Source organism: Atractosteus spatula, chromosome 1 (assembly GCF_055471065.1).
Source record: "Atractosteus spatula isolate fAtrSpa1 chromosome 1, fAtrSpa1.hap1, whole genome shotgun sequence".
NCBI lineage: Eukaryota > Metazoa > Chordata > Actinopteri > Semionotiformes > Lepisosteidae > Atractosteus > Atractosteus spatula.
Window position 1 is genome coordinate 59313009 of NC_142706.1, and position 72089 is coordinate 59385097.

Here is a 72089-nt window from a genome sequence, read left to right on the forward strand (position 1 = left end):
TAACTGCTGATCCTTACCCTACCTGGGGTTTCCACTGAACATTTCCGCGAACTCTATCTGAAGTTCTCTGGGCATAGGATATTGACATGTTCCCCAAACCAAAAGGAATGAGTGCGAAACAATCAAATCCACGGATAGAAGAACTTGCATTTGATTGAGTTTAAATCATGCTTGGATACTCGTGTGATCCGACTGACTCAGTTTTGGAATACAAGTGCCGCGAGGTGCAACAAGACATCCAGGCCTCCCGGAGTTTCAGAAAAAAAATGTTCAGCTAGGATAACGATACCACGTTTCTTAAACTTGATTTGGGCCAAAAATCCAACCCTGAAAATAAAAATTCTGTAAGTAGTGTGTAACTCCTGATCCTTACCCTACCTGGGGTTTCCACTGAGCATTTTCGCGTACTCTGTCTGAAGTTCTCTGGGCATAGGATTTTGACATGTTCCCCAAACCAAAAGGAATGAGTGGGAAACAATCAAGACCAATGATAGAAGAACTTGCAATTGATTGAGTTTCAATCATGCTTGGTCACTCGTGTGATCCGACTGACTCAGTTTTGGATTACAACTGCCGCGCGGTGCAACAAGACATCCAGGCCTCCCGGAGTTTCCGAAAAAAAATTTTCAGCTAGGATCACGAAACCACTTTTCCTAAACTTGATTTGGGCCAAAAATCTAACCCTGAAAATAAAAATTCTGTAAGTAGTGTGTAACAGCTGATCCTTACCCTACCTGGGGTGTCCAATGAACATTTCCGCGAACTCTATCTGAAGTTCTCTGGGCATAGGATTTTGACATGTGCCCCATACCAAAAGGAATGAGTGGGAAACAATCAAGACCACTGATAGAAGAACTTGCAGTTAATTGAGTTTCAATCATGCTTGGTTACTCGTGTGATCCGACTGACTTAGTTTTGGAATACAACTGCCACGCAGTGCAACAAGATATCAAGTCCTCCCGGAGTTTCAGAAAAAAAAATTTCAGCTAGGATCACGAAACCACTTTTCCTAAACTTGATTTGGGCCAAAAATCCAACCCTGAAAATAAAAATTCTGTAAGTAGTGTGTAACTGCTGATCCTTACCCTACGTGAGGTGTCCACTGAACATTTCCGCGAACTCTATCTGAAGTTCTCTGGGCATAGGATATTGACATGTTCCCCAAACCAAAAGGAATGAGTGGGAAACAATCAAGACCACTGATAGACGAACTTGCATTTGATTGAGTTTAAATCATGCTTGGTTACTGGTGTGATACGACTGACTCAGTTTTGGAATACAAGTGCCACGCGGTGCAACAAGACATACAGGCCTCCCGGAGTTTCAGAAAAAAAATTTTCAGCTAGGATCACAAAACCACTTTTCTTAAACTTGATTTGGGCCAAAAATTTAACCCTGAAAATAAAAATTCTGTAAGTTGTGTGTAACTGCTGAACCTTACCCTACCTGGGGTGTCCACTGAACATTTCCGCAAACTCTATCTGAAGTTCTCTGGGCATTGGATATTGACATTTTCCCAAACCAAAAGGAATGAGTGGGAAACAATCAAGACCAATGATAGATGAACTTGCAATTGATTGAGTTTCAATCATGCTTCGTTACTCGTGTGATACGACTGACTCAGTTTTGGAATACAAGTGCCGCGAGGTGCAACAAGACATCCAGGCCTCCCGGAGTTTCAGAAAAAAAATGTTCAGCTAGGATCACGAAACCACTTTTCTTAAACTTGATTTGGGCCAAAAATCCAACCCTGAAAATTAAAAATTCTGTAAGTAGTGTGTAACTTCTGATCCTTACCCTACCTGGGGTGTCCACTGAACATTTCCGCGAACTCTATCTTTAGTTCTCTGGGCATAGGATTTTGACATGTGCCCCAAACCAAAAGGAATGAGTGCGAAACAATCAAATCCACGGATAGAAGAACTTGCATTTGATTGAGTTTAAATCATGCTTGGATACTCGTGTGATCCGACTGACTCAGTTTTGGAATACAAGTGCCGCGAGGTGCAACAAGACATCCAGGCCTCCCGGAGTTTCAGAAAAAAAATTTTCAGCTAGGATCACGAAACCACTTTTCCTAAACTTGATTTGGGCCAAAAATCCAACCCTGAAAATAAAAATTCTGTAAGTAGTCTGTAACTGCTGATCCTTACCCTACCTGGGGTTTCCACTGAACATTTCCGCGAACTCTATCTGAAGTTCTCTGGGCATAGGATATTGACATGTTCCCCAAACCAAAAGGAATGAGTGCGAAACAATCAAATCCACGGATAGAAGAACGTGCATTTGATTGAGTTTAAATCATGCTTGGATACTCGTGTGATCCGACTGACTCAGTTTTGGAATACAAGTGCCGCGAGGTGCAACAAGACATCCAGGCCTCCCGGAGTTTCAGAAAAAAAATGTTCAGCTAGGATAACGATACCACTTTTCCTAAACTTGATTTGGGCCAAAAGTCCAACCCTGAAAATAAAAATTCTGCAAGTAGTGTGTAACTCCTGATCCTTACCCTACCTGGGGTTTCCACTGAGCATTTTCGCGTACTCTGTCTGAAGTTCTCTGGGCATAGGATTTTGACATGTTCCCCAAACCAAAAGGAATGAGTGGGAAACAATCAAGACCAATGATAGAAGAACTTGCATTTGATTGAGTTTAAATCATGCTTGGTTACTGGTGTGATACGACTGACTCAGTTTTGGAATACAAGTGCCACGCGGTGCAACAAGACATACAGGCCTCCCGGAGTTTCAGAAAAAAAAATTTCAGCTAGGATCACAAAACCACTTTTCTTAAACTTGATTTGGGCCAAAAATTTAACCCTGAAAATAAAAATTCTGTAAGTTGTGTGTAACTGCTGATCCTTACCCTACCTGGGGTGTCCACTGAACATTTCCGCAAACTCTATCTGAAGTTCTCTGGGCATAGGATTTTGACATGTGCCCCATACCAAAAGGAATGAGTGGGAAACAATCAAGACCACTGATAGAAGAACTTGCAGTTAATTGAGTTTCAATCATGCTTGGTTACTCGTGTGATCCGACTGACTCAGTTTTGGAATACAACTGCCACGCAGTGCAACAAGATATCCAGGCCTCCCGGAGTTTCAGAAAAAAAAATTTCAGCTAGGATCACGAAACCACTTTTCCTAAACTTGATTTGGGCCAAAAATCCAACCCTGAAAATAAAAATTCTGTAAGTAGTGTGTAACTGCTGATCCTTACCCTACCTTGGGTGTCCACTGAACATTTCCGCGAACTCTATCTTTAGTTCTCTAGGCATAGGATTTTGACATGTGCCCCAAACCAAAAGGAATGAGTGGGAAACAATCAAGACCACTGATAGAAGAACTTGCAGTTAATTGAGTTTCAATCATGCTTGGTTACTCGTGTGATCCGACTGACTCAGTTTTGGAATACAACTGCCAAGCAGTGCAACAAGATATCCAGGCCTCCCGGAGTTTCAGAAAAAAAAATTTCAGCTAGGATCACGAAACCACTTTTCCTAAACTTGATTTGGGCCAAAAATCCAACCCTGAAAATAAAAATTCTGTAAGTAGTCTGTAACTGCTGATCCTTATCCTACCTGGGGTTTCCACTGAACATTTCCGCGAACTCTATCTGAAGTTCTCTGGGCATAGGATTTTGACATGTGCCCCATACCAAAAGGAATGAGTGGGAAACAATCAAGACCACTGATAGAAGAACTTGCAGTTAATTGAGTTTCAATCATGCTTGGTTACTCGTGTGATCCGACTGACTCAGTTTTGGAATACAACTGCCACGCAGTGCAAAAAGATATCAAGGCCTCCCGGAGTTTCAGAAAAAAAAAATTCAGCTAGGATCACGAAACCACTTTTCCTAAACTTGATTTGGGCCAAAAATCCAACCCTGAAAATAAAAATTCTGTAAGTAGTGTGTAACTGCTGATCCTTACCCTACCTAGGGTGTCCACTGAACATTTCCGCGAACTCTATCTTTAGTTCTCAGGCATAGGATTTTGACATGTGCCCCAAACCAAAAGGAATGAGTGGGAAACAATCAAGACCACTGATAGAAGAACTTGCAGTTAATTGAGTTTCAATCATGCTTGGTTACTCGTGTGATCCGACTGACTCAGTTTTGGAATACAACTGCCACGCAGTGCAACAAGATATCCAGGGCTCCCGGAGTTTCAGAAAAAAAATTTTCAGCTAGGATCACGAAACCACTTTTCCTAAACTTGATTTGGGCCAAAAATCCAACCCTGAAAATAAAAATTCTGTAAGTAGTCTGTAACTGCTGATCCTTATCCTACCTGGGGTTTCCACTGAACATTTTCGCGAACTCTATCTGAAGTTCTCTGGGCATAGGATATTGACATGTTCCCCAAACCTAAAGGAATGAGTGCGAAACAATCAAATCCACGGATAGAAGAACTTGCATTTGATTGAGTTTAAATCATGCTTGGATACTCGTGTGATCCGACTGACTCAGTTTTGGAATACAAGTGCCGCGAGGTACAACAAGACATCCAGGCCTTCCGGAGTTTCAGAAAAAAAATTTTCAGCTAGGATCACAAAACCACTTTTCTTAAACTTGATTTGGGCCAAAAATTTAACCCTGAAAATAAAAATTCTGTAAGTTGTGTGTAACTGCTGATCCTTACCCTACCTGGGGTGTCCACTGAACATTTCCGCAAACTCTATCTGAAGTTCTCTGGGCATTGGATATTGACATGTTCCCCAAACCAAAAGGAATGAGTGGGAAACAATCAAGACCACGGATAGAAGAACTTGCAATTGATTGAGTTTCAATCATGCTTGGTTACTCGTGTGATCCGACTGACTCAGTTTTGGAATAAAAGTGCCGCGAGGTGCAACAAGACATCCAGGCCTCCCGGAGTTTCAGAAAAAAAATGTTCAGCTAGGATCACGAAACCACTTTTCTTAAACTTGATTTGGGCCAAAAATCCAACCCTGAAAATAAAAATTCTGTAAGTAGTGTGTAACTGCTGATCCTTACCCTACCTGGGGTGTCCACTGAACATTTCCGCGAACTCTATCTTTAGTTCTCTGGGCATAGAATTTTGACATGTGCCCCAAACCAAAAAGAATGAGTGGGAAACAATCAAGACCACTGATAGAAGAACTTGCAGTTAATTGAGTTTCAATCATTCTTGGTTACTCGTGTTATCCGACTGACTCAGTTTTGGAATACAACTGCCACGCAGTGCAACAAGATATCCAGGCCTCCCGGAGTTTCAGAAAAAAAATTTTCAGCTAGGATCACGAAACCACTTTTCCTAAACTTGATTTGGGCCAAAAGTCCAACCCTGAAAATAAAAATTCTGTAAGTAGTGTGTAACTCCTGATCCTTACCCTACCTGGGGTTTCCACTGAGCATTTTCGCGTACTCTGTCTGAAGTTCTCTGGGCATAGGATTTTGACATGTTCCCCAAACCAAAAGGAATGAGTGGGAAACAATCAAGACCAATGATAGAAGAACTTGCAATTGATTGAGTTTCAATCATGCTTGGTCACTCGTGTGATCCGACTGACTCAGTTTTGGAATACAACTGCCACGCAGTGCAACAAGATATCCAGGCCTCCCGGAGTTTCAGAAAAAAAATGTTCAGCTAGGATCACGAAACCACTTTTCTTAAACTTGATTTGGGCCAAAAATCCAACCCTGAAAATAAAAATTCTGTAAGTAGTGTGTAACAGCTGATCCTTACCCTACCTGGGGTGTCCAATGAACATTTCCGCGAACTCTATCTGAAGTTCTCTGGGCATAGGATTTTGACATTTGCCCCATACCAAAAGGAATGAGTGGGAAACAATCAAGACCACTGATAGAAGAACTTGCAGTTAATTGAGTTTCAATCATGCTTGGTTACTCGTGTGATCCGACTGACTTAGTTTTGGAATACAACTGCCACGCAGTGCAACAAGATATCAAGGCCTCCCGGAGTTTCAGAAAAAAAAATTTCAGCTAGGATCACGAAACCACTTTTCCTAAACTTGATTTGGGCCAAAAATCCAACCCTGAAAATAAAAATTCTGTAAGTAGTGTGTAACTGCTGATCCTTACCCTACGTGAGGTGTCCACTGAACATTTCCGCGAACTCTATCTGAAGTTCTCTGGGCATAGGATATTGACATGTTCCCCAAACCAAAAGGAATGAGTGGGAAACAATCAAGACCACTGATAGACGAACTTGCATTTGATTGAGTTTAAATCATGCTTGGTTACTGGTGTGATACGACTGACTCAGTTTTGGAATACAAGTGCCACGCGGTGCAACAAGACATACAGGCCTCCCGGAGATTCAGAAAAAAAATTTTCAGCTAGGATCACAAAACCACTTTTCTTAAACTTGATTTGGGCCAAAAATTTAACCCTGAAAATAAAAATTCTGTAAGTTGTGTGTAACTGCTGAACCTTACCCTACCTGGGGTGTCCACTGAACATTTCCGCAAACTCTATCTGAAGTTCTCTGGGCATTGGATATTGACATGTTCCCCAAACCAAAAGGAATGAGTGGGAAACAATCAAGACCAATGATAGATGAACTTGCAATTGATTGAGTTTCAATCATGCTTGGTTACTCGTGTGATCCGACTGACTCAGTTTTGGAATACAAGTGCCGCGAGGTGCAACAAGACATCCAGGCCTCCCGGAGTTTCAGAAAAAAAATGTTCAGCTAGGATCACGAAACCACTTTTCTAAAACTTGATTTGGGCCAAAAATCCAACCCTGAAAATTAAAAATTCTGTAAGTAGTGTGGAACTTCTGATCCTTACCCTACCTGGGGTGTCCACTGAACATTTCCGCGAACTCTATCTTTAGTTCTCTGGGCATAGGATTTTGACATGTGCCCCAAACCAAAAGGAATGAGTGCGAAACAATCAAATCCACGGATAGAAGAACTTGCATTTGATTGAGTTTAAATCATGCTTGGATACTCGTGTGATCCGACTGACTCAGTTTTGGAATACAAGTGCCGCGAGGTGCAACAAGACATCCAGGCCTCCCGGAGTTTCAGAAAATAAATTTTCAGCTAGGATCACGAAACCACTTTTCCTAAACTTGATTTGGGCCAAAAATCCAACCCTGAAAATAAAAATTCTGTAAGTAGTCTGTAACTGCTGATCCTTACCCTACCTGGGGTTTCCACTGAACATTTCCGCGAACTCTATCTGAAGTTCTCTGGGCATAGGATATTGACATGTTCCCCAAACCAAAAGGAATGAGTGCGAAACAATCAAATCCACGGATAGAAGAACTTGCATTTGATTGAGTTTAAATCATGCTTGGATACTCGTGTGATCCGACTGACTCAGTTTTGGAATACAAGTGCCGCGAGGTGCAACAAGACATCCAGGCCTCCCGGAGTTTCAGAAAAAAAATGTTCAGCTAGGATAACGATACCACGTTTCTTAAACTTGATTTGGGCCAAAAATCCAACCCTGAAAATAAAAATTCTGTAAGTAGTGTGTAACTCCTGATCCTTACCCTACCTGGGGTTTCCACTGAGCATTTTCGCGTACTCTGTCTGAAGTTCTCTGGGCATAGGATTTTGACATGTTCCCCAAACCAAAAGGAATGAGTGGGAAACAATCAAGACCAATGATAGAAGAACTTGCAATTGATTGAGTTTCAATCATGCTTGGTCACTCGTGTGATCCGACTGACTCAGTTTTGGATTACAACTGCCGCGCGGTGCAACAAGACATCCAGGCCTCCCGGAGTTTCCGAAAAAAAATTTTCAGCTAGGATCACGAAACCACTTTTCCTAAACTTGATTTGGGCCAAAAATCTAACCCTGAAAATAAAAATTCTGTAAGTAGTGTGTAACAGCTGATCCTTACCCTACCTGGGGTGTCCAATGAACATTTCCGCGAACTCTATCTGAAGTTCTCTGGGCATAGGATTTTGACATGTGCCCCATACCAAAAGGAATGAGTGGGAAACAATCAAGACCACTGATAGAAGAACTTGCAGTTAATTGAGTTTCAATCATGCTTGGTTACTCGTGTGATCCGACTGACTTAGTTTTGGAATACAACTGCCACGCAGTGCAACAAGATATCAAGTCCTCCCGGAGTTTCAGAAAAAAAAATTTCAGCTAGGATCACGAAACCACTTTTCCTAAACTTGATTTGGGCCAAAAATCCAACCCTGAAAATAAAAATTCTGTAAGTAGTGTGTAACTGCTGATCCTTACCCTACGTGAGGTGTCCACTGAACATTTCCGCGAACTCTATCTGAAGTTCTCTGGGCATAGGATATTGACATGTTCCCCAAACCAAAAGGAATGAGTGGGAAACAATCAAGACCACTGATAGACGAACTTGCATTTGATTGAGTTTAAATCATGCTTGGTTACTGGTGTGATACGACTGACTCAGTTTTGGAATACAAGTGCCACGCGGTGCAACAAGACATACAGGCCTCCCGGAGTTTCAGAAAAAAAATTTTCAGCTAGGATCACAAAACCACTTTTCTTAAACTTGATTTGGGCCAAAAATTTAACCCTGAAAATAAAAATTCTGTAAGTTGTGTGTAACTGCTGAACCTTACCCTACCTGGGGTGTCCACTGAACATTTCCGCAAACTCTATCTGAAGTTCTCTGGGCATTGGATATTGACATGTTCCCCAAACCAAAAGGAATGAGTGGGAAACAATCAAGACCAATGATAGATGAACTTGCAATTGATTGAGTTTCAATCATGCTTCGTTACTCGTGTGATACGACTGACTCAGTTTTGGAATACAAGTGCCGCGAGGTGCAACAAGACATCCAGGCCTCCCGGAGTTTCAGAAAAAAAATGTTCAGCTAGGATCACGAAACCACTTTTCTTAAACTTGATTTGGGCCAAAAATCCAACCCTGAAAATTAAAAATTCTGTAAGTAGTGTGTAACTTCTGATCCTTACCCTACCTGGGGTGTCCACTGAACATTTCCGCGAACTCTATCTTTAGTTCTCTGGGCATAGGATTTTGACATGTGCCCCAAACCAAAAGGAATGAGTGCGAAACAATCAAATCCACGGATAGAAGAACTTGCATTTGATTGAGTTTAAATCATGCTTGGATACTCGTGTGATCCGACTGACTCAGTTTTGGAATACAAGTGCCGCGAGGTGCAACAAGACATCCAGGCCTCCCGGAGTTTCAGAAAAAAAATTTTCAGCTAGGATCACGAAACCACTTTTCCTAAACTTGATTTGGGCCAAAAATCCAACCCTGAAAATAAAAATTCTGTAAGTAGTCTGTAACTGCTGATCCTTACCCTACCTGGGGTTTCCACTGAACATTTCCGCGAACTCTATCTGAAGTTCTCTGGGCATAGGATATTGACATGTTCCCCAAACCAAAAGGAATGAGTGCGAAACAATCAAATCCACGGATAGAAGAACGTGCATTTGATTGAGTTTAAATCATGCTTGGATACTCGTGTGATCCGACTGACTCAGTTTTGGAATACAAGTGCCGCGAGGTGCAACAAGACATCCAGGCCTCCCGGAGTTTCAGAAAAAAAATGTTCAGCTAGGATAACGATACCACTTTTCCTAAACTTGATTTGGGCCAAAAGTCCAACCCTGAAAATAAAAATTCTGCAAGTAGTGTGTAACTCCTGATCCTTACCCTACCTGGGGTTTCCACTGAGCATTTTCGCGTACTCTGTCTGAAGTTCTCTGGGCATAGGATTTTGACATGTTCCCCAAACCAAAAGGAATGAGTGGGAAACAATCAAGACCAATGATAGAAGAACTTGCATTTGATTGAGTTTAAATCATGCTTGGTTACTGGTGTGATACGACTGACTCAGTTTTGGAATACAAGTGCCACGCGGTGCAACAAGACATACAGGCCTCCCGGAGTTTCAGAAAAAAAAATTTCAGCTAGGATCACAAAACCACTTTTCTTAAACTTGATTTGGGCCAAAAATTTAACCCTGAAAATAAAAATTCTGTAAGTTGTGTGTAACTGCTGATCCTTACCCTACCTGGGGTGTCCACTGAACATTTCCGCAAACTCTATCTGAAGTTCTCTGGGCATAGGATTTTGACATGTGCCCCATACCAAAAGGAATGAGTGGGAAACAATCAAGACCACTGATAGAAGAACTTGCAGTTAATTGAGTTTCAATCATGCTTGGTTACTCGTGTGATCCGACTGACTCAGTTTTGGAATACAACTGCCACGCAGTGCAACAAGATATCCAGGCCTCCCGGAGTTTCAGAAAAAAAAATTTCAGCTAGGATCACGAAACCACTTTTCCTAAACTTGATTTGGGCCAAAAATCCAACCCTGAAAATAAAAATTCTGTAAGTAGTGTGTAACTGCTGATCCTTACCCTACCTTGGGTGTCCACTGAACATTTCCGCGAACTCTATCTTTAGTTCTCTAGGCATAGGATTTTGACATGTGCCCCAAACCAAAAGGAATGAGTGGGAAACAATCAAGACCACTGATAGAAGAACTTGCAGTTAATTGAGTTTCAATCATGCTTGGTTACTCGTGTGATCCGACTGACTCAGTTTTGGAATACAACTGCCACGCAGTGCAACAAGATATCCAGGCCTCCCGGAGTTTCAGAAAAAAAAATTTCAGCTAGGATCACGAAACCACTTTTCCTAAACTTGATTTGGGCCAAAAATCCAACCCTGAAAATAAAAATTCTGTAAGTAGTCTGTAACTGCTGATCCTTATCCTACCTGGGGTTTCCACTGAACATTTCCGCGAACTCTATCTGAAGTTCTCTGGGCATAGGATTTTGACATGTGCCCCATACCAAAAGGAATGAGTGGGAAACAATCAAGACCACTGATAGAAGAACTTGCAGTTAATTGAGTTTCAATCATGCTTGGTTACTCGTGTGATCCGACTGACTCAGTTTTGGAATACAACTGCCACGCAGTGCAAAAAGATATCAAGGCCTCCCGGAGTTTCAGAAAAAAAAAATTCAGCTAGGATCACGAAACCACTTTTCCTAAACTTGATTTGGGCCAAAAATCCAACCCTGAAAATAAAAATTCTGTAAGTAGTGTGTAACTGCTGATCCTTACCCTACCTAGGGTGTCCACTGAACATTTCCGCGAACTCTATCTTTAGTTCTCAGGCATAGGATTTTGACATGTGCCCCAAACCAAAAGGAATGAGTGGGAAACAATCAAGACCACTGATAGAAGAACTTGCAGTTAATTGAGTTTCAATCATGCTTGGTTACTCGTGTGATCCGACTGACTCAGTTTTGGAATACAACTGCCACGCAGTGCAACAAGATATCCAGGCCTCCCGGAGTTTCAGAAAAAAAATTTTCAGCTAGGATCACGAAACCACTTTTCCTAAACTTGATTTGGGCCAAAAATCCAACCCTGAAAATAAAAATTCTGTAAGTAGTCTGTAACTGCTGATCCTTATCCTACCTGGGGTTTCCACTGAACATTTTCGCGAACTCTATCTGAAGTTCTCTGGGCATAGGATATTGACATGTTCCCCAAACCTAAAGGAATGAGTGCGAAACAATCAAATCCACGGATAGAAGAACTTGCATTTGATTGAGTTTAAATAATGCTTGGATACTCGTGTGATCCGACTGACTCAGTTTTGGAATACAAGTGCCGCGAGGTACAACAAGACATCCAGGCCTTCCGGAGTTTCAGAAAAAAAATTTTCAGCTAGGATCACAAAACCACTTTTCTTAAACTTGATTTGGGCCAAAAATTTAACCCTGAAAATAAAAATTCTGTAAGTTGTGTGTAACTGCTGATCCTTACCCTACCTGGGGTGTCCACTGAACATTTCCGCAAACTCTATCTGAAGTTCTCTGGGCATTGGATATTGACATGTTCCCCAAACCAAAAGGAATGAGTGGGAAACAATCAAGACCACGGATAGAAGAACTTGCAATTGATTGAGTTTCAATCATGCTTGGTTACTCGTGTGATCCGACTGACTCAGTTTTGGAATACAAGTGCCGCGAGGTGCAACAAGACATCCAGGCCTCCCGGAGTTTCAGAAAAAAAATGTTCAGCTAGGATCACGAAACCACTTTTCTTAAACTTGATTTGGGCCAAAAATCCAACCCTGAAAATAAAAATTCTGTAAGTAGTGTGTAACTGCTGATCCTTACCCTACCTGGGGTGTCCACTGAACATTTCCGCGAACTCTATCTTTAGTTCTCTGGGCATAGAATTTTGACATGTGCCCCAAACCAAAAAGAATGAGTGGGAAACAATCAAGACCACTGATAGAAGAACTTGCAGTTAATTGAGTTTCAATCATTCTTGGTTACTCGTGTTATCCGACTGACTCAGTTTTGGAATACAACTGCCACGCAGTGCAACAAGATATCCAGGCCTCCCGGAGTTTCAGAAAAAAAATTTTCAGCTAGGATCACGAAACCACTTTTCCTAAACTTGATTTGGGCCAAAAGTCCAACCCTGAAAATAAAAATTCTGTAAGTAGTGTGTAACTCCTGATCCTTACCCTACCTGGGGTTTCCACTGAGCATTTTCGCGTACTCTGTCTGAAGTTCTCTGGGCATAGGATTTTGACATGTTCCCCAAACCAAAAGGAATGAGTGGGAAACAATCAAGACCAATGATAGAAGAACTTGCAATTGATTGAGTTTCAATCATGCTTGGTCACTCGTGTGATCCGACTGACTCAGTTTTGGAATACAACTGCCACGCAGTGCAACAAGATATCCAGGCCTCCCGGAGTTTCAGAAAAAAAATGTTCAGCTAGGATCACGAAACCACTTTTCTTAAACTTGATTTGGGCCAAAAATCCAACCCTGAAAATAAAAATTCTGTAAGTAGTGTGTAACAGCTGATCCTTACCCTACCTGGGGTGTCCAATGAACATTTCCGCGAACTCTATCTGAAGTTCTCTGGGCATAGGATTTTGACATTTGCCCCATACCAAAAGGAATGAGTGGGAAACAATCAAGACCACTGATAGAAGAACTTGCAGTTAATTGAGTTTCAATCATGCTTGGTTACTCGTGTGATCCGACTGACTTAGTTTTGGAATACAACTGCCACGCAGTGCAACAAGATATCAAGGCCTCCCGGAGTTTCAGAAAAAAAAATTTCAGCTAGGATCACGAAACCACTTTTCCTAAACTTGATTTGGGCCAAAAATCCAACCCTGAAAATAAAAATTCTGTAAGTAGTGTGTAACTGCTGATCCTTACCCTACGTGAGGTGTCCACTGAACATTTCCGCGAACTCTATCTGAAGTTCTCTGGGCATAGGATATTGACATGTTCCCCAAACCAAAAGGAATGAGTGGGAAACAATCAAGACCACTGACAGACGAACTTGCATTTGATTGAGTTTAAATCATGCTTGGTTACTGGTGTGATACGACTGACTCAGTTTTGGAATACAAGTGCCACGCGGTGCAACAAGACATACAGGCCTCCCGGAGATTCAGAAAAAAAATTTTCAGCTAGGATCACAAAACCACTTTTCTTAAACTTGATTTGGGCCAAAAATTTAACCCTGAAAATAAAAATTCTGTAAGTTGTGTGTAACTGCTGAACCTTACCCTACCTGGGGTGTCCACTGAACATTTCCGCAAACTCTATCTGAAGTTCTCTGGGCATTGGATATTGACATGTTCCCCAAACCAAAAGGAATGAGTGGGAAACAATCAAGACCAATGATAGATGAACTTGCAATTGATTGAGTTTCAATCATGCTTGGTTACTCGTGTGATCCGACTGACTCAGTTTTGGAATACAAGTGCCGCGAGGTGCAACAAGACATCCAGGCCTCCCGGAGTTTCAGAAAAAAAATGTTCAGCTAGGATCACGAAACCACTTTTCTAAAACTTGATTTGGGCCAAAAATCCAACCCTGAAAATTAAAAATTCTGTAAGTAGTGTGGAACTTCTGATCCTTACCCTACCTGGGGTGTCCACTGAACATTTCCGCGAACTCTATCTTTAGTTCTCTGGGCATAGGATTTTGACATGTGCCCCAAACCAAAAGGAATGAGTGCGAAACAATCAAATCCACGGATAGAAGAACTTGCATTTGATTGAGTTTAAATCATGCTTGGATACTCGTGTGATCCGACTGACTCAGTTTTGGAATACAAGTGCCGCGAGGTGCAACAAGACATCCAGGCCTCCCGGAGTTTCAGAAAATAAATTTTCAGCTAGGATCACGAAACCACTTTTCCTAAACTTGATTTGGGCCAAAAATCCAACCCTGAAAATAAAAATTCTGTAAGTAGTCTGTAACTGCTGATCCTTACCCTACCTGGGGTTTCCACTGAACATTTCCGCGAACTCTATCTGAAGTTCTCTGGGCATAGGATATTGACATGTTCCCCAAACCAAAAGGAATGAGTGCGAAACAATCAAATCCACGGATAGAAGAACTTGCATTTGATTGAGTTTAAATCATGCTTGGATACTCGTGTGATCCGACTGACTCAGTTTTGGAATACAAGTGCCGCGAGGTGCAACAAGACATCCAGGCCTCCCGGAGTTTCAGAAAAAAAATGTTCAGCTAGGATAACGATACCACGTTTCATAAACTTGATTTGGGCCAAAAATCCAACCCTGAAAATAAAAATTCTGTAAGTAGTGTGTAACTCCTGATCCTTACCCTACCTGGGGTTTCCACTGAGCATTTTCGCGTACTCTGTCTGAAGTTCTCTGGGCATAGGATTTTGACATGTTCCCCAAACCAAAAGGAATGAGTGGGAAACAATCAAGACCAATGATAGAAGAACTTGCAATTGATTGAGTTTCAATCATGCTTGGTCACTCGTGTGATCCGACTGACTCAGTTTTGGATTACAACTGCCGCGCGGTGCAACAAGACATCCAGGCCTCCCGGAGTTTCCGAAAAAAAATTTTCAGCTAGGATCACGAAACCACTTTTCCTAAACTTGATTTGGGCCAAAAATCTAACCCTGAAAATAAAAATTCTGTAAGTAGTGTGTAACAGCTGATCCTTACCCTACCTGGGGTGTCCAATGAACATTTCCGCGAACTCTATCTGAAGTTCTCTGGGCATAGGATTTTGACATGTGCCCCATACCAAAAGGAATGAGTGGGAAACAATCAAGACCACTGATAGAAGAACTTGCAGTTAATTGAGTTTCAATCATGCTTGGTTACTCGTGTGATCCGACTGACTTAGTTTTGGAATACAACTGCCACGCAGTGCAACAAGATATCAAGTCCTCCCGGAGTTTCAGAAAAAAAAATTTCAGCTAGGATCACGAAACCACTTTTCCTAAACTTGATTTGGGCCAAAAATCCAACCCTGAAAATAAAAATTCTGTAAGTAGTGTGTAACTGCTGATCCTTACCCTACGTGAGGTGTCCACTGAACATTTCCGCGAACTCTATCTGAAGTTCTCTGGGCATAGGATATTGACATGTTCCCCAAACCAAAAGGAATGAGTGGGAAACAATCAAGACCACTGATAGACGAACTTGCATTTGATTGAGTTTAAATCATGCTTGGTTACTGGTGTGATACGACTGACTCAGTTTTGGAATACAAGTGCCACGCGGTGCAACAAGACATACAGGCCTCCCGGAGTTTCAGAAAAAAAATTTTCAGCTAGGATCACAAAACCACTTTTCTTAAACTTGATTTGGGCCAAAAATTTAACCCTGAAAATAAAAATTCTGTAAGTTGTGTGTAACTGCTGAACCTTACCCTACCTGGGGTGTCCACTGAACATTTCCGCAAACTCTATCTGAAGTTCTCTGGGCATTGGATATTGACATGTTCCCCAAACCAAAAGGAATGAGTGGGAAACAATCAAGACCAATGATAGATGAACTTGCAATTGATTGAGTTTCAATCATGCTTCGTTACTCGTGTGATACGACTGACTCAGTTTTGGAATACAAGTGCCGCGAGGTGCAACAAGACATCCAGGCCTCCCGGAGTTTCAGAAAAAAAATGTTCAGCTAGGATCACGAAACCACTTTTCTTAAACTTGATTTGGGCCAAAAATCCAACCCTGAAAATTAAAAATTCTGTAAGTAGTGTGTAACTTCTGATCCTTACCCTACCTGGGGTGTCCACTGAACATTTCCGCGAACTCTATCTTTAGTTCTCTGGGCATAGGATTTTGACATGTGCCCCAAACCAAAAGGAATGAGTGCGAAACAATCAAATCCACGGATAGAAGAACTTGCATTTGATTGAGTTTAAATCATGCTTGGATACTCGTGTGATCCGACTGACTCAGTTTTGGAATACAAGTGCCGCGAGGTGCAACAAGACATCCAGGCCTCCCGGAGTTTCAGAAAAAAAATTTTCAGCTAGGATCACGAAACCACTTTTCCTAAACTTGATTTGGGCCAAAAATCCAACCCTGAAAATAAAAATTCTGTAAGTAGTCTGTAACTGCTGATCCTTACCCTACCTGGGGTTTCCACTGAACATTTCCGCGAACTCTATCTGAAGTTCTCTGGGCATAGGATATTGACATGTTCCCCAAACCAAAAGGAATGAGTGCGAAACAATCAAATCCACGGATAGAAGAACGTGCATTTGATTGAGTTTAAATCATGCTTGGATACTCGTGTGATCCGACTGACTCAGTTTTGGAATACAAGTGCCGCGAGGTGCAACAAGACATCCAGGCCTCCCGGAGTTTCAGAAAAAAAATGTTCAGCTAGGATAACGATACCACTTTTCCTAAACTTGATTTGGGCCAAAAGTCCAACCCTGAAAATAAAAATTCTGCAAGTAGTGTGTAACTCCTGATCCTTACCCTACCTGGGGTTTCCACTGAGCATTTTCGCGTACTCTGTCTGAAGTTCTCTGGGCATAGGATTTTGACATGTTCCCCAAACCAAAAGGAATGAGTGGGAAACAATCAAGACCAATGATAGAAGAACTTGCATTTGATTGAGTTTAAATCATGCTTGGTTACTGGTGTGATACGACTGACTCAGTTTTGGAATACAAGTGCCACGCGGTGCAACAAGACATACAGGCCTCCCGGAGTTTCAGAAAAAAAAATTTCAGCTAGGATCACAAAACCACTTTTCTTAAACTTGATTTGGGCCAAAAATTTAACCCTGAAAATAAAAATTCTGTAAGTTGTGTGTAACTGCTGATCCTTACCCTACCTGGGGTGTCCACTGAACATTTCCGCAAACTCTATCTGAAGTTCTCTGGGCATAGGATTTTGACATGTGCCCCATACCAAAAGGAATGAGTGGGAAACAATCAAGACCACTGATAGAAGAACTTGCAGTTAATTGAGTTTCAATCATGCTTGGTTACTCGTGTGATCCGACTGACTCAGTTTTGGAATACAACTGCCACGCAGTGCAACAAGATATCCAGGCCTCCCGGAGTTTCAGAAAAAAAAATTTCAGCTAGGATCACGAAACCACTTTTCCTAAACTTGATTTGGGCCAAAAATCCAACCCTGAAAATAAAAATTCTGTAAGTAGTGTGTAACTGCTGATCCTTACCCTACCTTGGGTGTCCACTGAACATTTCCGCGAACTCTATCTTTAGTTCTCTAGGCATAGGATTTTGACATGTGCCCCAAACCAAAAGGAATGAGTGGGAAACAATCAAGACCACTGATAGAAGAACTTGCAGTTAATTGAGTTTCAATCATGCTTGGTTACTCGTGTGATCCGACTGACTCAGTTTTGGAATACAACTGCCACGCAGTGCAACAAGATATCCAGGCCTCCCGGAGTTTCAGAAAAAAAAATTTCAGCTAGGATCACGAAACCACTTTTCCTAAACTTGATTTGGGCCAAAAATCCAACCCTGAAAATAAAAATTCTGTAAGTAGTCTGTAACTGCTGATCCTTATCCTACCTGGGGTTTCCACTGAACATTTCCGCGAACTCTATCTGAAGTTCTCTGGGCATAGGATTTTGACATGTGCCCCATACCAAAAGGAATGAGTGGGAAACAATCAAGACCACTGATAGAAGAACTTGCAGTTAATTGAGTTTCAATCATGCTTGGTTACTCGTGTGATCCGACTGACTCAGTTTTGGAATACAACTGCCACGCAGTGCAAAAAGATATCAAGGCCTCCCGGAGTTTCAGAAAAAAAAAATTCAGCTAGGATCACGAAACCACTTTTCCTAAACTTGATTTGGGCCAAAAATCCAACCCTGAAAATAAAAATTCTGTAAGTAGTGTGTAACTGCTGATCCTTACCCTACCTAGGGTGTCCACTGAACATTTCCGCGAACTCTATCTTTAGTTCTCAGGCATAGGATTTTGACATGTGCCCCAAACCAAAAGGAATGAGTGGGAAACAATCAAGACCACTGATAGAAGAACTTGCAGTTAATTGAGTTTCAATCATGCTTGGTTACTCGTGTGATCCGACTGACTCAGTTTTGGAATACAACTGCCACGCAGTGCAACAAGATATCCAGGCCTCCCGGAGTTTCAGAAAAAAAATTTTCAGCTAGGATCACGAAACCACTTTTCCTAAACTTGATTTGGGCCAAAAATCCAACCCTGAAAATAAAAATTCTGTAAGTAGTCTGTAACTGCTGATCCTTATCCTACCTGGGGTTTCCACTGAACATTTTCGCGAACTCTATCTGAAGTTCTCTGGGCATAGGATATTGACATGTTCCCCAAACCTAAAGGAATGAGTGCGAAACAATCAAATCCACGGATAGAAGAACTTGCATTTGATTGAGTTTAAATAATGCTTGGATACTCGTGTGATCCGACTGACTCAGTTTTGGAATACAAGTGCCGCGAGGTACAACAAGACATCCAGGCCTTCCGGAGTTTCAGAAAAAAAATTTTCAGCTAGGATCACAAAACCACTTTTCTTAAACTTGATTTGGGCCAAAAATTTAACCCTGAAAATAAAAATTCTGTAAGTTGTGTGTAACTGCTGATCCTTACCCTACCTGGGGTGTCCACTGAACATTTCCGCAAACTCTATCTGAAGTTCTCTGGGCATTGGATATTGACATGTTCCCCAAACCAAAAGGAATGAGTGGGAAACAATCAAGACCACGGATAGAAGAACTTGCAATTGATTGAGTTTCAATCATGCTTGGTTACTCGTGTGATCCGACTGACTCAGTTTTGGAATACAAGTGCCGCGAGGTGCAACAAGACATCCAGGCCTCCCGGAGTTTCAGAAAAAAAATGTTCAGCTAGGATCACGAAACCACTTTTCTTAAACTTGATTTGGGCCAAAAATCCAACCCTGAAAATAAAAATTCTGTAAGTAGTGTGTAACTGCTGATCCTTACCCTACCTGGGGTGTCCACTGAACATTTCCGCGAACTCTATCTTTAGTTCTCTGGGCATAGAATTTTGACATGTGCCCCAAACCAAAAAGAATGAGTGGGAAACAATCAAGACCACTGATAGAAGAACTTGCAGTTAATTGAGTTTCAATCATTCTTGGTTACTCGTGTTATCCGACTGACTCAGTTTTGGAATACAACTGCCACGCAGTGCAACAAGATATCCAGGCCTCCCGGAGTTTCAGAAAAAAAATTTTCAGCTAGGATCACGAAACCACTTTTCCTAAACTTGATTTGGGCCAAAAGTCCAACCCTGAAAATAAAAATTCTGTAAGTAGTGTGTAACTCCTGATCCTTACCCTACCTGGGGTTTCCACTGAGCATTTTCGCGTACTCTGTCTGAAGTTCTCTGGGCATAGGATTTTGACATGTTCCCCAAACCAAAAGGAATGAGTGGGAAACAATCAAGACCAATGATAGAAGAACTTGCAATTGATTGAGTTTCAATCATGCTTGGTCACTCGTGTGATCCGACTGACTCAGTTTTGGATTACAAGTGCAGCGAGGTGCAACAAGACATCCAGGCCTCCCGGAGTTTCAGAAAAAAAATGTTCAGCTAGGATCACGAAACCACTTTTCTTAAACTTGATTTGGGCCAAAAATCCAACCCTGAAACTTAAAAATTCTGTAAGTAGTGTGTAACTTCTGATCCTTACCCTACCTGGGGTGTCCACTGAACATTTCCGCGAACTCTATCTTTAGTTCTCTGGGCATAGGATTTTGACATGTGCCCCAAACCAAAAGGAATGAGTGCGAAACAATCAAATCCACGGATAGAAGAACTTGCATTTGATTGAGTTTAAATCATGCTTGGATACTCGTGTGATCCGACTGACTCAGTTTTGGAATACAAGTGCCGCGAGGTGCAACAAGACATCCAGGCCTCCCGGAGTTTCAGAAAAAAAATTTTCAGCTAGGATCACGAAACCACTTTTCCTAAACTTGATTTGGGCCAAAAATCCAACCCTGAAAATAAAAATTCTGTAAGTAGTCTGTAACTGCTGATCCTTACCCTACCTGGGGTTTCCACTGAACATTTCCGCGAACTCTATCTGAAGTTCTCTGGGCATAGGATATTGACATGTTCCCCAAACCAAAAGGAATGAGTGGGAAACAATCAAGACCAATGATAGAAGAACTTGCAATTGATTGAGTTTCAATCATGCTTGGTCACTCGTGTGATCCGACTGACTCAGTTTTGGATTACAACTGCCGCGCGGTGCAACAAGACATCCAGGCCTCCCGGAGTTTCCGAAAAAAAATTTTCAGCTAGGATCACGAAACCACTTTTCCTAAACTTGATTTGGGCCAAAAATCTAACCCTGAAAATAAAAATTCTGTAAGTAGTGTGTAACAGCTGATCCTTACCCTACCTGGGGTGTCCAATGAACATTTCCGCGAACTCTATCTGAAGTTCTCTGGGCATAGGATTTTGACATGTGCCCCATACCAAAAGGAATGAGTGGGAAACAATCAAGACCACTGATAGAAGAACTTGCAGTTAATTGAGTTTCAATCATGCTTGGTTACTCGTGTGATCCGACTGACTTAGTTTTGGAATACAACTGCCACGCAGTGCAACAAGATATCAAGGCCTCCCGGAGTTTTAGAAAAAAAAATTTCAGCTAGGATCACGAAACCACTTTTCCTAAACTTGATTTGGGCCAAAAATCCAACCCTGAAAATAAAAATTCTGTAAGTAGTGTGTAACTGCTGATCCTTACCCTACGTGAGGTGTCCACTGAACATTTCCGCGAACTCTATCTGAAGTTCTCTGGGCATAGGATATTGAGATGTTCCCCAAACCAAAAGGAATGAGTGGGAAACAATCAAGACCACTGATAGACGAACTTGCATTTGATTGAGTTTAAATCATGCTTGGTTACTGGTGTGATACGACTGACTCAGTTTTGGAATACAAGTGCCACGCGGTGCAACAAGACATACAGGCCTCCCGGAGTTTCAGAAAAAAAATTTTCAGCTAGGATCACAAAACCACTTTTCTTAAACTTGATTTGGGCCAAAAATTTAACCCTGAAAATAAAAATTCTGTAAGTTGTGTGTAACTGCTGAACCTTACCCTACCTGGGGTGTCCACTGAACATTTCCGCAAACTCTATCTGAAGTTCTCTGGGCATTGGATATTGACATGTTCCCCAAACCAAAAGGAATGAGTGGGAAACAATCAAGACCAATGATAGATGAACTTGCAATTGATTGAGTTTCAATCATGCTTCGTTACTCGTGTGATACGACTGACTCAGTTTTGGAATACAAGTGCCGCGAGGTGCAACAAGACATCCAGGCCTCCCGGAGTTTCAGAAAAAAAATGTTCAGCTAGGATCACGAAACCACTTTTCTTAAACTTGATTTGGGCCAAAAATCCAACCCTGAAAATTAAAAATTCTGTAAGTAGTGTGTAACTTCTGATCCTTACCCTACCTGGGGTGTCCACTGAACATTTCCGCGAACTCTATCTTTAGTTCTCTGGGCATAGGATTTTGACATGTGCCCCAAACCAAAAGGAATGAGTGCGAAACAATCAAATCCACGGATAGAAGAACTTGCATTTGATTGAGTTTAAATCATGCTTGGATACTCGTGTGATCCGACTGACTCAGTTTTGGAATACAAGTGCCGCGAGGTGCAACAAGACATCCAGGCCTCCCGGAGTTTCAGAAAAAAAATTTTCAGCTAAGATCACGAAACCACTTTTCCTAAACTTGATTTGGGCCAAAAATCCAACCCTGAAAATAAGAATTCTGTAAGTAGTCTGTAACTGCTGATCCTTACCCTACCTGGGGTTTCCACTGAACATTTCAGCGAACTCTATCTGAAGTTCTCTGGGCATAGGATATTGACATGTTCCCCAAACCAAAAGGAATGAGTGCGAAACAATCAAATCCACGGAAAGAAGAACTTGCATTTGATTGAGTTTGAATCATGCTTGGATACTCGTGTGATCCGACTGACTCAGTTTTGGAATACAAGTGCCGCGAGGTGCAACAAGACATCCAGGCCTCCCGGAGTTTCAGAAAAAAAATGTTCAGCTAGGATAACGATACCACGTTTCTTAAACTTGATTTGGGCCAAAAATCCAACCCTGAAAATAAAACTTCTGTAAGTAGTGTGTAACTTCTGATCCTTACCCTACCTGGGGTGTCCACTGAACATTTCCGCGAACTCTATCTTTAGTTCTCTGGGCATAGGATTTTGACATGTGCCCCAAACCAAAAGAAATGAGTGGGAAGCAATCAAGACCACTGATAGAAGAACTTGCAGTTCATTGAGTTTCAATCATGCTTGGTTACTCGTGTGATCCGACTGACTCAGTTTTGGAATACAACTGCCGCGTGGTGCAACAAGACATCCAGGCCTCCCGGAGTTTCCGAAAAAAAATTTTCAGCTAGGATCACGAAACCACTTTTCCTAAACTTGATTTGGGCCAAAAATCCAACCCTGAAAATAAAAATTCTGTAAGTAGTGTGTAACTGCTGATCCTTACCCTACCTGGGGTGTCCAATGAACATTTCCGCGAACTCTATCTGAAGTTCTCTGGGCATAGGATTTTGACATGTGCCCCATACCAAAAGGAATGAGTGGGAAACAATCAAGACCACTGATAGAAGAACTTGCAGTTAATTGAGTTTCAATCATTCTTGGTTACTCGTGTTATCCGACTGACTCAGTTTTGGAATACAACTGCCACGCAGTGCAACAAGATATCCAGGCCTCCCGGAGTTTCAGAAAAAAAATTTTCAGCTAGGATCACGAAACCACTTTTCCTAAACTTGATTTGGGCCAAAAGTCCAACCCTGAAAATAAAAATTCTGTAAGTAGTGTGTAACTCCTGATCCTTACCCTACCTGGGGTTTCCACTGAGCATTTTCGCGTACTCTGTCTGAAGTTCTCTGGGCATAGGATTTTGACATGTTCCCCAAACCAAAAGGAATGAGTGGGAAACAATCAAGACCAATGATAGAAGAACTTGCAATTGATTGAGTTTCAATCATGCTTGGTCACTCGTGTGATCCGACTGACTCAGTTTTGGATTACAAGTGCAGCGAGGTGCAACAAGACATCCAGGCCTCCCGGAGTTTCAGAAAAAAAATGTTCAGCTAGGATCACGAAACCACTTTTCTTAAACTTGATTTGGGCCAAAAATCCAACCCTGAAACTTAAAAATTCTGTAAGTAGTGTGTAACTTCTGATCCTTACCCTACCTGGGGTGTCCACTGAACATTTCCGCGAACTCTATCTTTAGTTCTCTGGGCATAGGATTTTGACATGTGCCCCAAACCAAAAGGAATGAGTGCGAAACAATCAAATCCACGGATAGAAGAACTTGCATTTGATTGAGTTTAAATCATGCTTGGATACTCGTGTGATCCGACTGACTCAGTTTTGGAATACAAGTGCCGCGAGGTGCAACAAGACATCCAGGCCTCCCGGAGTTTCAGAAAAAAAATTTTCAGCTAGGATCACGAAACCACTTTTCCTAAACTTGATTTGGGCCAAAAATCCAACCCTGAAAATAAAAATTCTGTAAGTAGTGTGTAACTTCTGATCCTTACCCTACCTGGGGTTTCCACTGAACATTTCCGCGAACTCTATCTGAAGTTCTCTGGGCATAGGATATTGACATGTTCCCCAAACCAAAAGGAATGAGTGGGAAACAATCAAGACCAATGATAGAAGAACTTGCAATTGATTGAGTTTCAATCATGCTTGGTCACTCGTGTGATCCGACTGACTCAGTTTTGGATTACAACTGCCGCGCGGTGCAACAAGACATCCAGGCCTCCCGGAGTTTCCGAAAAAAAATTTTCAGCTAGGATCACGAAACCACTTTTCCTAAACTTGATTTGGGCCAAAAATCTAACCCTGAAAATAAAAATTCTGTAAGTAGTGTGTAACAGCTGATCCTTACCCTACCTGGGGTGTCCAATGAACATTTCCGCGAACTCTATCTGAAGTTCTCTGGGCATAGGATTTTGACATGTGCCCCATACCAAAAGGAATGAGTGGGAAACAATCAAGACCACTGATAGAAGAACTTGCAGTTAATTGAGTTTCAATCATGCTTGGTTACTCGTGTGATCCGACTGACTTAGTTTTGGAATACAACTGCCACGCAGTGCAACAAGATATCAAGGCCTCCCGGAGTTTTAGAAAAAAAAATTTCAGCTAGGATCACGAAACCACTTTTCCTAAACTTGATTTGGGCCAAAAATCCAACCCTGAAAATAAAAATTCTGTAAGTAGTGTGTAACTGCTGATCCTTACCCTACGTGAGGTGTCCACTGAACATTTCCGCGAACTCTATCTGAAGTTCTCTGGGCATAGGATATTGAGATGTTCCCCAAACCAAAAGGAATGAGTGGGAAACAATCAAGACCACTGATAGACGAACTTGCATTTGATTGAGTTTAAATCATGCTTGGTTACTGGTGTGATACGACTGACTCAGTTTTGGAATACAAGTGCCACGCGGTGCAACAAGACATACAGGCCTCCCGGAGTTTCAGAAAAAAAATTTTCAGCTAGGATCACAAAACCACTTTTCTTAAACTTGATTTGGGCCAAAAATTTAACCCTGAAAATAAAAATTCTGTAAGTTGTGTGTAACTGCTGAACCTTACCCTACCTGGGGTGTCCACTGAACATTTCCGCAAACTCTATCTGAAGTTCTCTGGGCATTGGATATTGACATGTTCCCCAAACCAAAAGGAATGAGTGGGAAACAATCAAGACCAATGATAGATGAACTTGCAATTGATTGAGTTTCAATCATGCTTCGTTACTCGTGTGATACGACTGACTCAGTTTTGGAATACAAGTGCCGCGAGGTGCAACAAGACATCCAGGCCTCCCGGAGTTTCAGAAAAAAAATGTTCAGCTAGGATCACGAAACCACTTTTCTTAAACTTGATTTGGGCCAAAAATCCAACCCTGAAAATTAAAAATTCTGTAAGTAGTGTGTAACTTCTGATCCTTACCCTACCTGGGGTGTCCACTGAACATTTCCGCGAACTCTATCTTTAGTTCTCTGGGCATAGGATTTTGACATGTGCCCCAAACCAAAAGGAATGAGTGCGAAACAATCAAATCCACGGATAGAAGAACTTGCATTTGATTGAGTTTAAATCATGCTTGGATACTCGTGTGATCCGACTGACTCAGTTTTGGAATACAAGTGCCGCGAGGTGCAACAAGACATCCAGGCCTCCCGGAGTTTCAGAAAAAAAATTTTCAGCTAAGATCACGAAACCACTTTTCCTAAACTTGATTTGGGCCAAAAATCCAACCCTGAAAATAAGAATTCTGTAAGTAGTCTGTAACTGCTGATCCTTACCCTACCTGGGGTTTCCACTGAACATTTCAGCGAACTCTATCTGAAGTTCTCTGGGCATAGGATATTGACATGTTCCCCAAACCAAAAGGAATGAGTGCGAAACAATCAAATCCACGGAAAGAAGAACTTGCATTTGATTGAGTTTGAATCATGCTTGGATACTCGTGTGATCCGACTGACTCAGTTTTGGAATACAAGTGCCGCGAGGTGCAACAAGACATCCAGGCCTCCCGGAGTTTCAGAAAAAAAATGTTCAGCTAGGATAACGATACCACGTTTCTTAAACTTGATTTGGGCCAAAAATCCAACCCTGAAAATAAAACTTCTGTAAGTAGTGTGTAACTTCTGATCCTTACCCTACCTGGGGTGTCCACTGAACATTTCCGCGAACTCTATCTTTAGTTCTCTGGGCATAGGATTTTGACATGTGCCCCAAACCAAAAGAAATGAGTGGGAAGCAATCAAGACCACTGATAGAAGAACTTGCAGTTCATTGAGTTTCAATCATGCTTGGTTACTCGTGTGATCCGACTGACTCAGTTTTGGAATACAACTGCCGCGTGGTGCAACAAGACATCCAGGCCTCCCGGAGTTTCCGAAAAAAAATTTTCAGCTAGGATCACGAAACCACTTTTCCTAAACTTGATTTGGGCCAAAAATCCAACCCTGAAAATAAAAATTCTGTAAGTAGTGTGTAACTGCTGATCCTTACCCTACCTGGGGTGTCCAATGAACATTTCCGCGAACTCTATCTGAAGTTCTCTGGGCATAGGATTTTGACATGTGCCCCATACCAAAAGGAATGAGTGGGAAACAATCAAGACCACTGATAGAAGAACTTGCAGTTAATTGAGTTTCAATCATTCTTGGTTACTCGTGTGATCCGACTGACTCAGTTTTGGAATACAACTGCCACGCAGTGCAACAAGATATCAAGGCCTCCCGGAGTTTCAGAAAAAAAAATTTCAGCTAGGATCACGAAACCACTTTTCCTAAACTTGATTTGGGCCAAAAATCCAACCCTGAAAATAAAAATTCTGTAAGTAGTGTGTAACTGCTGATCCTTACCCTACCTGAGGTGTCCACTGAACATTTCCGCAAACTCTATCTGAAGTTCTCTGGGCATAGGATATTGACATGTTCCCCAAACCAAAAGGAATGAGTGGGAAACAATCAAGACCACTGATAGACGAACTTGCATTTGATTGAGTTTAAATCATGCTTGGTGACTGGTGTGATACGACTGACTCAGTTTTGGAATACAAGTGCCACGCGGTGCAACAAGACATACTGGCCTCCCGGAGTTTCAGAAAAAAAATTTTCAGCTAGGATCACAAAACCACTTTTCCTAAACTTGATTTGGGCCAAAAATCCAACCCTGAAAATAAAAATTCTGTAAGTAGTGTGTAACTGCTGATCCTTACCCTACCTGAGGTGTCCACTGAACATTTCCGCGAACTCTATCTGAAGTTCTCTGGGCATAGGATATTGACATGTTCCCCAAACCAAAAGGAATGAGTGGGAAACAATCAAGACCACGGATAGAAGAACTTGCAATTGATTGAGTTTCAATCATGCTTGGTTACTCGTGTGATCCGACTGACTCAGTTTTGGAATACAACTGCCACGCAATGCAAAAAGATATCAAGGCCTCCCGGAGTTTCAGAAAAAAAAATTTTAGCTAGGATCACGAAACCACTTTTCCTAAACTTGATTTGGGCCAAAAATCCAACCCTGAAAATAAAAATTCTGTAAGTAGTCTGTAACTGCTGATCCTTATCCTACCTGGGGTTTCCACTGAACATTTCCGCCAACTCTATCTGAAGTTCTCTGGGCATAGGATATTGACATGTTCCCCAAACCTAAAGGAATGAGTGCGAAACAATCAAATCCACGGATAGAAGAACTTGCATTTGATTGAGTTTAAATCATGCTTGGATACTCGTGTGATCCGACTGACTCAGTTTTGGAATACAAGTGCCGCGAGGTGCAACAAGACATCCAGGCCTTCCGGAGTTTCAGAAAAAAAATGTTCAGCTAGGATAACGATACCACGTTTCTTAAACTTGATTTGGGCCAAAAATCCAACCCTGAAAATAAAACTTCTGTAAGTAGTGTGTAACTTCTGATCCTTACCCTACCTGGGGTGTCCACTGAACATTTCCCCGAACTCTATCTTTAGTTCTCTGGGCATAGGATTTTGACATGTGCCCCAAACCAAAAGAAATGAGTGGGAAGCAATCGAGACCACTGATAGAAGAACTTGCAGTTCATTGAGTTTCAATCATGCTTGGTTACTCGTGTGATCCGACTGACTCAGTTTTGGAATACAACTGCCACGCAGTGCAACAAGATATCCAGGCCTCCCGGAGTTTTAGAAAAAAAATTTTCAGCTAGGATCACGAAATCACTTTTCCTAAACTTCATTTGGGCAAAAAATCCAACCCTGAAAATAAAAATTCTGTAAGTAGTCTGTAACTGCTGATCCTTACCCTACCTGGGGTGTCCACTGAACATTTCCGCAAACTCTATCTGAAGTTCTCTGGGCATAGGATATTGACATGTTCCCCAAACCAAAAGGAATGAGTGGGAAACAATCAAGACCACTGATAGACGAACTTGCATTTGATTGAGTTTCAATCATGCTTGGTTACTGGTGTGATACGACTGACTCAGTTTTGGAATACAAGTGCCACGCGGTGCAACAAGACATACAGGCCTCCCGGATTTTCAGAAAAAAAATTTTCAGCTAGGATCACAAAACCACTTTTCTTAAACTTGATTTGGGCCAAAAATTTAACCCTGAAAATAAAAATTCTGTAAGTTGTGTGTAACTGCTGATCCTTACCCTACCTGGGGTGTCCACTGAACATTTCCGCGAACTCTATCTGAAGTTCTCTGGGCATAGGATATTGACATGTTCCCCAAACCAAAAGGAATGAGTGGGAAACAATCAAGACCACGGATAGAAGAACTTGCATTTGATTGAGTTTAAATCATGCTTGGTTACTCGTGTGATCCGACTGACTCAGTTTTGGAATACAAGTGCCGCGAGGTGCAACAAGACATCCAGGCCTCCCGGAGTTTCAGAAACAAAATGTTCAGCTAGGATCACGAAACCACTTTTCTTAAACTTGATTTGGGCCAAAAATCCAACCCTGAAAATAACAATTCTGTAAGTAGTGTGTTACAGCTGATCCTTACCCTACCTGGGGTGTCCACTGAACATTTCCGCGAACTCTATCTGAAGTTCTCTGGGCATAGGATATTGACATGTTCCCCCAAACCAAAAGGAATGAGTGGGAAACAATCAAGACCACTGATAGAAGAACTTGCATTTGATTGAGTTTAAATCATGCTTGGTTACTGGTGTGATCCGACTGACTCAGTTTTGGAATACAAGTGCCACGCGGTGCAACAAGACATACAGGCCTCCCGGAGTTTCAGAAGAAAAATTTTCAGCTAGGATCACAAAACCACTTTTCTTAAACCTGATTTGGGCCAAAAATTTAACCCTGAAAATAAAAATTCTGTAAGTTGTGTGTAACTGCTGATCCTTACCCTACCTGGGGTGTCCACTGAACATTTCCGCAAACTCTATCTGAAGTTCTCTGGGCATTGGATATTGACATGTTCCCCAAACCAAAAGGAATGAGTGGGAAACAATCAAGACCACGGATAGAAGAACTTGCAATTGATTGAGTTTCAATCATGCTTGGTTACTCGTGTGATACGACTGACTCAGTTTTGGAATACAAGTGCCACGCGGTGCAACAAGACATCCAGGCCTCCCGGAGTTTCAGAAAAAAAATGTTCAACTAGGATCACGAAACCACTTTTCTTAAACTTGATTTGGGCCAAAAATCCAACCCTGAAAATAAAAATTCTGTAAGTAGTGTGTAACTTCTGATCCTTACCCTACCTGGAATGTCCACTGAACATTTCCGCGAACTCTATCTTTAGTTCTCTGGGCATAGGATTTTGACATGTGCCCCAAACCAAAAGGAATGAGTGGGAAACAATCAAGACCACTTATAGAAGAACTTGCAGTTAATTGAGTTTCAATCATGCTTGGTTACTCGTGTGATCCGACTGACTCAGTTTTGGAATACAACTGCCACGCAGTGCAACAAGATATCCAGGCCTCCCGGAGTTTCAGAAAAAAAATTTTCAGCTAGGATCACGAAACCACTTTTCCTAAACTTGATTTGGGCCAAAAATCCAACCCTGAAAATAAAAATTCTGTAAGTAGTGTGTAACTGCTGATCCTTACCCTACCTGAGGTGTCCACTGAACATTTCCGCAAACTCTATCTGAAGATCTCTGGGCATAGGATATTGACATGTTCCCCAAACCAAAAGGAATGAGTGGGAAACAATCAAGACCACTGATAGACGAACTTGCATTTGATTGAGTTTAAATCATGCTTTTTTACTGGTGTGATATGACTGACTCAGTTTTGGAATACAAGTGCCACGCGGTGCAACAAGACATACAGGCCTCCCGGAGTTTCAGAAAAAAAATTTTCAGCTAGGATCACAAAACCACTTTTCTTAAACTTGATTTGGGCCAAAAATTTAACCCTGAAAATAAAAATTCTGTAAGTTGTGTGTAACTGCTGATCCTTACCCTACCTGGGGTGTCCACTGAACATTTCCGCAAACTCTATCTGAAGTTCTCTGGGCATTGGATATTGACATGTTCCCCAAACCAAAAGGAATGAGTGGGAAACAATCAAGACCACGGATAGAAGAACTTGCAATTGATTGAGTTTCAATCATGCTTGGTTACTCGTGTGATCCGACTGACTCAGTTTTAGAATACAAGTGCCGCGAGGTGCAACAAGACATCCAGGCCTCCCGGAGTTTCAGAAAAAAAAATTTCAGCTAGGATCACGAAATCACTTTTCCTAAACTTGATTTGGGCCAAAAATCCAACCCTGAAAATAAAAATTCTGTAAGTAGTGTGTAACTGCTGATCCTTACCCTACCTGGGGTGTCCACTGAACATTTCCGCGAACTCTATCTTTAGTTCTCTAGGCATAGGATTTTGACATGTGCCCCAAACCAAAAGGAATGAGTGGGAAACAATCAAGACCACTGATAGAAGAACTTGCAGTTAATTGAGTTTCAATCATGCTTGGTAACTCGTGTGATCCGACTGACTCAGTTTTGGAATACAAGTGCCACGCAGTGCAACAAGATATCCAGGCCTCCCGGAGTTTCAGAAAAAAAATTTTCAGCTAGGATCACGAAACCACTTTTCCTAAACTTGATTTGGGCCAAAAATCCAACCCTGAAAATAAAAATTCTGTAAGTAGTCTGTAACTGCTGATCCTTATCCTACCTGGGGTTTCCACTGAACATTTCCGCGAACTCTATCTGAAGTTCTCTGGGCATAGGATATTGACATGTTCCCCAAACCTAAAGGAATGAGTGCGAAACAATCAAATCCACGGATAGAAGAACTTGCATTTGATTGAGTTTAAATCATGCTTGGATACTCGTGTGATCCGACTGACTCAGATTTGGAATACAAGTGCCGCGAGGTGCAATAAGACATCCAGGCCTTCCGGAGTTTCAGAAAAAAAATGTTCAGCTAGGATAACGATACCACGTTTCTTAAACTTGATTTGGGCCAAAAATCCAACCCTGAAAATAAAACTTCTGTAACTAGTGTGTAACTTCTGATCCTTACCCTACCTAGGGTGTCCACTGAACATTTCCCCGAACTCTATCTTTAGTTCTCTGGGCATAGGATTTTGACATGTGCCCCAAACCAAAAGAAATGAGTGGGAAGCAATCGAGACCACTGATAGAAGAACTTGCAGTTCATTGAGTTTCAATCATGCTTGGTTACTCGTGTGATCCGACTCACTCAGTTTTGGAATACAACTGCCACGCAGTGCAACAAGATATCCAGGCCTCCCGGAGTTTTAGAAAAAAAATTTTCAGCTAGGATCACGAAATCACTTTTCCTAAACTTGATTTGGGCAAAAAATCCAACCCTGAAAATAAAAATTCTGTAAGTAGTCTGTAACTGCTGATCCTTACCCTACCTGGGGTGTCCACTGAACATTTCCGCGAACTCTATCTGAAGTTCTCTGGGCATAGGATTTTGACATGTGCCCCATACCAAAAGGAATGAGTGGGAAACAATCAAGACCACTGATAGAAGAACTTGCAGTTAATTGAGTTTCAATCATGCTTGGTTACTCGTGTGATCCGACTGACTTAGTTTTGGAATACAACTGCCACGCAGTGCAACAAGATATCAAGGCCTCCCGGAGTTTCAGAAAAAAAAATTTCAGCTAGGATCACGAAACCACTTTTCCTAAACTTGATTTGGGCCAAAAATCCAACCCTGAAAATAAAAATTCTGTAAGTAGTGTGTAACTGCTGATCCTTACCCTACCTGAGGTGTCCACTGAACATTTCCGCGAACTCTATCTGAAGTTCTCTGGGCATAGGATATTGACATGTTCCCCAAACCAAAAGGAATGAGTGGGAAACAATCAAGACCACTGATAGACGAACTTGCATTTGATTGAGTTAAAATCATGCTTGGTTACTGGTGTGATACGACTGACTCAGTTTTGGAATACAAGTGCCACGCGGTGCAACAAGACATACAAGCCTCCCGGAGTTTCAGAAAAAAAATTTTCAGCTAGGATCACAAAACCACTTTTCTTAAACTTGATTTGGGCCAAAAATTTAACCCTGAAAATAAAAATTCTGTAAGTTGTGTGTAACTGCTGAACCTTACCCTACCTGGGGTGTCCACTGAACATTTCCGCAAACTCTATCTGAAGTTCTCTGGGCATTGGATATTGACATGTTCCCCAAACCAAAAGGAATGAGTGGGAAACAATCAAGACCAATGATAGAAGAACTTGCAATTGATTGAGTTTCAATCATGCTTGGTTACTCGTGTGATCCGACTGACTCAGTTTTGGAATACAAGTGCCGCGAGGTGCAACAAGACATCCAGGCCTCCCGGAGTTTCAGAAAAAAAATGTTCAGCTAGGATCACGAAACCACTTTTCTTAAACTTGATTTGGGCCAAAAATCCAACCCTGAAAATTAAAAATTCTGTAAGTAGTGTGGAACTTCTGATCCTTACCCTACCTGGGGTGTCCACTGAACATTTCCGCGAACTCTATCTTTAGTTCTCTGGGCATAGGATTTTGACATGTGCCCCAAACCAAAAGGAATGAGTGCGAAACAATCAAATCCACGGATAGAAGAACTTGCATTTGATTGAGTTTAAATCATGCTTGGATACTCGTGTGATCCGACTGACTCAGTTTTGGAATACAAGTGCCGCGAGGTGCAACAAGACATCCAGGCCTCCCGGAGTTTCCGAAAAAAAATTTTCAGCTAGGATCACGAAAACCACTTTTCCTAAACTTGATTTGGGCCAAAAATCTAACCCTGAAAATAAAAATTCTGTAAGTAGTGTGTAACAGCTGATCCTTACCCTACCTGGGGTGTCCAATGAACATTTCCGCTAACTCTATCTGAAGTTCTCTGGGCATAGGATTTTGACATGTGCCCCATACCAAAAGGAATGAGTGGGAAACAATCAAGACCACTGATAGAAGAACTTGCAGTTAATTGAGTTTCAATCATGCTTGGTTACTCGTGTGATCCGACTAACTTAGTTTTGGAATACAACTGCCACGCAGTGCAACAAGATATCAAGGCCTCCCGGAGTTTCAGAAAAAAAAATTTCAGCTAGGATCACGAAACCACTTTTCCTAAACTTGATTTGGGCCAAAAATCCAACCCTGAAAATAAAAATTCTGTAAGTAGTGTGTAACTGCTGATCCTTACCCTACCTGGGGTGTCCACTGAACATTTCCGCAAACTCTATCTGAAGTTCTCTGGGCATAGGATATTGACATGTTCCCCAAACCAAAAGGAATGAGTGGGAAACAATCAAGACCACTGATAGACGAACTTGCATTTGATTGAGTTTAAATCATGCTTGGTTACTGGTGTGATACGACTGACTCAGTTTTGGAATACAAGTGCCACGCGGTGCAACAAGACATACAGGCCTCCCGGAGTTTCAGAAAAAAAATTTTCAGCTAGGATCACAAAACCACGTTTCTTAAACTTGATTTGGGCCAAAAATCCAACCCTGAAAATAAAACTTCTGTAACTAGTGTGTAACTTCTGATCCTTACCCTACCTGGGGTGTCCACTGAACATTTCCCCGAACTCTATCTTTAGTTCTCTGGGCATAGGATTTTGACATGTGCCCCAAACCAAAAGAAATGAGTGGGAAGCAATCGAGACCACTGATAGAAGAACTTGCAGTTCACTGAGTTTCAATCATGCTTGGTTACTCGTGTGATCCGACTCACTCAGTTTTGGAATACAACTGCCACGCAGTGCAACAAGATATCCAGGCCTCCCGGAGTTTCAGAAAAAAAATTTTCAGCTAGGATCACGAAACCACTTTTCCTAAACTTGATTTGGGCCAAAAGTCCAACCCTGAAAATAAAAATTCTGTAAGTAGTGTGTAACTCCTGATCCTTACCCTACCTGGGGTTTCCACTGAGCATTTTCGCGTACTCTGTCTGAAGTTCTCTGGGCATAGGATTTTGACATGTTCCCCAAACCAAAAGGAATGAGTGGGAAACAATCAAGACCAATGATAGAAGAACTTGCAATTGATTGAGTTTCAATCATGCTTGGTCACTCGTGTGATCCGACTGACTCAGTTTTGGATTACAACTGCCGCGCGGTGCAACAAGACATCCAGGCCTCCCGGAGTTTCCGAAAAAAAATTTTCAGCTAGGATCACGAAACCACTTTTCCTAAACTTGATTTGGGCCAAAAATCTAACCCTGAAAATAAAAATTCTGTAAGTAGTGTGTAACAGCTGATCCTTACCCTACCTGGGGTGTCCAATGAACATTTCCGCGAACTCTATCTGAAGTTCTCTGGGCATAGGATTTTGACATGTGCCCCATACCAAAAGGAATGAGTGGGAAACAATCAAGACCACTGATAGAAGAACTTGCAGTTAATTGAGTTTCAATCATGCTTGGTTACTCGTGTGATCCGACTGACTTAGTTTTGGAATACAACTGCCACGCAGTGCAACAAGATATCAAGGCCTCCCGGAGTTTCAGAAAAAAAAATTTCAGCTAGGATCACGAAACCACTTTTCCTAAACTTGATTTGGGCCAAAAATCCAACCCTGAAAATAAAAATTCTGTAAGTAGTGTGTAACTGCTGATCCTTACCCTACCTGAGGTGTCCACTGAACATTTCCGCGAACTCTATCTGAAGTTCTCTGGGCATAGGATATTGACATGTTCCCCAAACCAAAAGGAATGAGTGGGAAACAATCAAGACCACTGATAGACGAACTTGCATTTGATTGAGTTAAAATCATGCTTGGTTACTGGTGTGATACGACTGACTCAGTTTTGGAATACAAGTGCCACGCGGTGCAACAAGACATACAGGCCTCCCGGAGTTTCAGAAAAAAAATTTTCAGCTAGGATCACAAAACAACTTTTCTTAAACTTGATTTGGGCCAAAAATCCAACCCTGAAAATTAAAAATTCTGTAAGTAGTGTGGAACTTCTGATCCTTACCCTACCTGGGGTGTCCACTGAACATTTCCGCGAACTCTATCTTTAGTTCTCTGGGCATAGGATTTTGACATGTGCCCCAAACCAAAAGGAATGAGTGCGAAACAATCAAATCCACGGATAGAAGAACTTGCATTTGATTGAGTTTAAATCATGCTTGGATACTCGTGTGATCCGACTGACTCAGTTTTGGAATACAAGTGCCGCGAGGTGCAACAAGACATCCAGGCCTCCCGGAGTTTCCGAAAAAAAAATTTCAGCTAGGATCACGAAACCACTTTTCCTAAACTTGATTTGGGCCAAAAATCTAACCCTGAAAATAAAAATTCTGTAAGTAGTGTGTAACAGCTGATCCTTACCCTACCTGGGGTGTCCAATGAACATTTCCGCGAACTCTATCTGAAGTTCTCTGGGCATAGGATTTTGACATGTGCCCCATACCAAAAGGAATGAGTGGGAAACAATCAAGACCACTGATAGAAGAACTTGCAGTTAATTGAGTTTCAATCACGCTTGGTTACTCGTGTGATCCGACTGACTTAGTTTTGGAATACAACTGCCACGCAGTGCAACAAGATATCAAGGCCTCCCGGAGTTTCAGAAAAAAAAATTTCAGCTAGGATCACGAAACCACTTTTCCTAAACTTGATTTGGGCCAAAAATCCAACCCTGAAAATAAAAATTCTGTAAGTAGTGTGTAACTGCTGATCCTTACCCTACCTGGGGTGTCCACTGAACATTTCCGCAAACTCTATCTGAAGTTCTCTGGGCATAGGATATTGACATGTTCCCCAAACCAAAAGGAATGAGTGGGAAACAATCAAGACCACTGATAGACGAACTTGCATTTGATTGAGATTAAATCATGCTTGGTTACTGGTGTGATACGACTGACTCAGTTTTGGAATACAAGTGCCACGCGGTGCAACAAGACATACAGGCCTCCCGGAGTTTCAGAAAAAAAATTTTCAGCTAGGATCACAAAACCACTTTTCTTAAACTTGATTTGGGCCAAAAATTTAACCCTGAAAATAAAAATTCTGTAAGTTGTGTGTAACTGCTGATCCTTACCCTACCTGGGGTGTCCACTGAACATTTCCGCAAACTCTATCTGAAGTTCTCTGGGCATTGGATATTGACATGTTCCCCAAACCAAAAGGAATGAGTGGGAAACAATCAAGACCACGGATAGAAGAACTTGCAATTGATTGAGTTTCAATCATGCTTGGTTACTCGTGTGATACGACTGACTCAGTTTTGGAATACAAGTGCCACGCGGTGCAACAAGACATCCAGGCCTCCCGGAGTTTCAGAAAAAAAATGTTCAACTAGGATCACGAAACCACTTTTCTTAAACTTGATTTGGGCCAAAAATCCAACCCTGAAAATAAAAATTCTGTAAGTAGTGTGTAACTTCTGATCCTTACCCTACCTGGAATGTCCACTGAACATTTCCGCGAACTCTATCTTTAGTTCTCTAGGCATAGAATTTTGACATGTGCCCCAAACCAAAAGGAATGAGTGTGAAACAATCAAGACCACTGATAGAAGAACTTGCAGTTAATTGAGTTTCAATCATGCTTGGTTACTCGTGTGATCCGACTGACTCAGTTTTGGAATACAACTGCCACGCAGTGCAACAAGATATCCAGGCCTCCCGGAGTTTCAGAAAAAAAATTTTCAGCTAGGATCACAAAACCACTTTTCTTAAACTTGATTTGGGCCAAAAATTTAACCCTGAAAATAAAAATTCTGTAAGTTGTGTGTAACTGCTGATCCTTACCCTACCTGGGGTGTCCACTGAACATTTCCGCAAACTCTATCTGAAGTTCTCTGGGCATTGGATATTGACATGTTCCCCAAACCAAAAGGAATGAGTGGGAAACAATCAAGACCACGGATAGAAGAACTTGCAATTGATTGAGTTTCAATCATGCTTGGTTACTCGTGTGATCCGACTGACTCAGTTTTAGAATACAAGTGCCGCGAGGTGCAACAAGACATCCAGGCCTCCCGGAGTTTCAGAAAAAAAAATTTCAGCTAGGATCACTAAATCACTTTTCCTAAACTTGATTTGGGCCAAAAATCCAACCCTGAAAATAAAAATTCTGTAAGTAGTGTGTAACTGCTGATCCTTACCCTACCTGGGGTGTCCACTGAACATTTCCGCGAACTCTATCTTTAGTTCTCTAGGCATAGGATTTTGACATGTGCCCCAAACCAAAAGGAATGAGTGGGAAACAATCAAGACCACTGATAGAAGAACTTGCAGTTAATTGAGTTTCAATCATGCTTGGTTACTCGTGTGATCCGACTGACTCAGTTTTGGAATACAACTGCCACGCAGTGCAACAAGATATCCAGGCCTCCCGGAGTTTCAGAAAAAAAATTTTCAGCTAGGATCACGAAACCACTTTTCCTAAACTTGATTTCGGCCAAAAATCCAACCCTGAAAATAAAAATTCTGTAAGTAGTCTGTAACTGCTGATCCTTATCCTACCTGGGGTTTCCACTGAACATTTCCGCGAACTCTATCTGAAGTTCTCTGGGCATAGGATATTGACATGTTCCCCAAACCTAAAGGAATGAGTGCGAAACAATCAAATCCACGGATAGAAGAACTTGCATTTGATTGAGTTTAAATCATGCTTGGATACTCGTGTGATCCGACTGACTCAGATTTGGAATACACGTGCCGCGAGGTGCAATAAGACATCCAGGCCTTCCGGAGTTTCAGAAAAAAAATGTTCAGCTAGGATAACGATACCACGTTTCTTAAACTTGATTTGGGCCAAAAATCCAACCCTGAAAATAAAACTTCTGTAACTAGTGTGTAACTTCTGATCCTTACCCTACCTGGGGTGTCCACTGAACATTTCTCCGAACTCTATCTTTAGTTCTCTGGGCATAGGATTTTGACATGTGCCCCAAACCAAAAGAAATGAGTGGGAAGCAATCGAGACCACTGATAGAAGAACTTGCAGTTCATTGAGTTTCAATCATGCTTGGTTACTCGTGTGATCCGACTCACTCAGTTTTGGAATACAACTGCCACGCAGTGCAACAAGATATCCAGGCCTCCCGGCGTTTTAGAAAAAAAATTTTCAGCTAGGATCACGAAATCACTTTTCCTAAACTTGATTTGGGCAAAAAATCCAACCCTGAAAATAAAAATTCTGTAAGTAGTCTGTAACTGCTGATCCTTACCCTACCTGGGGTGTCCACTGAACATTTCCGCGAACTCTATCTTTAGTTCTCTGGGCATAGAATTTTGACATGTACCCCAAACCAAAAAGAATGAGTGGGAAACAATCAAGACCACTGATAGAAGAACTTGCAGTTAATTGAGTTTCAATCATTCTTGGTTACTCGTGTGATCCGACTGACTCAGTTTTGGAATACAACTGCCACGCAGTGCAACAAGATATCCAGGCCTCCCGGAGTTTCAGAAAAAAAATTTTCAGCTAGGATCACGAAACCACTTTTCCTAAACTTGATTTGGGCCAAAAGTCCAACCCTGAAAATAAAAATTCTGTAAGTAGTGTGTAACTCCTGATCCTTACCCTACCTGGGGTTTCCACTGAGCATTTTCGCGTACTCTGTCTGAAGTTCTCTGGGCATAGGATTTTGACATGTTCCCCAAACCAAAAGGAATGAGTGGGAAACAATCAAGACCAATGATAGAAGAACTTGCAATTGATTGAGTTTCAATCATGCTTGGTCACTCGTGTGATCCGACTGACTCAGTTTTGGATTACAACTGCCGCGCGGTGCAACAAGACATCCAGGCCTCCCGGAGTTTCCGAAAAAAAATTTTCAGCTAGGATCACGAAACCACTTTTCCTAAACTTGATTTGGGCCAAAAATCTAACCCTGAAAATAAAAATTCTGTAAGTAGTGTGTAACAGCTGATCCTTACCCTACCTGGGGTGTCCAATGAACATTTCCGCGAACTCTATCTGAAGTTCTCTGGGCATAGGATTTTGACATGTGCCCCATACCAAAAGGAATGAGTGGGAAACAATCAAGACCACTGATAGAAGAACTTGCAGTTAATTGAGTTTAAATCATGCTTGGATACTCGTGTGATCCGACTGACTCAGTTTTGGAATACAAGTGCCGCGAGGTGCAACAAGACATCCAGGCCTCCCGGAGTTTCAGAAAAAAAAATTTCAGCTAGGATCACGAAACCACTTTTCCTAAACTTGATTTGGGCCAAAAATCCAACCCTGAAAATAAAAATTCTGTAAGTAGTCTGTAACTGCTGATCCTTACCCTACCTGGGGTTTCCACTGAACATTTCCGCGAACTCTATCTGAAGTTCTCTGGGCATAGGATATTGACATGTTCCCCACACCAAAAGGAATGAGTGCGAAACAATCAAATCCACGGATAGAAGAACTTGCATTTGATTGAGTTTAAATCATGCTTGGATACTCGTGTGATCCGACTGACTCAGTTTTGGAATACAAGTGCCGCGAGGTGCAACAAGACATCCAGGACTCCCGGAGTTTCAGAAAAAAAATGTTCAGCTAGGATAACGATACCACGTTTCTTAAACTTGATTTGGGCCAAAAATCCAACCCTGATAATAAAACTTCTGTAAGTAGTGTGTAACTTCTGATCCTTACCCTACCTGGGGTGTCCACTGAACATTTCCGCGAACTCTATCTTTAGTTCTCTGGGCATAGGATTTTGACATGTGCCCCAAACCAAAAGAAATGAGTGGGAAGCAATCAAGACCACTGATAGACGAACTTGCATTTGATTGAGTTTAAATCATGCTTGGTTACTGGTGTGATACGACTGACTCAGTTTTGGAATACAAGTGCCACGCGGTGCAACAAGACATACAGGCCTCCCGGAGTTTCAGAAAAAAAATTTTCAGCTAGGATCACAAAACCACTTTTCTTAAACTTGATTTGGGCCAAAAATTTAACCCTGAAAATAAAAATTCTGTAAGTTGTGTGTAACTGCTGATCCTTACCCTACCTGGGGTGTCCACTGAACATTTCCGCAAACTCTATCTGAAGTTCTCTGGGCATTGGATATTGACATGTTCCCCAAACCAAAAGGAATGAGTGGGAAACAATCAAGACCACGGATAGAAGAACTTGCAATTGATTGAGTTTCAATCATGCTTGGTTACTCGTGTGATCCGACTGACTCAGTTTTGGAATACAAGTGCCGCGAGGTGCAACAAGACATCCAGGCCTCCCGGAGTTTCAGAAAAAAAATGTTCAACTAGGATCACGAAACCACTTTTCTTAAACTTGATTTGGGCCAAAAATCCAACCCTGAAAATAAAAATTCTGTAAGTAGTGTGTAACTGCTGATCCTTACCCTACCTGGGGTGTCCACTGAACATTTCCGCGAACTCTATCTTTAGTTCTCTGGGCATAGAATTTTGACATGTACCCCAAACCAAAAAGAATGAGTGGGAAACAATCAAGACCACTGATAGAAGAACTTGCAGTTAATTGAGTTTCAATCATTCTTGGTTACTCGTGTGATCCGACTGACTCAGTTTTGGAATACAACTGCCACGCAGTGCAACAAGATATCCAGGCCTCCCGGAGTTTCAGAAAAAAAATTTTCAGCTAGGATCACGAAACCACTTTTCCTAAACTTGATTTGGGCCAAAAGTCCAACCCTGAAAATAAAAATTCTGTAAGTAGTGTGTAACTCCTGATCCTTACCCTACCTGGGGTTTCCACTGAACATTTCCGCGAACTCTATCTGAAGTTCTCTGGGCATAGGATTTTGACATGTTCCCCAAACCAAAAGGAATGAGTGGGAAACAATCAAGACCAATGATAGAAGAACTTGCAATTGATTGAGTTTCAATCATGCTTGGTCACTCGTGTGATCCGACTGACTCAGTTTTGGATTACAACTGCCGCGCGGTGCAACAAGACATCCAGGCCTCCCGGAGTTTCCGAAAAAAAATTTTCAGCTAGGATCACGAAACCACTTTTCCTAAACTTGATTTGGGCCAAAAATCTAACCCTGAAAATAAAAATTCTGTAAGTAGTGTGTAACAGCTGATCCTTACCCTACCTGGGGTGTCCAATGAACATTTCCGCGAACTCTATCTGAAGTTCTCTGGGCATAGGATTTTGACATGTGCCCCATACCAAAAGGAATGAGTGGGAAACAATCAAGACCACTGATAGAAGAACTTGCAGTTAATTGAGTTTCAATCATGCTTGGTTACTCGTGTGATCCGACTGACTTAGTTTTGGAATACAACTGCCACGCAGTGCAACAAGATATCAAGGCCTCCCGGAGTTTCAGAAAAAAAAATTTCAGCTAGGATCACGAAACCACTTTTCCTAAACTTGATTTGGGCCAAAAATCCAACCCTGAAAATAAAAATTCTGTAAGTAGTGTGTAACTGCTGATCCTTACCCTACCTGAGGTGTCCACTGAACATTTCCGCGAACTCTATCTGAAGTTCTCTGGGCATAGGATATTGACATGTTCCCCAAACCAAAAGGAATGAGTGGGAAACAATCAAGACCACTGATAGACGAACTTGCATTTGATTGAGTTTAAATCATGCTTGGTTACTGGTGTGATACGACTGACTCAGTTTTGGAATACAAGTGCCACGCGGTGCAACAAGACATACAGGCCTCCCGGAGTTTCAGAAAAAAAATTTTCAGCTAGGATCACAAAACCACTTTTCTTAAACTTGATTTGGGCCAAAAATTTAACCCTGAAAATAAAAATTCTGTAAGTTGTGTGTAACTGCTGAACCTTACCCTACCTGGGGTGTCCACTGAACATTTCCGCAAACTCTATCTGAAGTTCTCTGGGCATTGGATATTGACATGTTCCCCAAACCAAAAGGAATGAGTGGGAAACAATCAAGACCAATGATAGAAGAACTTGCAATTGATTGAGTTTCAATCATGCTTCGTTACTCGTGTGATACGACTGACTCAGTTTTGGAATACAAGTGCCAAGAGGTGCAACAAGACATCCAGGCCTCCCGGAGTTTCAGAAAAAAAATTTTCAGCTAGGATCACGAAACCACTTTTCCTAAACTTGATTTGGGCCAAAAATCCAACCCTGAAAATAAAAATTCTGTAAGTAGTGTGTAACAGCTGATCCTTACCCTACCTGGGGTTTCCACTGAACATTTCCGCGAACTCTATCTGAAGTTCTCTGGGCATAGGATATTGACATGTTCCCCAAACCAAAAGGAATGAGTGCGAAACAATCAAATCCACGGATAGAAGAACTTGCATTTCATTGAGTTTAAATCATGCTTGGATACTCGTGTGATCCGACTGACTCAGTTTTGGAATACAAGTGCCGCGAGGTGCAACAAGACATCCAGGCCTCCCGGAGTTTCAGAAAAAAATGTTCAGCTAGGATAACGATACCACGTTTCTTAAACTTGATTTGGGCCAAAAATCCAACCCTGAAAATAAATCTTCTGTAAGTAGTGTGTAACTTCTGATCCTTACCCTACCTGGGGTGTCCACTGAACATTTCCGCGAACTCTATCTTTAGTTCTCTGGGCATAGGATTTTGACATGTTCCCCAAACCAAAAGAAATGAGTGGGAAGCAATCAAGACCACTGATAGAAGAACTTGCAGTTCATTGAGTTTCAATCATGCTTGGTTACTCGTGTGATCCGACTGACTCAGTTTTGGAATACAACTGCCACGCAGTGCAACAAGATATCCAGGCCTCCTGGAGTTTCAGAAAAAAAATTTTCAGCTAGGATCACGAAATCACTTTTCCTAAACTTGATTTGGGCAAAAAATCCAAACCTGAAAATAAAAATTCTGTAAGTAGTCTGTAACTGCTGATCCTTACCCTACCTGGGGTGTCCACTGAACATTTCCGCGAACTCTATCTGAAGTTCTCTGGGCATAGGATATTGACATGTTCCCCAAACCAAAAGGAATGAGTGGGAAACAATCAAGACCACGGATAGAAGAACTTGCATTTGATTGAGTTTAAATCATGCTTGGTTACTCGTGTGATCCGACTGACTCAGTTTTGGAATACAAGTGCCTCGAGGTGCAACAAGACATCCAGGCCTCCCGGAGTTTCAGAAACAAAATGTTCAGCTAGGATCACGAAACCACTTTTCTTAAACTTGATTTGGGCCAAAAATCCAACCCTGAAAATAAAAACTCTGTAAGTAGTGTGTAACAGCTGATCCTTACCCTATCTGGGGTGTCCTCTGAACATTTCCGCGAACTCTATCTGAAGTTCTCTGGGCATAGGATTTTGACATGTGCCCCAAAACAAAAGGAATAAGTGGGAAACAATCAAGACCACTGATAGAAGAACTTGCACTTGTTTGAGTTTAAATCATGCTTGGTTACTCGTGTGATACGACTGACTCAGTTTTGGAATACAACTGCCGCGCAGTGCAACAAGATATCCAGGCCTCCCGGAGTTTCAGAAAAAAAATTTTCAGCTAGGATCACGAAACCACTTTTCCTAAACTTGATTTGGGCCAAAAATTTAACCCTGAAAATAAAAATTCTGTAAGTAGTGTGTAACTGCTGATCCTTACCCTATCTGGGGTGTCCACTGAACATTTCTGCAAACTCTATCTAAAGTTCTCTGGGCATAGGATATTGACATGTTCCCCAAACCAAAAGGAATGAGTGGGAAACAATCAAGACCAATGATAGAAGAACTTGCAATTGATTGAGTTTCAATCATGCTTCGTTACTCGTGTGATACGACTGACTCAGTTTTGGAATACAAGTGCCGCGAGGTGCAACAAGACATCCAGGCCTCCCGGAGTTTCAGAAAAAAAATGTTCAGCTAGGATCACGAAATCACTTTTCCTAAACTTGATTTGGGCAAAAAATCCAACCCTGAAAATAAAAATTCTGTAAGTAGTCTGTAACTGCTGATCCTTACCCTACCTGGGGTGTCCACTGAACATTTCCGCGAACTCTATCTGAAGTTCTCTGGGCATAGGATATTGACATGTTCCCCAAACCAAAAGGAATGAGAGGGAAACAATCAAGACCACTGATAGAAGAACTTGCAGTTAATTGAGTTTCAATCATGCTTGGTTACTCGTGTGATCCGACTGACTCAGTTTTGGAATACAACTGCCACGCAGTGCAAAAAGATATCAAGGCCTCCCGGAGTTTCAGAAAAAAAAATTTCAGCTAGGATCACGAAACCACTTTTCCTAAACTTGATTTGGGCCAAAAATCCAACCCTGAAAATAAAAATTCTGTAAGTAGTGTGTAACTGCTGATCCTTACCCTACCTGGGGTGTCCACTGAACATTTCCGCGAACTCTATCTTTAGTTCTCTAGGCATAGGATTTTGACATGTGCCCCAAACCAAAAGGAATGAGTGGGAAACAATCAAGACCACTGATAGAAGAACTTGCAGTTAATTGAGTTTCAATCATGCTTGGTTACTCGTGTGATCCGACTGACTCAGTTTTGGAATACAACTGCCACGCAGTGCAACAAGATATCCAGGCCTCCCGGAGTTTCAGAAAAAAAAATTTCAGCTAGGATCACGAAACCACATTTCCTAAACTTGATTTGGGCCAAAAATCCAACCCTGAAAATAAAAATTCTGTAAGTAGTCTGTAACTGCTGATCCTTATCCTACCTGGGGTTTACACTGAACATTTCCGCGAACTCTATCTGAAGTTCTCTGGGCATAGGATATTGACATATACCCCAAACCTAAAGGAATGAGTGCGAAACAATCAAATCCACGGATAGAAGAACTTGCATTTGATTGAGTTTAAATCATGCTTGGATACTCGTGTGATCCGACTGACTCAGTTTTGGAATACAAGTGCCGCGAGGTGCAACAAGACATCCAGGCCTTCCGGAGTTTCAGAAAAAAAATGTTCAGCTAGGATAACGATACCACGTTTCTTAAACTTGATTTGGGCCAAAAATCCAACCCTGAAAATAAAACTTCTGTAACTAGTGTGTAACTTCTGATCCTTACCCTACCTGGGGTGTCCACTGAACATTTCCCCGAACTCTATCTTTAGTTCTCTGGGCATAGGATTTTGACATGTGCCCCAAACCAAAAGAAATGAGTGGGAAGCAATCGAGACCACTGATAGAAGAACTTGCAGTTCATTGAGTTTCAATCATGCTTGGTTACTCGTGAGATCCGACTCACTCAATTTTGGAATACAACTGCCACGCAGTGCAACAAGATATCCAGGCCTCCCGGAGTTTTAGAAAAAAAATTTTCAGCTAGGATCACGAAATCACTTTTCCTAAACTTGATTTGGGCAAAAAATCCAACCCTGAAAATAAAAATTCTGTAAGTAGTCTGTAACTGCTGATCCTTACCCTACCTGGGGTGTCCACTGAACATTACCGCAAACTCTATCTGAAGTTCTCTGGGCATAGGATATTGACATGTTCCCCAAACCAAAAGGAATGAGTGGGAAACAATCAAGACCACTGATAGACGAACTTGCATTTGATTGAGTTTAAATCATGCTTGGTTACTGGTGTGATACGACTGACTCAGTTTTGGAATACAAGTGCCACGCGGTGCAACAAGACATACAGGCCTCCCGGAGTTTCAGAAAAAAAATTTTCAGCTAGGATCACAAAACCACTTTTCTTAAACTTGATTTGGGCCAAAAATTTAACCCTGAAAATAAAAATTCTGTAAGTTGTGTGTCACTGCTGATCCTTACCCTACCTGGGGTGTCCACTGAACATTTCCGCAAACTCTATCTGAAGTTCTCTGGGCATTGGATATTGACATGTTCCCCAAACCAAAAGGAATGAGTGGGAAACAATCAAGACCACGGATAGAAGAACTTGCAATTGATTGAGTTTCAATCATGCTTGGTTACTCGTGTGATCCGACTGACTCAGTTTTGGAATACAAGTGCCGCGAGGTGCAACAAGACATCCAGGCCTCCCGGAGTTTCAGAAAAAAAATGTTCAGCTAGGATCACGAAACCACTTTTCTTAAACTTGATTTGGGCCAAAAATCCAACCCTGAAAATAAAAATTCTGTAAGTAGTGTGTAACTGCTGATCCTTACCCTACCTGGGGTGTCCACTGAACATTTCCTCGAACTCTATCTTTAGTTCTCTGGGCATAGAATTTTGACATGTGACCCAAACCAAAAAGAATGAGTGGGAAACAATCAAGACCACTGATAGAAGAACTTGCAGTTAATTGAGTTTCAATCATTCTTGGTTACTCGTGTGATCCGACTGACTCAGTTTTGGAATACAACTGCCACGCAGTGCAACAAGATATCCAGGCCTCCCGGAGTTTCAGAAAAAAAATTTTCAGCTAGGATCACGAAACCACTTTTCCTAAACTTGATTTGGGCCAAAAGTCCAACCCTGAAAATAAAAATTCTGTAAGTAGTGTGTAACTCCTGATCCTTACCCTACCTGGGGTTTCCACTGAGCATTTTCGCGTACTCTGTCTGAAGTTCTCTGGGCATAGGATTTTGACATGTTCCCCAAACCAAAAGGAATAAGTGGGAAACAATCAAGACCAATGATAGAAGAACTTGCAATTGATTGAGTTTCAATCATGCTTGGTCACTCGTGTGATCCGACTGACTCAGTTTTGGATTACAACTGCCGCGCGGTGCAACAAGACATCCAGGCCTCCCGGAGTTTCCGAAAAAAAAATTTCAGCTAGGATCACGAAACCACTTTTCCTAAACTTGATTTGGGCCGAAAATCTAACCCTGAAAATAAAAATTCTGTAAGTAGTGTGTAACAGCTGATCCTTACCCTACCTGGGGTGTCCACTGAACATTTCCGCAAACTCTATCTGAAGTTCTCTGGGCATAGGATTTTGACATGTTCCCCATACCAAAAGGAATGAGTGGGAAACAATCAAGACCACTGATAGAAGAACTTGCAGTTAATTGAGTTTCAATCATGCTTGGTTACTGGTGTGATACGACTGACTCAGTTTTGGAATACAAGTGCCACGCGGTGCAACAAGACATACAGGCCTCCCGGAGTTTCAGAAAAAAAATTTTCAGCTAGGATCACAAAACCACTTTTCTTAAACTTGATTTGGGCCAAAAATTTAACCCTGAAAATAAAAATTCTGTAAGTTGTGTGTAACTGCTGAACGTTACCCTACCTGGGGTGTCCACTGAACATTTCCGCAAACTCTATCTGAAGTTCTCTGGGCATTGGATATTGACATGTTCCCCAAACCAAAAGGAATGAGTGGGAAACAATCAAGACCAATGATAGAAGAACTTGCAATTGATTGAGTTTCAATCATGCTTCGTTACTCGTGTGATACGACTGACTCAGTTTTGGAATACAAGTGCCGCGAGGTGCAACAAGACATCCAGGCCTCCCGGAGTTTCAAAAAAAAAATGTTCAGCTAGGATCACGAAACCACTTTTCTTAAACTTGATTTGGGCCAAAAATCCAACCCTGAAAATTAAAAATTCTGTAAGTAGTGTGTAACTTCTGATCCTTACCCTACCTGGGGTGTCCACTGAACATTTCCGCGAACTCTATCTTTAGTTCTCTGGGAATAGGATTTTGACATGTGCCCCAAACCAAAAGGAATGAGTGCGAAACAATCAAATCCACGGATAGAAGAACTTGCATTTGATTGAGTTTAAATCATGCTTGGATACTCGTGTGATCCGACTGACTCAGTTTTGGAATACAAGTGCCGCGTGGTGCAACAAGACATCCAGGCCTCCCGGAGTTTCAGAAAAAAAATGTTCAGCTAGGATAACGATACCACGTTTCTTAAACTTGATTTGGGCCAAAAATCCAACCCTGAAAATAAAACTTCTGTAAGTAGTGTGTAACTTCTGATCCTTACCCTACCTGGGGTGTCCACTGAACATTTCCGCGAACTCTATCTTTAGTTCTCTGGGCATAGGAATTTGACATGTGCCCCAAACCAAAAGAAATGAGTGGGAAGCAATCAAGACCACTGATAGAAGAACTTGCAGTTCATTGAGTTTCAATCATGCTTGGTTACTCGTGTGATCCGACTGACTCAGTTTTGGAATACAAGTGCCGCGAGGTGCAACAAGACATCCAGGCCTCCCGGAGTTTCAGAAACAAAATGTTCAGCTAGGATCACGAAACCACTTTTCTTAAACTTGATTTGGGCCAAAAATCCAACCCTGAAAATAAAAATTCTGTAAGTAGTGTGTAACAGCTGATCCTTACCCTACCTGGGGTGTCCACTGAACATTTCCGCCAACTCTATCTGAAGTTCTCTGGGCATAGGATATTGACATGTTCCCCAAACCAAAAGGAATGAGTGGGAAACAATCAAGACCACTGATAGAAGAACTTGCATTTGATTGAGTTTAAATCATGCTTGGTTACTGGTGTGATACGACTGACTCAGTTTTGGAATACAAGTGCCACGCGGTGCAACAAGACATACAGGCCTCCCGGAGTTTCAGAAGAAAAATTTTCAGCTAGGATCACAAAACCACTTTTCTTAAACTTGATTTGGGCCAAAAATTTAACCCTGAAAATAAAAATTCTGTAAGTAGTGTGTAACTGCTGATCCTTACCCTATCTGGGGTGTCCACTGAACATTTCTGCAAACTCTATCTGAAGTTCTCTGGGCATAGGATATTGACATGTTCCCCAAACCAAAAGGAATGAGTGGGAAACAAACAAGACCACGGAAAGAAGAACTTGCAGTAGATTGAGTTTCAATCATGCTTGGTTACTCGTGTGATCCGACTGACTCAGTTTTGGAATACAACTGCCACGCAGTGCAACAAGATATCCAGGCCTCCCGGAGTTTCAGAAAAAAAATTTTCAGCTAGGATCACGAAACCACTTTTCCTAAACTTGATTTGGGCCAAAAATCCAACCCTGAAAATAAAAATTCTGTAAGTAGTCTGTAACTGCTGATCCTTACCCTACCTGGGGTTTCCACTGAACATTTCCGCGAACTCTATCTGAAGTTCTCTGGGCATAGGATATTGACATGTTCCCCAAACCAAAAGGAATGAGTGGGAAACAATCAAGACCACTGATAGACGAACTTGCATTTGATTGAGTTTAAATCATGCTTGGTTACTGGTGTGATACGACTGACTCAGTTTTGGATTACAAGTGCCACGCGGTGCAACAAGACATACAGGCCTCCCGGAGTTTCAGAAAAAAAATTTTCAGCTAGGATCACAAAACCACTTTTCTTAAACTTGATTTGGGCCAAAAATTTAAGCCTGAAAATAAAAATTCTGTAAGTTGTGTGTAACTGCTGAACCTTACCCTACCTGGGGTGTCCTCTGAACATTTCCGCAAACTCTATCTGAAGTTCTCTGGGCATTGGATATTGACATGTTCCCCAAACCAAAAGGAATGAGTGGGAAACAATCAAGACCAATGATAGAAGAACTTGCAATTGATTGAGTTTCAATCATGCTTCGTTACTCGTGTGATACGACTGACTCAGTTTTGGAATACAAGTGCCGCGAGGTGCAACAAGACATCCAGGCCTCCCGGAGTTTCAGAAAAAAAATGTTCAGCTAGGATCACGAAACCACTTTTCTTAAACTTGATTTGGGCCAAAAATCCAACCCTGAAAATTAAAAATTCTGTAAGTAGTGTGTAACTTCTGATCCTTACCCTACCTGGGGTGTCCACTGAACATTTCCGCGAACTCTATCTTTAGTTCTCTGGGCATAGGATTTTGACATGTGCCCCAAACCAAAAGGAATGAGTGCGAAACAATCAAATCCACGGATAGAAGAACTTGCATTTGATTGAGTTTAAATCATGCTTGGATACTCGTGTGATCCGACTGACTCAGTTTTGGAATACAAGTGCCGCGAGGTGCAACAAGACATCCAGGCCTCCCGGAGTTTCAGAAAAAAAATGTTCAGCTAGGATAACGATACCACGTTTCTTAAACTTGATTTGGGCCAAAAATCCAACCCTGAAAATAAAACTTCTGTAAGTAGTGTGTAACTTCTGATCCTTACCCTACCTGGGGTGTCCACTGAACATTTCCGCGAACTCTATCTTTAGTTCTCTGGGCATAGGATTTTGACATGAGCCCCAAACCAAAAGAAATGAGTGGGAAGCAATCAAGACCACTGATAGAAGAACTTGCAGTTCATTGAGTTTCAATCATGCTTGGTTACTCGTGTGATCCGACTGACTCAGTTTTGGAATACAACTGCCACGCAGTGCAACAAGATATCCAGGCCTCCTGGAGTTTCAGAAAAAAAATTTTCAGCTAGGATCACGAAATCACTTTTCCTAAACTTGATTTGGGCAAAAAATCCAACCCTGAAAATAAAAATTCTGTAAGTAGTCTGTAACTGCTGATCCTTACCCTACCTGGGGTGTCCACTGAACATTTCCGCGAACTCTATCTGAAGTTCTCTGGGCATAGGATATTGACATGTTCCCCAAACCAAAAGGAATGAGTGGGAAACAATCAAGACCACGGATAGAAGAACTTGCATTTGATTGAGTTTAAATCATGCTTGGTTACTCGTGTGATCCGACTGACTCAGTTTTGGAATACAAGTGCCTCGAGGTGCAACAAGACATCCAGGCCTCCCGGAGTTTCAGAAACAAAATGTTCAGCTAGGATCACGAAACCACTTTTCTTAAACTTGATTTGGGCCAAAAATCCAACCCTGAAAATAAAAATTCTGTAAGTAGTGTGTAACAGCTGATCCTTACCCTACCTGGGGTGTCCTCTGAACATTTCCGCGAACTCTATCTGAAGTTCTCTGGGCATAGGATTTTGACATGTGCCCCAAAACAAAAGGAATGAGTGGGAAACAATCAAGACCACTGATAGAAGAACTTGCACTTGTTTGAGTTTAAATCATGCTTGGTTACTCGTGTGATACGACTGACTCAGTTTTGGAATACAACTGCCGCGCAGTGCAACAAGATATCCAGGCCTCCCGGAGTTTCAGAAAAAAAATTTTCAGCTAGGATCACGAAACCACTTTTCCTAAACTTGATTTGGGCCAAAAATTTAACCCTGAAAATAAAAATTCTGTAAGTAGTGTGTAACTGCTGATCCTTACCCTATCTGGGGTGCAAAGGAACAAGTAATAGGTTTATTCCATGCTGAAAAAAAGAAGAAAGAGAACACAACGTTTCGGCCGTGGAGCCTTCTTCAGGTGTGAGAGAGACAGGGCAGTAGGCAAAGGTAAAGTAGCGGGAGAACAAAGGTTGGGAGGGAGGAGGAGTGAGAGGCGGGAGCAGGGGACAGAAAGAGAGGCCAATCAAGAGGTGTGAAGTCAGAATGGGTGCAGAGAGGTGTGAAATGAAACTTCCAATGAATGGAGAAAATTTAAAAGAACAGTAGTCTGTCGTTAAGGGAAGGGAGAAGGTGTGATCCTAGCTGCAGAATAATTTTAGTTTCGGTGGTCTTTCTGATGTATGAGTTTGGAAAACCGTCTTTGAGAACACAGACGGAGAGATTAGAGTGGTCGTGGCCGTCAGAGGTGAAATGAGAAACAATGGGCTTGGAGAGATCTTTAATCTTTACAGCCCTGACGTGTTCTCTGAAACGGTCTCCGAGTCTCCTTCCTGTTTCTCCAATGTAGATGGCTGGGCATTTACTGCAAGAGATACAGTAAACAAGGTTGCTGGAGGTACAAACAACGGCCGAAACGTTGTGTTCTCTTTCTTCTTTTTTTCAGCATGGAATAAACCTATTACTTGTTCCATTGCAGCCTACGCATGCTGACGCAGCTACCCACCTGAACTACTACCACCTATCTGGGGTGTCCACTGAACATTTCTGCAAACTCTATCTGAAGTTCTCTGGGCATAGGATATTGACATGTTCCCCAAACCAAAAGGAATGAGTGGGAAACAATCAAGACCAATGATAGAAGAACTTGCAATTGATTGAGTTTCAATCATGCTTCGTTACTCGTGTGATACGACTGACTCAGTTTTGGAATACAAGTGCCGCGAGGTGCAACAAGACATCCAGGCCTCCCGGAGTTTCAGAAAAAAAATGTTCAGCTAGGATCACGAAACCACTTTTCTTAAGCTTGATTTGGGCCAAAAATCCAACCCTGAAAATTAAAAATTCTGTAAGTAGTGTGTAACTTCTGATCCTTACCCTACCTGGGGTGTCCACTGAACATTTCCGCGAACTCTATCTTTAGTTCTCTGGGCATAGGATTTTGACATGTGCCCCAAACCAAAAGGAATGAGTGCGAAACAATCAAATCCACGGATAGAAGAACTTGCATTTGATTGAGTTTAAATCATGCTTGGTTACTCGTGTGATACGACTGACTCAGTTTTGGAATACAACTGCCGCGCAGTGCAACAAGATATCCAGGCCTCCCGGAGTTTCAGAAAAAAAATTTTCAGCTAGGATCACGAAACCACTTTTCCTAAACTTGATTTGGGCCAAAAATTTAACCCTGAAAATAAAAATTCTGTAAGTAGTGTGTAACTGCTGATCCTTACCCTATCTGGGGTGCAAAGGAACAAGTAATAGGTTTATTCCATGCTGAAAAAAAGAAGAAAGAGAACACAACGTTTCGGCCGTGGAGCCTTCTTCAGGTGTGAGAGAGACAGGGCAGTAGGCAAAGGTAAAGTAGCGGGAGAACAAAGGTTGGGAGGGAGGAGGAGTGAGAGGCGGGAGCAGGGGACAGAAAGAGAGGCCAATCAAGAGGTGTGAAGTCAGAATGGGTGCAGAGAGGTGTGAAATGAAACTTCCAATGAATGGAGAAAATTTAAAAGAACAGTAGTCTGTCGTTAAGGGAAGGGAGAAGGTGTGATCCTAGCTGCAGAATAATTTTAGTTTCGGTGGTCTTTCTGATGTATGAGTTTGGAAAACCGTCTTTGAGAACACAGACGGAGAGATTAGAGTGGTCGTGGCCGTCAGAGGTGAAATGAGAAACAATAGGCTTGGAGAGATCTTTAATCTTTACAGCCCTGACGTGTTCTCTGAAACGGTCTCCGAGTCTCCTTCCTGTTTCTCCAATGTAGATGGCTGGGCATTTACTGCAAGAGATACAGTAAACAAGGTTGCTGGAGTTACAAACAACGGCCGAAACGTTGTGTTCTCTTTCTTCTTTTTTTCAGCATGGAATAAACCTATTACTTGTTCCTTTGCAGCCTACGCATGCTGACGCAGCTACCCACCTGAACTACTACCACCTATCTGGGGTGTCCACTGAACATTTCTGCAAACTCTATCTGAAGTTCTCTGGGCATAGGATATTGACATGTTCCCCAAACCAAAAGGAATGAGTGGGAAACAATCAAGACCAATGATAGAAGAACTTGCAATTGATTGAGTTTCAATCATGCTTCGTTACTCGTGTGATACGACTGACTCAGTTTTGGAATACAAGTGCCGCGAGGTGCAACAAGACATCCAGGCCTCCCGGAGTTTCAGAAAAAAAATGTTCAGCTAGGATCACGAAACCACTTTTCTTAAGCTTGATTTGGGCCAAAAATCCAACCCTGAAAATTAAAAATTCTGTAAGTAGTGTGTAACTTCTGATCCTTACCCTACCTGGGGTGTCCACTGAACATTTCCGCGAACTCTATCTTTAGTTCTCTGGGCATAGGATTTTGACATGTGCCCCAAACCAAAAGGAATGAGTGCGAAACAATCAAATCCACGGATAGAAGAACTTGCATTTGATTGAGTTTAAATCATGCTTGGATACTCGTGTGATCCGACTGACTCAGTTTTGGAATACAAGTGCCGCGAGGTGCAACAAGACATCCAGGCCTCCCGGAGATTCAGAAAAAAAATTTTCAGCTAGGATCACGAAACCACTTTTCCTAAACTTGATTTGGGCCAAAAATCCAACCCTGAAAATAAAAATTCTGTAAGTAGTCTGTAACTGCTGATCCTTACCCTACCTGGGGTTTCCACTGAACATTTCCGCGAACTCTATCTGAAGTTCTCTGGGCATAGGATATTGACATGTTCCCCAAACCAAAAGGAATGAGTGCGAAACAATCAAATCCACGGATAGAAGAACTTGCATTTGATTGAGTTTAAATCATGCTTGGATACTCGTGTGATCCGACTGACTCAGTTTTGGAATACAAGTGCCGCGAGGTGCAACAAGACATCCAGGCCTCCCGGAGTTTCAGAAAAAAAATGTTCAGCTAGGATAACGAAACCACGTTTCTTAAACTTGATTTGGGCCAAAAATCCAACCCTGAAAATAAAACTTCTGTAAGTAGTGTGTAACTTCTGATCCTTACCCTACCTGGGGTGTCCACTGAACATTTCCGCGAACTCTATCTTTAGTTCTCTGGGCATAGGATTTTGACATGAGCCCCAAACCAAAAGAAATGAGTGGGAAGCAATCAAGACCACTGATAGAAGAACTTGCAGTTCATTGAGTTTCAATCATGCTTGGTTACTCGTGTGATCCGACTGACTCAGTTTTGGAATACAACTGCCACGCAGTGCAACAAGATATCCAGGCCTCCTGGAGTTTCAGAAAAAAAATGTTCAGCTAGGATCACGAAATCACTTTTCCTAAACTTGATTTGGGCAAAAAATCCAACCCTGAAAATAAAAATTCTGTAAGTAGTCTGTAACTGCTGATCCTTACCCTACCTGGGGTGTCCACTGAACATTTCCGCGAACTCTATCTGAAGTTCTCTGGGCATAGGATATTGACATGTTCCCCAAACCAAAAGGAATGAGTGGGAAACAATCAAGACCACGGATAGAAGAACTTGCATTTGATTGAGTTTAAATCATACTTGGTTACTCGTGTGATCCGACTGACTCAGTTTTGGAATACAAGTGCCTCGAGGTGCAACAAGACATCCAGGCCTCCCGGAGTTTCAGAAACAAAATGTTCAGCTAGGATCACGAAACCACTTTTCTTAAACTTGATTTGGGCCAAAAATCCAACCCTGAAAATAAAAATTCTGTAAGTAGTGTGTAACAGCTGATCCTTACCCTACCTGGGGTGTCCTCTGAACATTTCCGCGAACTCTATCTGAAGTTCTCTGGGCATAGGATTTTGACATGTGCCCCAAAACAAAAGGAATGAGTGGGAAACAATCAAGACCACTGATAGAAGAACTTGCACTTGTTTGAGTTTAAATCATGCTTGGTTACTCGTGTGATACGACTGACTCAGTTTTGGAATACAACTGCCGCGCAGTGCAACAAGATATCCAGGCCTCCCGGAGTTTCAGAAAAAAAATTTTCAGCTAGGATCACGAAACCACTTTTCCTAAACTTGATTTGGGCCAAAAATTTAACCCTGAAAATAAAAATTCTGTAAGTAGTGTGTAACTGCTGATCCTTACCCTATCTGGGGTGCAAAGGAACAAGTAATAGGTTTATTCCATGCTGAAAAAAAGAAGAAAGAGAACACAACGTTTCGGCCGTGGAGCCTTCTTCAGGTGTGAGAGAGACAGGGCAGTAGGCAAAGGTAAAGTAGCGGGAGAACAAAGGTTGGGAGGGAGGAGGAGTGAGAGGCGGGAGCAGGGGACAGAAAGAGAGGCCAATCAAGAGGTGTGAAGTCAGAATGGGTGCAGAGAGGTGTGAAATGAAACTTCCAATGAATGGAGAAAATTTAAAAGAACAGTAGTCTGTCGTTAAGGGAAGGGAGAAGGTGTGATCCTAGCTGCAGAATAATTTTAGTTTCGGTGGTCTTTCTGATGTATGAGTTTGGAAAACCGTCTTTGAGAACACAGACGGAGAGATTAGAGTGGTCGTGGCCGTCAGAGGTGAAATGAGAAACAATGGGCTTGGAGAGATCTTTAATCTTTACAGCCCTGACGTGTTCTCTGAAACGGTCTCCGAGTCTCCTTCCTGTTTCTCCAATGTAGATGGCTGGGCATTTACTGCAAGAGATACAGTAAACAAGGTTGCTGGAGGTACAAACAACGGCCGAAACGTTGTGTTCTCTTTCTTCTTTTTTTCAGCATGGAATAAACCTATTACTTGTTCCTTTGCAGCCTACGCATGCTGACGCAGCTACCCACCTGAACTACTACCACCTATCTGGGGTGTCCACTGAACATTTCTGCAAACTCTATCTGAAGTTCTCTGGGCATAGGATATTGACATGTTCCCCAAACCAAAAGGAATGAGTGGGAAACAATCAAGACCAATGATAGAAGAACTTGCAATTGATTGAGTTTCAATCATGCTTCGTTACTCGTGTGATACGACTGACTCAGTTTTGGAATACAAGTGCCGCGAGGTGCAACAAGACATCCAGGCCTCCCGGAGTTTCAGAAAAAAAATGTTCAGCTAGGCTCACGAAACCACTTTTCTTAAGCTTGATTTGGGCCAAAAATCCAACCCTGAAAATTAAAAATTCTGTAAGTAGTGTGTAACTTCTGATCCTTACCCTACCTGGGGTGTCCACTGAACATTTCCGCGAACTCTATCTTTAGTTCTCTGGGCATAGGATTTTGACATGTGCCCCAAACCAAAAGGAATGAGTGCGAAACAATCAAATCCACGGATAGAAGAACTTGCATTTGATTGAGTTTAAATCATGCTTGGATACTCGTGTGATCCGACTGACTCAGTTTTGGAATACAAGTGCCGCGAGGTGCAACAAGACATCCAGGCCTCCCGGAGTTTAAGAAAAAAAATATTCAGCTAGGATCACGAAACCACTTTTCTTAAACTTGATTTGGGCCAAAAATCCAACCCTGAAAATTAAAAATTCTGTAAGTAGTGTGTAACTTCTGATCCTTACCCTACCTGGGGTGTCCACTGAACATTTCCGCGCACTCTATCTTTAGTTCTCTGGGCATAGGATTTTGACATATCCCCCAAACCAAAAGGAATGAGTGCGAAACAATCAAATCCACGGATAGAAGAACTTGCATTTGATTGAGTTTAAATCATGCTTGGATACTCGTGTGATCCGACTGACTCAGTTTTGGAATACAAGTGCCGCGAGGTGCAACAAGACATCCAGGCCTCCCGGAGTTTCAGAAAAAAAATGTTCAGCTAGGATAACGATACCATGTTTCTTAAACTTGATTTGGGCCAAAAATCCAACCCTGAAAATAAAACTTCTGTAAGTAGTGTGTAACTTCTGATCCTTACCCTACCTGGGGTGTCCACTGAACATTTCCGCGAACTCTATCTTTAGTTCTCTGGGCATAGGATTTTGACATGTGCCCCAAACCAAAAGAAATGAGTGGGAAGCAATCAAGACCACTGATAGAAGAACTTGCAGTTCATTTGAGTTTCAATCATGCTTGGTTACTCGTGTGATCCGACTGACTCAGTTTTGGAATACAACTGCCACGCAGTGCAACAAGATATCCAGGCCTCCCGGAGTTTCAGAAAAAAAATTTTCAGCTAGGATCACGAAATCACTTTTCCTAAACTTGATTTGGGCAAAAAATCCAACCCTGAAAATAAAAATTCTGTAAGTAGTCTGTAACTGCTGATCCTTACCCTACCTGGGGTGTCCACTGAACATTTCCGCGAACTCTATCTGAAGTTCTCTGGGCATAGGATATTGACATGTTCCCCAAACCAAAAGGAATGAGTGGGAAACAATCAAGACCACGGATAGAAGAACTTGCATTTGATTGAGTTTAAATCATGCTTGGTTACTCGTGTGATCCGACTGACTCAGTTTTGGAATACAAGTGCCGCGAGGTGCAACAAGACATCCAGGCCTCCCGGAGTTTCAGAAACAAAATGTTCAGCTAGGATCACGAAACCACTTTTCTTAAACTTGATTTGGGCCAAAAATCCAACCCTGAAAATAAAAATTCTGTAAGTAGTGTGTAACAGCTGATCCTTACCCTACCTGGGGTGTCCACTGAACATTTCCGCCAACTCTATCTGAAGTTCTCTGGGCATAGGATATTGACATGTTCCCCAAACCAAAAGGAATGAGTGGGAAACAATCAAGACCACTGATAGACGAACTTGCATTTGATTGAGTTTAAATCATGCTTGGTTACTGGTGTGATACGACTGACTCAGTTTTGGAATACAAGTGCCACGCGGTGCAACAAGACATACAGGCCTCCCGGAGTTTCAGAAAAAAAATTTTCAGCTAGGATCACAAAACCACTTTTCTTAAACTTGATTTGGGCCAAAAATTTAACCCTGAAAATAAAAATTCTGTAAGTTGTGTGTCACTGCTGATCCTTACCCTACCTGGGGTGTCCACTGAACATTTCCGCAAACTCTATCTGAAGTTCTCTGGGCATTGGATATTGACATGTTCCCCAAACCAAAAGGAATGAGTGGGAAACAATCAAGACCACGGATAGAAGAACTTGCAATTGATTGAGTTTCAATCATGCTTGGTTACTCGTGTGATCCGACTGACTCAGTTTTGGAATACAAGTGCCGCGAGGTGCAACAAGACATCCAGGCCTCCCGGAGTTTCAGAAAAAAAATGTTCAGCTAGGATCACGAAACCACTTTTCTTAAACTTGATTTGGGCCAAAAATCCAACCCTGAAAATAAAAATTCTGTAAGTAGTGTGTAACTGCTGATCCTTACCCTACCTGGGGTGTCCACTGAACATTTCCGCGAACTCTATCTTTAGTTCTCTGGGCATAGAATTTTGACATGTGCCCCAAACCAAAAAGAATGAGTGGGAAACAATCAAGACCACTGATAGAAGAACTTGCAGTTAATTGAGTTTCAATCATTCTTGGTTACTCGTGTGATCCGACTGACTCAGTTTTGGAATACAACTGCCACGCAGTGCAACAAGATATCCAGGCCTCCCGGAGTTTCAGAAAAAAAATTTTCAGCTAGGATCACGAAACCACTTTTCCTAAACTTGATTTGGGCCAAAAGTCCAACCCTGAAAATAAAAATTCTGTAAGTAGTGTGTAACTCCTGATCCTTACCCTACCTGGGGTTTCCACTGAGCATTTTCGCGTACTCTGTCTGAAGTTCTCTGGGCATAGGATTTTGACATGTTCCCCAAACCAAAAGGAATAAGTGGGAAACAATCAAGACCAATGATAGAAGAACTTGCAATTGATTGAGTTTCAATCATGCTTGGTCACTCGTGTGATCCGACTGACTCAGTTTTGGATTACAACTGCCGCGCGGTGCAACAAGACATCCAGGCCTCCCGGAGTTTCCGAAAAAAAATTTTCAGCTAGGATCACGAAACCACTTTTCCTAAACTTGATTTGGGCCGAAAATCTAACCCTGAAAATAAAAATTCTGTAAGTAGTGTGTAACAGCTGATCCTTACCCTACCTGGGGTGTCCACTGAACATTTCCGCAAACTCTATCTGAAGTTCTCTGGGCATAGGATTTTGACATGTTCCCCATACCAAAAGGAATGAGTGGGAAACAATCAAGACCACTGATAGAAGAACTTGCAGTTAATTGAGTTTCAATCATGCTTGGTTACTGGTGTGATACGACTGACTCAGTTTTGGAATACAAGTGCCACGCGGTGCAACAAGACATACAGGCCTCCCGGAGTTTCAGAAAAAAAATTTTCAGCTAGGATCACAAAACCACTTTTCTTAAACTTGATTTGGGCCAAAAATTTAACCCTGAAAATAAAAATTCTGTAAGTTGTGTGTAACTGCTGAACGTTACCCTACCTGGGGTGTCCACTGAACATTTCCGCAAACTCTATCTGAAGTTCTCTGGGCATTGGATATTGTCATGTTCCCCAAACCAAAAGGAATGAGTGGGAAACAATCAAGACCAATGATAGAAGAACTTGCAATTGATTGAGTTTCAATCATGCTTCGTTACTCGTGTGATACGACTGACTCAGTTTTGGAATACAAGTGCCGCGAGGTGCAACAAGACATCCAGGCCTCCCGGAGTTTCAAAAAAAAAATGTTCAGCTAGGATCACGAAACCACTTTTCTTAAACTTGATTTGGGCCAAAAATCCAACCCTGAAAATTAAAAATTCTGTAAGTAGTGTGTAACTTCTGATCCTTACCCTACCTGGGGTGTCCACTGAACATTTCCGCGAACTCTATCTTTAGTTCTCTGGGAATAGGATTTTGACATGTGCCCCAAACCAAAAGGAATGAGTGCGAAACAATCAAATCCACGGATAGAAGAACTTGCATTTGATTGAGTTTAAATCATGCTTGGATACTCGTGTGATCCGACTGACTCAGTTTTGGAATACAAGTGCCGCGAGGTGCAACAAGACATCCAGGCCTCCCGGAGTTTCAGAAAAAAAATTTTCAGCTAGGATCACGAAACCACTTTTCCTAAACTTGATTTGGGCCAAAAATCCAACCCTGAAAATAAAAATTCTGTAAGTAGTCTGTAACTGCTGATCCTTACCCTACCTGGGGTTTCCACTGAACATTTCCGCGAACTCTATCTGAAGTTCTCTGGGCATAGGATATTGACATGTTCCCCAAACCAAAAGGAATGAGTGCGAAACAATCAAATCCACGGATAGAAGAACTTGCATTTGATTGAGTTTAAATCATGCTTGGATACTCGTGTGATCCGACTGACTCAGTTTTGGAATACAAGTGCCGCGTGGTGCAACAAGACATCCAGGCCTCCCGGAGTTTCAGAAAAAAAATGTTCAGCTAGGATAACGATACCACGTTTCTTAAACTTGATTTGGGCCAAAAATCCAACCCTGAAAATAAAACTTCTGTAAGTAGTGTGTAACTTCTGATCCTTACCCTACCTGGGGTGTCCACTGAACATTTCCGCGAACTCTATCTTTAGTTCTCTGGGCATAGGATTTTGACATGTGCCCCAAACCAAAAGAAATGAGTGGGAAGCAATCAAGACCACTGATAGAAGAACTTGCAGTTCATTGAGTTTCAATCATGCTTGGTTACTCGTGTGATCCGACTGACTCAGTTTTGGAATACAACTGCCACGCAGTGCAACAAGATATCCAGGCCTCCCGGAGTTTCAGAAAAAAAATTTTCAGCTAGGATCACGAAATCACTTTTCCTAAACTTGATTTGGGCAAAAAATCCAACCCTGAAAATAAAAATTCTGTAAGTAGTCTGTAACTGCTGATCCTTACCCTACCTGGGGTGTCCACTGAACATTTCCGCGAACTCTATCTGAAGTTCTCTGGGCATAGGATATTGACATGTTCCCCAAACCAAAAGGAATGAGTGGGAAACAATCAAGACCACGGATAGAAGAACTTGCATTTGATTGAGTTTAAATCATGCTTGGTTACTCGTGTGATCCGACTGACTCAGTTTTGGAATACAAGTGCCGCGAGGTGCAACAAGACATCCAGGCCTCCCGGAGTTTCAGAAACAAAATGTTCAGCTAGGATCACGAAACCACTTTTCTTAAACTTGATTTGGGCCAAAAATCCAACCCTGAAAATAAAAATTCTGTAAGTAGTGTGTAACAGCTGATCCTTACCCTACCTGGGGTGTCCACTGAACATTTCCGCCAACTCTATCTGAAGTTCTCTGGGCATAGGATATTGACATGTTCCCCAAACCAAAAGGAATGAGTGGGAAACAATCAAGACCACTGATAGAAGAACTTGCATTTGACTGAGTTTAAATCATGCTTGGTTACTGGTGTGATACGACTGACTCAGTTTTGGAATACAAGTGCCACGCGGTGCAACAAGACATACAGGCCTCCCGGAGTTTCAGAAGAAAAATTTTCAGCTAGGATCACAAAACCACTTTTCTTAAACTTGATTTGGGCCAAAAATTTAACCCTGAAAATAAAAATTCTGTAAGTAGTGTGTAACTGCTGATCCTTACCCTATCTGGGGTGTCCACTGAACATTTCTGCAAACTCTATCTGAAGTTCTCTGGGCATAGGATATTGACATGTTCCCCAAACCAAAAGGAATGAGTGGGAAACAAACAAGACCACGGAAAGAAGAACTTGCAGTAGATTGAGTTTCAATCATGCTTGGTTACTCGTGTGATCCGACTGACTCAGTTTTGGAATACAACTGCCACGCAGTGCAACAAGATATCCAGGCCTCCCGGAGTTTCAGAAAAAAAATTTTCAGCTAGGATCACGAAACCACTTTTCCTAAACTTGATTTGGGCCAAAAATCCAACCCTGAAAATAAAAATTCTGTAAGTAGTCTGTAACTGCTGATCCTTACCCTACCTGGGGTTTCCACTGAACATTTCCGCGAACTCTATCTGAAGTTCTCTGGGCATAGGATATTGACATGTTCCCCAAACCAAAAGGAATGAGTGGGAAACAATCAAGACCACTGATAGACGAACTTGCATTTGATTGAGTTTAAATCATGCTTGGTTACTGGTGTGATACGACTGACTCAGTTTTGGATTACAAGTGCCACGCGGTGCAACAAGACATACAGGCCTCCCGGAGTTTCCGAAAAAAAATTTTCAGCTAGGATCACAAAACCACTTTTCTTAAACTTGATTTGGGCCAAAAATCCAACCCTGAAAATAAAACTTCTGTAAGTAGTGTGTAACTTCTGATCCTTACCCTACCTGGGGTGTCCACTGAACATTTCCGCGAACTCTATCTTTAGTTCTCTGGGCATAGGATTTTGACATGAGCCCCAAACCAAAAGAAATGAGTGGGAAGCAATCAAGACCACTGATAGAAGAACTTGCAGTTCATTGAGTTTCAATCATGCTTGGTTACTCGTGTGATCCGACTGACTCAGTTTTGGAATACAACTGCCACGCAGTGCAACAAGATATCCAGGCCTCCTGGAGTTTCAGAAAAAAAAATTTCAGCTAGGATCACGAAATCACTTTTCCTAAACTTGATTTGGGCAAAAAATCCAACCCTGAAAATAAAAATTCTGTAAGTAGTCTGTAACTGCTGATCCTTACCCTACCTGGGGTGTCCACTGAACATTTCCGCGAACTCTATCTGAAGTTCTCTGGGCATAGGATATTGACATGTTCCCCAAACCAAAAGGAATGAGTGGGAAACAATCAAGACCACGGATAGAAGAACTTGCATTTGATTGAGTTTAAATCATACTTGGTTACTCGTGTGATCCGACTGACTCAGTTTTGGAATACAAGTGCCTCGAGGTGCAACAAGACATCCAGGCCTCCCGGAGTTTCAGAAACAAAATGTTCAGCTAGGATCACGAAACCACTTTTCTTAAACTTGATTTGGGCCAAAAATCCAACCCTGAAAATAAAAATTCTGTAAGTAGTGTGTAACAGCTGATCCTTACCCTACCTGGGGTGTCCTCTGAACATTTCCGCGAACTCTATCTGAAGTTCTCTGGGCATAGGATTTTGACATGTGCCCCAAAACAAAAGGAATGAGTGGGAAACAATCAAGACCACTGATAGAAGAACTTGCACTTGTTTGAGTTTAAATCATGCTTGGTTACTCGTGTGATACGACTGACTCAGTTTTGGAATACAACTGCCGCGCAGTGCAACAAGATATCCAGGCCTCCCGGAGTTTCAGAAAAAAAATTTTCAGCTAGGATCACGAAACCACTTTTCCTAAACTTGATTTGGGCCAAAAATTTAACCCTGAAAATAAAAATTCTGTAAGTAGTGTGTAACTGCTGATCCTTACCCTATCTGGGGTGCAAAGGAACAAGTAATAGGTTTATTCCATGCTGAAAAAAAGAAGAAAGAGAACACAACGTTTCGGCCGTGGAGCCTTCTTCAGGTGTGAGAGAGACAGGGCAGTAGGCAAAGGTAAAGTAGCGGGAGAACAAAGGTTGGGAGGGAGGAGGAGTGAGAGGCGGGAGCAGGGGACAGAAAGAGAGGCCAATCAAGAGGTGTGAAGTCAGAATGGGTGCAGAGAGGTGTGAAATGAAACTTCCAATGAATGGAGAAAATTTAAAAGAACAGTAGTCTGTCGTTAAGGGAAGGGAGAAGGTGTGATCCTAGCTGCAGAATAATTTTAGTTTCGGTGGTCTTTCTGATGTATGAGTTTGGAAAACCGTCTTTGAGAACACAGACGGAGAGATTAGAGTGGTCGTGGCCGTCAGAGGTGAAATGAGAAACAATGGGCTTGGAGAGATCTTTAATCTTTACAGCCCTGACGTGTTCTCTGAAACGGTCTCCGAGTCTCCTTCCTGTTTCTCCAATGTAGATGGCTGGGCATTTACTGCAAGAGATACAGTAAACAAGGTTGCTGGAGGTACAAACAACGGCCGAAACGTTGTGTTCTCTTTCTTCTTTTTTTCAGCATGGAATAAACCTATTACTTGTTCCTTTGCAGCCTACGCATGCTGACGCAGCTACCCACCTGAACTACTACCACCTATCTGGGGTGTCCACTGAACATTTCTGCAAACTCTATCTGAAGTTCTCTGGGCATAGGATATTGACATATTCCCCAAACCAAAAGGAATGAGTGGGAAACAATCAAGACCAATGATAGAAGAACTTGCAATTGATTGAGTTTCAATCATGCTTCGTTACTCGTGTGATACGACTGACTCAGTTTTGGAATACAAGTGCCGCGAGGTGCAACAAGACATCCAGGCCTCCCGGAGTTTCAGAAAAAAAATGTTCAGCTAGGATCACGAAACCACTTTTCTTAAGCTTGATTTGGGCCAAAAATCCAACCCTGAAAATTAAAAATTCTGTAAGTAGTGTGTAACTTCTGATCCTTACCCTACCTGGGGTGTCCACTGAACATTTCCGCGAACTCTATCTTTAGTTCTCTGGGCATAGGATTTTGACATGTGCCCCAAACCAAAAGAAATGAGTGGGAAGCAATCAAGACCACTGATAGAAGAACTTGCAGTTCATTTGAGTTTCAATCATGCTTGGTTACTCGTGTGATCCGACTGACTCAGTTTTGGAATACAACTGCCACGCAGTGCAACAAGATATCCAGGCCTCCCGGAGTTTCAGAAAAAAAATTTTCAGCTAGGATCACGAAATCACTTTTCCTAAACTTGATTTGGGCAAAAAATCCAACCCTGAAAATAAAAATTCTGTAAGTAGTCTGTAACCGCTGATCCTTACCCTACCTGGGGTGTCCACTGAACATTTCCGCGAACTCTATCTGAAGTTCTCTGGGCATAGGATATTGACATGTTCCCCAAACCAAAAGGAATGAGTGGGAAACAATCAAGACCACGGATAGAAGAACTTGCATTTGATTGAGTTTAAATCATGCTTGGTTACTCGTGTGATCCGACTGACTCAGTTTTGGAATACAAGTGCCGCGAGGTGCAACAGAACATCCAGGCCTCCCGGAGTTTCAGAAACAAAATGTTCAGCTAGGATCACGAAACCACTTTTCTTAAACTTGATTTGGGCCAAAAATCCAACCCTGAAAATAAAAATTCTGTAAGTAGTGTGTAACAGCTGATCCTTACCCTACCTGGGGTGTCCACTGAACATTTCCGCCAACTCTATCTGAAGTTCTCTGGGCATAGGATATTGACATGTTCCCCAAACCAAAAGGAATGAGTGGGAAACAAACAAGACCACGGAAAGAAGAACTTGCAGTTGATTGAGTTTCAATCATGCTTCGTTACTCGTGTGATACGACTGACTCAGTTTTGGAATACAAGTGCAGCGAGGTGCAACAAGACATCCAGGCCTCCCGGAGTTTCAGAAAAAAAATGTTCAGCTAGGATCACGAAACCACTTTTCCTAAACTTGATTTGGGCCAAAAATCCAACCCTGAAACTTAAAAATTCTGTAAGTAGTGTGTAACTTCTGATCCTTACCCTACCTGGGGTGTCCACTGAACATTTCCGCGAACTCTATCTTTAGTTCTCTAGGCATAGGATTTTGACATGTGCCCCAAACCAAAAGGAATGAGTGGGAAACAATCAAGACCACAGATAGAAGAACTTGCAGTTAATTGAGTTTCAATCATGCTTGGTTACTCGTGTGATCCGACTGACTCAGTTTTGGAATGCAACTGCCACGCAGTGCAACAAGATATCCAGGCCTCCCGGAGTTTCAGAAAAAAAATTTTCAGCTAGGATCACGAAACCACTTTTCCTAAACTTGATTTGGGCCAAAAATCCAACCCTGAAAATAAAAATTCTGTAAGTAGTCTGTAACTGCTGATCCTTACCCTACCTGGGGTGTCCACTGAACATTTCCGCAAACTCTATCTGAAGTTCTCTGGGCATAGGATATTGACATGTTCCCCAAACCAAAAGGAATGAGTGGGAAACAATCAAGACCACTGATAGACGAACTTGCATTTGATTGAGTTTAAATCATGCTTGGTTACTGGTGTGATACGACTGACTCAGTTTTGGATTACAAGTGCCACGCGGTGCAACAAGACATACAAGCCTCCCGGAGTTTCAGAAAAAAAATTTTCAGCTAGGATCACAAAACCACTTTTCTTAAACTTGATTTGGGCCAAAAATTTAACCCTGAAAATAAAAATTCTGTAAGTTGTGTGTAACTGCTGAACCTTACCCTACCTGGGGTGTCCTCTGAACATTTCCGCAAACTCTATCTGAAGTTCTCTGGGCATTGGATATTGACATGTTCCCCAAACCAAAAGGAATGAGTGGGAAACAATCAAGACCAATGATAGAAGAATTGCAATTGATTGAGTTTCAATCATGCTTCGTTACTCGTGTGATACGACTGACTCAGTTTTGGAATACAAGTGCCGCGAGGTGCAACAAGACATCCAGGCCTCCCGGAGTTTCAGAAAAAAAATGTTCAGCTAGGATCACGAAACCACTTTTCTTAAACTTGATTTGGGCCAAAAATCCAACCCTGAAAATTAAAAATTCTGTAAGTAGTGTGTAACTTCTGATCCTTACCCTACCTGGGGTGTCCACTGAACATTTCCGCAAACTCTATCTTTAGTTCTCTGGGCATAGGATTTTGACATGTGCCCCAAACCAAAAGGAATGAGTGCGAAACAATCAAATCCACGGATAGAAGAACTTGCATTTGATTGAGTTTAAATCATGCTTGGATACTCGTGTGATCCGACTGACTCAGTTTTGGAATACAAGTGCCGCGAGGTGCAACAAGACATCCAGGCCTCCCGGAGATTCAGAAAAAAAATTTTCAGCTAGGATCACGAAACCACTTTTCCTAAACTTGATTTGGGCCAAAAATCCAACCCTGAAAATAAAAATTCTGTAAGTAGTCTGTAACTGCTGATCCTTACCCTACCTGGGGTTTCCACTGAACATTTCCGCGAACTCTATCTGAAGTTCTCTGGGCATAGGATATTGACATGTTCCCCAAACCAAAAGGAATGAGTGCGAAACAATCAGATCCACGGATAGAAGAACTTGCATTTGATTGAGTTTAAATCATGCTTGGATACTCGTGTGATCCGACTGACTCAGTTTTGGAATACAAGTGCCGCGAGGTGCAACAAGACATCCAGGCCTCCCGGAATTTCAGAAAAAAAATGTTCAGCTAGGATAACGATACCACGTTTCTTAAACTTGATTTGGGCCAAAAATCCAACCCTGAAAATAAAACTTCTGTAAGTAGTGTGTAACTTCTGATCCTTACCTTACCTGGGGTGTCCACTGAACATTTCCGCGAACTCTATCTTTAGTTCTCTGGGCATAGGATTTTGACATGAGCCCCAAACCAAAAGAAATGAGTGGGAAGCAATCAAGACCACTGATAGAAGAACTTGCAGTTCATTGAGTTTCAATCATGCTTGGTTACTCGTGTGATCCGACTGACTCAGTTTTGGAATACAACTGCCACGCAGTGCAACAAGATATCCAGGCCTCCTGGAGTTTCAGAAAAAAAATTTTCAGCTAGGATCACGAAATCACTTTTCCTAAACTTGATTTGGGCAAAAAATCCAACCCTGAAAATAAAAATTCTGTAAGTAGTCTGTAACTGCTGATCCTTACCCTACCTGGGGTGTCCACTGAACATTTCCGCGAACTCTATCTGAAGTTCTCTGGGCATAGGATTTTGACATGTGCCCCAAAACAAAAGGAATGAGTGGGAAACAATCAAGACCACTGATAGAAGAACTTGCACTTGTTTGAGTTTAAATCATGCTTGGTTACTCGTGTGATACGACTGACTCAGTTTTGGAATACAACTGCCGCGCAGTGCAACAAGATATCCAGGCCTCCCGGAGTTTCAAAAAAAAATTTTCAGCTAGGATCACGAAACCACTTTTCCTAAACTTGATTTGGGCCAAAAATTTAACCCTGAAAATAAAAATTCTGTAAGTTGTGTGTAACTGCTGATCCTTACCCTACCTGGGGTGTCCACTGAACATTTCCGCAAACTCTATCTGAAGTTCTCTGGGCATTGGATATTGACATGTTCCCCAAACCAAAAGGAATGAGTGGGAAACAATCAAGACCACGGATAGATGAACTTGCAATTGATTGAGTTTCAATCATGCTTGGTTACTCGTGTGATCCGAATGACTCAGTTTTGGAATACAAGTGCCGCGAGGTGCAACAAGACATCCAGGCCTCCCGGAGTTTCAGAAAAAAAATGTTCAGCTAGGATCACGAAACCACTTTTCTTAAACTTGATTTGGGCCAAAAATCCAACCCTGAAAATAAAAATTCTGTAAGTAGTGTGTAACTGCTGATCCTTACCCTACCTGGGGTGTCCACTGAACATTTCCGCGAACTCTATCTTTAGTTCTCTGGGCATAGAATTTTGACATGTGCCCCAAACCAAAAAGAATGAGTGGGAAACAATCAAGACCACTGATAGAAGAACTTGCAGTTAATTGAGTTTCAATCATTCTTGGTTACTCGTGTGATCCGACTGACTCAGTTTTGGAATACAACTGCCACGCAGTGCAACAAGATATCCAGGCCTCCCGGAGTTTCAGAAAAAAAATTTTCAGCTAGGATCACGAAACCACTTTTCCTAAACTTGATTTGGGCCAAAAGTCCAACCCTGAAAATAAAAATTCTGTAAGTAGTGTGTAACTCCTGATCCTTACCCTACCTGGGGTTTCCACTGAGCATTCTCGCGTACTCTGTCTGAAGTTCTCTGGGCGTAGGATTTTGACATGTGCCCCAAACCAAAAGGAATGAGTGCGAAACAATCAAATCCACGGATAGAAGAACTTGCAATTGATTGAGTTTAAATCATGCTTGGATACTCGTGTGATCCGACTGACTCAGTTTTGGAATACAAGTGCCGCGAGGTGCAACAAGACATCCAGGCCTCCCGGAGTTTCAGAAAAAAAATTTTCAGCTAGGATCACGAAACCACTTTTCCTAAACTTGATTTGGGCAAAAAATCCAACCCTGAAAATAAAAATTCTGTAAGTAGTCTGTAACTGCTGATCCTTACCCTACCTGGGGTGTCCACTGAACATTTCCGCGAACTCTATCTGAAGTTCTCTGGGCATAGGATATTGACATGTTCCCCAAACCAAAAGGAATGAGTGGGAAACAATCAAGACCACGGATAGAAGAACTTGCATTTGATTGAGTTTAAATCATGCTTGGTTACTCGTGTGATCCGACTGACTGAGTTTTGGAATACAAGTGCCGCGAGGTGCAACAAGACATCCAGGCCTCCCGGAGTTTCAGAAACAAAATGTTCAGCTAGGATCACGAAACCACTTTTCTTAAACTTGATTTGGGCCAAAAATCCAACCCTGGAAATAAAAATTCTGTAAGTAGTGTGTAACAGCTGATCCTTACCCTACCTGGGGTGTCCTCTGAACATTTCCGCGAACTCTATCTGAAGTTCTCTGGGCATAGGATTTTGACATGTGCCCCAAAACAAAAGGAATGAGTGGGAAACAATCAAGACCACTGATAGAAGAACTTGCACTTGTTTGAGATTAAATCATGCTTGGTTACTCGTGTGATACGACTGACTCAGTTTTGGAATACAACTGCCGCGCAGTGCAACAAGATATCCAGGCCTCCCGGAGTTTCAGAAAAAAAATTTTCAGCTAGGATCACGAAACCACTTTTCCTAAACTTGATTTGGGCCAAAAATTTAACCCTGAAAATAAAAATTCTGTAAGTAGTGTGTAACTGCTGATCCTTACCCTATCTGGGGTGTCCACTGAACATTTCTGCAAACTCTATCTGAAGTTCTCTGGGCATAGGATATTGACATGTTCCCCAAACCAAAAGGAATGAGTGGGAAACAAACAAGACCACGGAAAGAAGAACTTGCAGTTGATTGAGTTTCAATCATGCTTCGTTACTCGTGTGATACGACTGACTCAGTTTTGGAATACAAGTGCAGCGAGGTGCAACAAGACATCCAGGCCTCCCGGAGTTTCAGAAAAAAAATTTTCAGCTAGGATCACGAAACCACTTTTCTTAAACTTGATTTGGGCCAAAAATCCAACCCTGAAACTTAAAAATTCTGTAAGTAGTGTGTAACTTCTGATCCTTACCCTACCTGGGGTGTCCACTGAACATTTCCGCGAACTCTATCTTTAGTTCTCTAGGCATAGGATTTTGACATGTGCCCCAAACCAAAAGGAATGAGTGGGAAACAATCAAGACCACTGATAGAAGAACTTGCAGTTTATTGAGTTTCAATCATGCTTGGTTACTCGTGTGATCCGACTGACTCAGTTTTGGAATACAACTGCCACGCAGTGCAACAAGATATCCAGGCCTCCCGGAGTTTCAAAAAAAAATTTTCAGCTAGGATCACGAAACCACTTTTCCTAAACTTGATTTGGGCCAAAAATCCAACCCTGAAAATAAAAATTCTGTAAGTAGTCTGTAACTGCTGATCCTTACCCTACCTGGGGTTTCCACTGAACATTTCCGCGAACTCTATCTGAAGTTCTCTGGCCATAGGATATTGACATGTTCCCCAAACCTAAAGGAATGAGTGCGAAACAATCAAATCCACGGATAGAAGAACTTGCATTTGATTGAGTTTAAATCATGCTTGGATACTCGTGTGATCCGACTGACTCAGTTTTGGAATACAAGTGCCGCAAGGTGCAACAAGACATCCAGGCCTCCCGGAGTTTCAGAAAAAAAATTTTCAGCTAGGATCACGAAACCACTTTTCCTAAACTTGATTTGGGCCAAAAATCCAACCCTGAAAATAAAAATTCTGTAAGTAGTCTGTAACTGCTGATCCTTACCCTACCTGGGGTTTCCACTGAACATTTCCGCGAACTCTATCTGAAGTTCTCTGGGCATAGGATATTGACATGTTCCCCACACCAAAAGGAATGAGTGCGAAACAATCAAATACACGGATAGAAGAACTTGCATTTGACTGAGTTTAAATCATGCTTGGATACTTGTGTGATCCGACTGACTCAGTTTTGGAATACAAGTGCCGCGAGGTGCAACAAGACATCCAGGCCTCCCGGAGTTTCAGAAAAAAAATGTTCAGCTAGGACAACGATACCACGTTTCTTAAACTTGATTTGGGCCAAAAATCCAACCCTGAAAATAAAACTTCTGTAAGTAGTGTGTAACTTCTGATCCTTACCCTACCTGGGGTGTCCACTGAACATTTCCCCGAACTCTATCTTTAGTTCTCTGGGCATAGGATTTTGACATGTGCCCCAAACCAAAAGAAATGAGTGGGAAACAATCAAGACCACGAATAGATGAACTTGCAGTTCATTGAGTTTCAATCATGCTTGGTTACTCGTGTGATCCGACTGACTCAGTTTTGGAATACAACTGCCACGCAGTGCAACAAGATATCCAGGCCTCCCGGAGTTTTAGAAAAAAAATTTTCAGCTAGGATCACAAAATCACTTTTCCTAAACTTGATTTGGGCAAAAAATCCAACCCTGAAAATAAAAATTCTGTAAGTAGTCTGTAACTGCTGATCCTTACCCTACCTGGGGTGTCCACTGAACATTTCCGCAAACTCTATCTGAAGTTCTCTGGGCATAGGATATTGACATGTTCCCCAAACCAAAAGGAATGAGTGGGAAACAATCAAGACCACTGATAGACGAACTTGCATTTGATTGAGTTTAAATCATGCTTGGTTACTGGTGTGATACGACTGACTCAGTTTTGGAATACAAGTGCCACGCGGTG